Source organism: Schistocerca piceifrons, chromosome 2 (assembly GCF_021461385.2).
Source record: "Schistocerca piceifrons isolate TAMUIC-IGC-003096 chromosome 2, iqSchPice1.1, whole genome shotgun sequence".
Classification (NCBI taxonomy): Eukaryota; Metazoa; Arthropoda; class Insecta; order Orthoptera; family Acrididae; genus Schistocerca; species Schistocerca piceifrons.
The window spans coordinates 538,696,059-538,768,147 of record NC_060139.1 but is presented as its reverse complement, the minus strand read 5'-3'; the positions used below and the strand labels follow the sequence as shown (position 1 = coordinate 538,768,147).

Sequence of the window (72,089 nt, the reverse complement as noted above, 5' to 3'; positions counted from 1 at the left end):
GCAGTTGAAGACGTTTTGAGTGACCTCTAAGAGTAAACCGTCAATCAGCGCCAGCGCTGGGCATATCTACATTATCACCAAATGGCTAATCCGGGGCACAATCCAAGTTGCAGATTTCCTATCTAAAGGCTTCCAGGGACAACGAACATTTCATTTTCAGTATTTCATTTAATTATCGACTCAGCTTAAAAATTCAAAATGCCATCATAATCTACTCCCTAAGAGGTATAACCTTATGTTAAAGGTTTCACGAAGTAAGAGAAGTATTACAGTTAGAAACTATTTATATGCCTTGAGGCGCGCAAATTTGCCAGTCTATATTCGCTCAATATTTCAGAATGAAAGCACTTAGCAATTTCCAACAAATGTTACACATAATTTCTAATCCATACAAAACTTTAACTCGCTGTCGCCCCCCACCGTCCCCCCCACCCCAACCCACACACGTACAGAGAAAATAATGAAAGGAAAAACGTTTATCGCTTACTACATTTCCACCGTTCATGCAGTAAAACTTCAGGAACAGACATGACGTTTTAATTTATTATTTCTTCACTACTAAATCTGTTCACTCAGCATAGGTATACAATTTTGCTTCCGCGTTTTGCAATACATGCCAGTAGCGCAAGTGGTGGCGCAGATAGTAGATCATAAGTGCCATACAATAAGCTTATGCATTTGTAAATATATCGTCATCAAATTATTAGTTGATTTGTGATTGCAAAGTAAAGTTATTCTCGATTAAAAATGTCAATTTACTATCCCAGGTCTCGCCCTTTGCGACAATTTTTAATTTTCAACTTTAACTGAAGAAATCTGCCACTGAGGCTCGTAAAATTCTGGATGGTGAGGCACCTATAATGAAAGAACGTGCAGGGAATGGTTTCAACGCATCAAGAACGGTGAGTCTGACGTCGGAGACCGGCTTGGCGGCGGAAGAGAGAAGGTTTTCGAAGCTACTGAAACAGAGGGAAACAATCACAACCACAATATAGCGAGAGGCAGTAGAAGGTAATTTTTCAGCATGACAGCGGTCGATCCCATGTCACAAAACCCGCCAAAACATCGTTGGAAACGTTGAAATGAGAAGTCTTACCTCATCCGCCTTATTCTCTAGACGTTGCTCCCGCTGACTGTCACCTTTTTCCAACAATGGCACACGGCCTGGCTTGACCAGCACTTCCGCTCCTATGAACAAGTGCAAAACTGGACCGAATTATGGATCTCCTGAAAAGACGCCCGGTTCTTTCGCCGTAGGATTCGTATGCTGCCCAAAACTAGTGGCCAGCTATGGCCACTATTTTGAATCGTAACGATTTTGTAAGTTTCTCACAATAAAACCTCGAACTTCGAAAGAAAAAACGGCGGAAGCAAAGATGTAAACCTATTATCTGCAAAATTATATCGTTGTACGACGCGCAGTTCAGCAGATGTGGTGTCGCAAATACTGAGACGCGGGGAAAAACTAGGTTTTACATAAAACGCAGCACAAATCACCCACACTCTACTCATCCAGTGTTTGACAATGAAAGCACTTTTTAGCTTTCAACAAATTTGAAACATAAAGTCTAACTTTTTCTATTTTTTCTCGCTTAGTTGCTTAATTTCATATATTTAACACATTAATTGATTTACACAGTAATCTGACGTTTGAAGCTGTCTTATAGTGGGAGTTCAACTCTTTGAAGACATGAAGGTGGAGGGGTTTACTGGTGTCATGCTAATGTATGCAAGGTTCTCCGCGAACAAAAACCTTAGTCATGTCATCCGCAGGGAACAGTGGCGGAAGACTACCTGCGACGATTTCAGTTTTTGCCGACGTATGTACAGTGTTTCATATCCAAGCCACAGTTCCCGAGTTTTGTGCTGTTCACCAAGGACTGCGCGTCCACTTCAAATTCATACATTTGAGCAGATGAAGATCCCTGCACGCAACTGGTTATTTATCAACACAGTTACAGTGGAAACACAAATACTGGTATAATTTGTGATCAAACCATTTGGAAGTTTCTACTGTCAGCCATACTAACAGAACTTACATATTCATTTCTTTTTCAGAAATGTACTTCCAGACCTACGGGATGACGCGCCATCATGGGTTCATCAGGTAACTTGGTAGCAAAACAGTGGAGCTCCAGTTGATTTTGAAGCAAATGTGAAACATTATCTGTACCAAATCGCCGTCACCAGGTCTTACATCTCATGTCTATTTCCTGTGGCGTTCCATGCTGCTCATTTAACATCACACTAAAGCGCTCACACACGCATCCATGTTGTGACTCAAATATTGGGCGCACTGTCACTCTTATTTCACTATTTGTGTTTGTCTGTACATCACCCACATACACTCCTTAATCAAATTGGAGGGCCAAAGTTTGAACCTATTTTTTAATTTACAGTGTTTATTTTTAGTGAAACGAAGAAACACACCTGCACTACATTCGAACCCTTCGTTTTTGACGTCCCGCAGCGCCCAGACAGTGAATTTACGGACATTGGCTCCCTCTTGACAAATGAGCTATTTGGCGTACTGCGCAATATACTAAGCGTTCTTGTTGTGTTTTCTGCGCATTCTGCAATTGCTGTATAGTCTGCGGGTTTCAGCTAAGAAAGTCTTCTCAGAACGAACTATTGTCTTTTATTATAGCTATATTAATGTGAGAGATGTCAGTACCACTTTCGAATTTTACAACTGAACGGCAGTCCTGCTAGGACGCTACATCTCAAACGCACAAATTCAATGTCGTTTCGCTCTCCGAAATCCGATATGTAATTTCGGAGAAATTAGAGTAATTAGAACTTACGATTTTTTTCTCATTTTAACATAAAATAAATTACTCTCTCATGCGGAAGTTCGTGTTTACATACAGATCTGTCGCAACCAAAATACGTTGTGCTCCAATTTGCTGCATTTGAGATAGTTACAAATACGAAATAGTTGAGAAAAGATTAATAAAACACTGGTACTATTCACAATTTGTTACATGCAGCTGGGCCGACACACCAACAGGAAAGTAAGATTCGTGACATCTAAGGATGATTCATCAGTTAACAAAGCTAACGGTTTTGATATTGTTCCTGCCGGAGGCTTGAACAGAAAGTGAGTATCACAAATTGGATTGCTTTGTAAAACAGGAAATTAAAGTATTGGTGTTGCAGTCTCCAGTCCGAAGACTGGTTTGATACAGCTCTTCAGGCTACTCTATACTACGGAAACCTTTTCATTGCTGTATATATGCTGCGACCGACATCCATTTGAAACTGCTTACTGTATACATGCCTTGGCCTTCCTCAAGAAGTTTTAACCCCCCCCCACACACACACACACACACGCGCACCCTTCCCTCCACTGCCACGCTAACAAGTCTTTGGTGCCTCAGGATATGTCCTATCGTCCGATCCCTTCTTTCAATCAAGTTGTGTCATGTCATAATCCCCCCCCCCCCCAAGCTCAGTTCAATACCTGTTCATTAGTTACCCAATCTACCCTCCTAACCTTCTGCATTTTTCTGTAACATCTTATTTCCAGAGCTTCTGTTCTATTCCTGTCGGAACTGTGTATCGTCACATTTCATTTTCTACAGGGCCGTACTCCAGACGTATATCCTCAGAAAACACTGTCTAACATTTAAATTTTTTCCGGTAGTAACACGTGGTGTCTGTGATACATATTATGTAAATTGGCGGTGGAGGGGGCAGAAAGGAATGGAAAGGGAAGAATTAAGGATCGCGACTTCATGCGGAGTCGGCGGCGACGAGTGAAAATGAGTGCCAGACGGGGACTCGAACAATGGTTAACACAACTGCCTACTAAGCAGGAGATCCCGGGTTCGAGTCCCCGTCTGGCGCATATTTTCACTCGTCGCCGCCGATTCCACATGAAGTCCCGATACAGCTGATATCAATTCCTTCTAAACCTTTCCCCTCCCTCCACTTACAATTTACATAAAATTTCTGTTTTTCCAGAAATACTTTTCCTGGTTGTTGCCAGTCTGCATTTTATATATTCTCTGCTTGAGTCATCGTCACTTATTTTACTGCTCAAACAACGAAACCCATCTGTTACGTTTAGCGTCTCATTTCCTAATCCAATTCCCTCAAGGTGGACTGATTTAATTACAATACCTTCTATTACCTTGTTTCAGTTTTTTTGACCTTTGTCTTACAATCTCTTTTCAAATCAGCAAATCTCAAAGCTTTACTTTGTTCTGTCTGTACTTTAAACCCCTTTCTAAACTTATCCTTGGTTTCCTTCAGAGCTTCCTCCATCTACAGACTGAATTGCATCAAGGATCGGTTAGCCCTCCCTCACATCCTTCCCAACTTCTGCTTTCCTTTCATGTTCTTCGAAATCTTACAACTGCAGTCTGATTTCAGTGGAACTAGTACATAAAATCTCAGTGCATGTATTTTATCCCAGCTACCTTCATAATTTCAAAGACAATAAACGTATACAGATTGTTAAATAATAACTTCGCATGAATAGAAAATTCAGTATGAATTTAAGACCCAGGTCGTAAAAAGTAGTAAGCGACAGTCGATGAGAAGTAGTTATTGCGTGTAAAACTCGTAAAAAGTAGTAAGCGACAGTCGATGAGAAGTAGTTATTGCGTGTAAAACATGGTAAGTGACTTGCTTTATTCATATTAGTTGACAGTTCCACGATAAGCCAAGAAATAGCAATTCTATTTCAAATTTCAGATTCTGACTATTGGCAGTTTTGTCAGGATGTGTGTATGTAAACAGTGGTAAGTGCCAGAAACATAGCTGCCAGTAATAGTAGTGCGTGCGGTGTTCGTACCTGAAAATTTGTTTTCATGGGTGATTTTTACGAATCTGAGGATGATATTGATAACTGTGACTCGGATAAATATCATGAATATGTACCCGGAGGTAAATACGCTTCAGAAATTGTTGCTAATCAGGTAAATTTGAATATATATGTAAACAAGTAAACAATATTAAGTTGTGTCCCTTATCATGGTTTACGTGAGTTTACACGACAGAGTTTTGGCAGATACGTTAAGGGCCAGCCTTAACGTTGTTTACGTGCTGTAGTAAGGTGCATGCTAAAGTAATTTTATACTGTGCTGAATTATAGCTTAATTTTTGAGTTTGCTATACTTTATTACTGCAAAAATTGTTAATACAAAACTTAATATAAAAAACTGAAGCAATTCGGAATTTTTCATTTTGTATTTTTGAGAGATTTCGAAGTAATTTTTCTTTAATTCACCCAGCAATTAAACACTGGTAAGCCAATGCTAATCCAAGTTAAGTGCAGTCAGTTTGCAAGTAAACAATGCTAAGCATCTAATGACGAATTTTTAAGGACAAAATTTTGGGTGGAACTTACCATTCTAAAAATATGTCGTTTATTTGAAAACAGTGACTTATCTGAATAAAACAAACCACGTTGCTTGTACTTGAAATATCCTTTTTGTGAAACTTTATTGAAACTTCACTGAGCAGATTCTCAAACCAACCAGCTTATTCCGTTCCATTGTTTACGGCGGAGGTCTTCAATTTAATTTCGCCTTGCGTACTTATATACTAAAATTATTATGTTAGAAACATAAATAAAAAGGAAATAACAGAAAAGTGGTTTTACATTCTTTCACAAAATTCCATTTACGTCATTGAGTGTCCGAAATGCCGATCGTCTACCGCAACGCTTGTCTGCAGTCGCTGACGCACAGGCTCCTGGACAGACTGAAGAGATTCCTTCGATTTCGTTGCACACAACTCAACAACACGATACTTTAAATCGTTTCGAGTCACTGCACCTTGTACATAGCCCTCAGGCAGCGTGTAGGTCGGCTGATAATGCCCTCACAACCTGTCCAGCAACCAGGGAATAAATCTACGTATTTCAATGGTTACTTTGTCTAGGAAGCTCTGCGGTAAGAAATAGTGCTTATCTTCGCCCCCGCCGGCCGGTGTGGCCGAGCGGTTCTAGGCGCTAGAGTCTGGAATCGCGTGCCCGCTACGGTCGCAGATTCGAATCCTGCCTCGGGCATGGATGTGTGTGATGTCCTTAGGTTAGTTAGGTTTAAGTCGTTCTAAGTTCTAGGGGACTGATGACCTCAGAAGTTAAGTCCCATAGTGCTCAGAGCTATTTGAACCATTTCTTCGCCCCCTGAAGGTTCTTCAGTGAAGTAAAGACTCGTTACATAGTCACCAACAATCGTCCACTAAACGTTCACAGTCCGCTGCCTCTGATGTTCAACCTGCCTCGGCAATTGCCAATTCTCAGTGGCCCATTAATGTGAATTTTTACGCTCAGCTTTCATTAATCTGTAAATGTTGCTTCATCGGTAAAGACAATCCCTTGAAGAAAGAATCTATTGCCGTGAGATTACGTTATAATGGAACAGTAGATTTCATGTATCTTCGACAATCCTGCCCTCCCCCCCCCCCCCCCCCCTCCTGCTGGTGAAGTAACATGGATGACAGTTGCTTCACGCGCAAAACACAGACAACGCTGAACTGGCTTGTTCCACTGGAACTCGAAAATTCTCTGGACATATGATGCAAATTATGAATAACAACTGCCAAATAATTGCAGGTTTGCCCCATATCCTCTGCATACAATAACTACGCGGTGTTTCGAAATGAATATTGGGGTTTTAAGGTTTTATGGCATTTATAATATTCAATTTACAAATTATAAATAAAAGCAACTCAAACGGTTTTGTTTGGACACCTGTGGACAAGGTCTAAAGCTTAAAGACTACAGTTTACGTTTCAGCCTGACGATGAAGATTTCCTGGACCTTGTTTTGTGAATCGTGTAGTCTTCAGTAATGAATCGACATTTGACCTAAGTATAAATGTGAACGCACATAGCGCGCGCATCTGGGGGCCATCAAATCCCCATGAGAATGTATACTTGCAACGAGACTCGCCAAAATTCGATGTTTTTTGTGCCACATCCCAGCGTCAAGTTTATGAGCCCTTTCTTCTGTGAACCAACAGTAACTGGTATTTCTTACCTTATTCGCTAGAACTATGACTGTTTCCTCGACTGGAAGAAGATGAATCACGGAACTTTATTTGGCAGCAAGACAGGGAGCCGCCTCACTGGCATAACTCAGCACACGGCTGGCTACACGGCGTTGTATCCGACCGCCGAATTGGCGGCAACATGCTGAACGACACAGCTTGTTTAACTTTGCCTCCTCCTTCACCGGACCTGATGCTATGCGATTTTTACCTTTGGGGGGTCATAAAGGATTGCTTGTATGTGCCTCCGCTACCGGCTCCGACTTAAGAAGTAGCATTGAAGCAGTCATTGCAACAGTTACTCCCAGACAAGGTTTGGGAAGAATTGGCATATCGACTCGACGTGTGCCGTGTGACGATTGGTGGTCACATTGAACACATGTGAGAAAAGCTGTTTGAGTTGCTATTTCATTTGATAACTGTGAGTTGAATGTAATCAATGCTACAAAGCCTTAAAATCCCATCATTCATTTTGAAACACCCGATTTTTTTTGCGCAAACACTAAATTGTCATTCTCCTTAGATGCCGCCTTTGGGCATATCTATGTGCGTACATCTCAGCAGTTGTTTTCGCGTTTCCTCTGCATTCTTTTAAAGAAATAGAATATTTAGTTTCCCATTTTGTCCCAAAGAAATCAGATTTCCATAGAGGTAAATTACAGAGCATAGAACATTTCCTCTGTGCCCTTTATGTCGGCAGTGCAACACTTTGTTTCCTATTCATCCGAACTGATATGTTTCCTTATTTCTGTACGATATCACAAATTTCCGCGTAAGACATCAATCAATCAGATGTTCAAAGTAGTTAAATCCTAATTCCAAATATTTTAATCTCCCTGAAACTATTGATTTCAAATAATTACATGTGGTTGAGATCGTGTCATCGAGATCTAGGATACTAACAGTACAAATTATTATACACTGGCGTGCAAAATTTAAGGACGAAACTAACTTTCCCATGATTGTGTCACTGCCAAGTACTGGTAATACAGCTCGGTGAAACTTGGACCGCACATAGAAAGAGTTGCTACAGTATAATACAGAAGGGAACTGAAGGAAATACGCAACGAGGTGAACAGGAATGACACTTTTATTCAAAGACAATAATTACACTGAAGTTATCACGCTTTGTGATCGTACCCTGGACATTTCAAAAGGCGGGATATGGTTCTTAATAGGACATCTGATCACCACGGATAATAACGCATGCTCTGCAGTTTGCTCCGTTGCTGACTACAAGGTTGGCAAAGAGTTGTTACGCTGGGGCCTTCCATTCTTCCAACAGCATGGTTGACAGTCGCTGGATGCTCCTTGGTGCGTGTGCACGTGCTGAAAAACGTCTCCACAACGCATCCTATATGTACTCGATGGGATTTAAGTCAGGAAACGGGCGAGTTAGCCCATTCGCCGAATACCCTCTCGCTCCAAGTACTCCTCCACTTGTCGTGTTCGATGTGGTCGCGCACTGCCATCCACAAAAACAAAGTCGGCGCCGAATGTACCCCTGAAAAGCCTCACCTGGGGAAGAAGCACAGTGTCGCAATAGGGTTGACTGTTGCAGATTCAAAGTCTTGGGCGTCAGTGCGTCCGTAGATTATGCCCCCCCCCCCCCCCCCCCCACCCACAGTAACAGCTTAACTTATAAAACGATCATATTCGACAATGTTCCTGGGCGCATTACGTGTTCACAACTCTCACTTTATGAGGGTATGTCCAGAATCACTACTCAGGCTGAATCTACTCTCACCTGAGGAGAGCACAAGACCCCACTTCTTGTTAGTCAGTGCCTATGCTCTTGGCACCATCACAAACGGTACCGCCAATATGCGGGTGTCAACGAAATACAACGCACTTGGTGTCGGGCAAAAAGGCCACCCCCATTCAGTCGCCGCGTGATTGTGGGGCGTGAGACGGCGTGCCTTCCAGTCCTGTTAAATGTGCACCCGCTGTTTGTTGCACAATATAGTGGTCATCTGCTACTGTAGCTGACCGTGGTCCACCAACTCCTCCCTTCGGATAGCAGTGACTGTGGTTCGGAACACTCCCCTTCCGCTAAAAGAATGGTGTGAGCAATACCGAACTCCTGAGCTACACTTGTTACACTTCCTCGTGCCTAGATGTTGTTGCGGGCACATTTTGTAATGAACAGCATCACCACAGTGCACAGTGAATGTTACACATTGCCTTCTTCCATGCCTTCAGCTGCTTCGTGCTGCAGGGCCAGCACATTTGGAGCTATAATCCCGCTGCCATCACGCCATGTGACGTACAACTTTCTGTGTACGCTTGGAAGACCTCTGGCAACATGTTCCCGCATTTCACTCACTTCATCGAGAAGTTAGCATATTTCTTTACTTCATCTAGCTCGTCCTTAAGTTTTGCACAGCAGTGTAGTTTCTTACCCACAGTATTTTAAACGTGCTTCCAAGGTTCTCGGGCACTGCGTCGTCTACTATTGTAGAAATTGCACAATATTTCAACGATGTCACTGCTCGTTAACTTCGTGTATGACTGTGGTAAAACGTAGTGGTTCGCCAATTTGTACTTTTTTTTCGCTAAAAAAGCGCACTCACTTAAGCGAGAGAGAGCTTTAGCGTCATCGCACGGGACACTGACTTCTAGAGGTCCCTGCCGGAAAAGCGAATCACGGACTCAGCACGCTACAAGCAGCAAAAGGCGCGGGTAAGTTGTTAGTACCCGGCCCAGCTAACCTGGCTTCGATCTTTCACGACAGCATCCAACGTAACGCCCGATTACCCCTCAGACAGTTATTATCTCTCGAAAACTTCAAACAGTTCATTTTAAATACGTCTACGCTACTACTTCACCATGTCTTTAACACATGCATTTCGTTTCATTGCTTTAAAACATCATTACTGCGTTCACATCTGTTTTCTGTTTACATCTGTAAATGTGTAGTGCTGCTAGTGGAGGCAGGCCTAAATGAGCGGTGTTGAAGGTAGGGATCCATCACAAACGACTAAATATTTTGCGAGTAGCATAAATTAAATGAACTTCTCTGCACCTTGAAGTACTTGCCTCGGAGCTACAATGTGACTAGAAGGGGACAAGTAGCCCTACTCCACTGACCAGGGAAACGTATCAACGACTGAAAGCAGACTGCAAGAAGATGGTACAAACGTGCCGAAGCCTATCTTGTCGTGTGCATTTCAGAAAATATATCACTTGGTAAATACAGGGTGTTTCAAAAATGACCGGTATATTTGAAACGGCAATAAAAACTAAATGAGCAGCGATAGAAATACACCGTTTGTTGCAATATGCTTGGGACAACAGAACATTTTCAGGCGGACAAACTTTAGAAATTACAGTAGTTACAATTTTCAACAACAGATGGCGCTGCAAGCGAAGTGAAAGATATAGAAGACAACGCAGTCTGTGGGTGCGCCATTCTGTACGTCGTCTTTCTGCTGTAAGCGTGTGCTGTTCACAACGTGCAAGTGTGCTGTAGACAACATGGTTTATTCCTTATAACAGAGGACTTTTCTGGTGTTGGAATTCCACCACCTAGAACACAGTGTTGTTGCAACAAGACGAGGTTTAATGTAACCAAAGGACCGAAAAGCGATACAATAAAGGATCTGTTTGAAAAATTTCAATGGACTGGGAACGTGACGGATGAACGTGCTGGAAAGGTAGGGCGACCGCGTACGGCAACCACAGAGGGCAACGCGCAGCTAGTGCAGCAGGTGATCCAACAGCGGCCTCGGGTTTCCGTTCGCCGTGTTGCAGCTGCGGTCCAAATGACGCCAACGTCCACGTATCGTCTCATGCGCCAGAGTTTACACCTCTATCCATACAAATTTCAAACTCGGCAACCCCTCAGCGCCGCTATCATTGCTGCACGAGAGACATTCGCTAACGATATAGTGCACAGGATTGATGACGGCGATATGCATGTGGGCAGCATTTGGTTTACTGTCGAAGCTTATTTTTACCTGGACGGCTTCGTCAATAAACAGAACTGGCGCATATGGGGAACGGAAAAGCCCCCCATCGTCCCTGCATCCTCAAAAAGTACTGGTCTGGGCCGCCATTTCTTCCAAAGGAATCATTGGCCCATTTTTCAGATCTGAAACGATTACTGCATCACGCTATCTGGACATTCTTCGTGAATTTGTGGCGGTACAAACTGCCTTAGACGACACTGCGAACACCTCGTGGTTTATGCAAGATGGTGCCCGGCCACATCGCACGGCCGACGTCTTTAATTTCCTGAATGAATATTTCGATGATCGTGTGATTGCTTTGGGCTATCCGAAACATACAGGAGGCGGCGTGGATTGGCCTCCCTATTCGCCAGACATGAACCCCTGTGACTTCTTTCTGTGGGGACACTTGAAAGACCAGTTGTACCGCCAGAATCCAGAAACAATTGAACAGCTGAAGCAGTACATCTCATCTGCATGTGAAGCCATTCCGCCAGACACGTTGTCAAAGGTTTCGGGTAATTTCATTCAGAGACTACGCCATATTATTGCTACGCATGGTGGATATGTGGAAAATATCGTACTATAGAGTTTCCCAGACCGCAGCGCCATCTGTTGTTGAAAATTGTAACTACTGTAATTTCGAAAGTTTGTCTGCCTGAAAATGTACTGTTGTCCCAAGCATATTGCAACAAACGGTGTATTTCTATCGCTGCTCGTTTAGTTTTTATTGCCGTTTCAAATATACCGGTCATTTTTGAAACACCCTGTACTTTCTGAAATTAAGATCACATAAATATTTCTTTATTTGCAACAACCGGTTTCGACAGGTCTTCAAAATTTTTTGTTATGGAACGTGTTCATTTTGAGGCGGAATCTCACCTCAAGATGTCATATTAGTGGCTAAAACTCAAAAATTTTTGTTACGATACGTGTTCATTTTGAGTTGAAACCTCACTTCAAGTTATATCAGTGGCTAAAATGTAGACACTAACATGACAGCTTGGCGTGAGATACCAATTCAAAATGAATCTGTTCTATAACAAAGATTTTTGAAGACCTGAAGATGACAGCAAAGTCTATCGAAACCGGGGTTGTTGTAAATAAAGAAACATTCATGCGTTCTTTGATTTAGACAGTTTTTCCATCTAAAATAGATCGCTCCTTCTGATTTCCAAACATAAGAAAATTCAATCGAATATATTGCGATTTAGACTGTGGTACGATAAAATTGTTTAGACGTTATGGTTATTCCAAATAACTTAAAGTACGATTTGCGAAACGTTGAAATGGTAATTAGAAAACAGATGAGACGGGATTAGACTTGATTACAGTGAACGAAATATAATCGCTACTATCTATTGTGATAATGCTGTGGTTTCTAAGTCCGCGAGTCCTTGATAACCATTTCAACAGAGCACCTTTGATGGGTCTCCAATAACGCATGAGAACACTTAAGATGCTGTAGAAATGATTTTCATCCACCATAGTGAATAAGTCAGCCACCTGGCGCGGTGGGCTGAGGCGCCGTTATCGTTTCTGATAGCAGCTGTTCTGTCCTGCGAGCACTCAGAATGCAAATGTTTTCTTGGGAAATTACTAACAGAAGTGGTAATAGCAGTTATAATATGCTAGTAGACCACTTTAACGGGGACTTTAGACGTGTGGTGCTACAGTTTAAGAACAAAGATGGCCTTACGGTGGGAACTCCCTAGGCTCTTTCCTGAACGAGTTTAGGGAAACCACGGAAAAACTCAGTCAGGATGGCCAGACGGGGATTAGATTCTCTATTATTTTCAAATACACGACCAGTCTGTTGGAAAGAGCACAACCTTTTTAGATGATTTCTCCCTAGGATGTAGACACTGGGTGACCCATGAGAAATTGTACATTTTCAACTGGACGTCCTGGTAAGGTATAGATGTGTTCTCGCTATCTACCGCACCTAATCGGATCGGACCCACATAGTATACCATTCAGTTCAGTATGGAACGTCGGCCGATGCAGTTGCTTATTGAGGCAATGGTTGAGTTCTGTCGCGTGCAGAGCTTTGTGGCTGTCCGGTTCGCAGTACGCCGTGCAGGAGACCGCCATTCACTTGTTCCAGACGGAAGGACAACACCCAGGTCGATAAAACAATGGCTGTGAGACGGATTCTGTAACCAGTGTGAGGCAGAAGGGACCCGAAATGAACGAACACTGGAAAACATCCGACGAATTCGTGCAGCTCTGCAACGAAGAGCAAAGCAGTCTGTCCGTCACCATTTCAGAATATTACAAATCTCTCGCACGTCTCTCACAGGTTTGTGAAACAGGACTTAACAGTTTCATTCTTATAAGCTACAAGTGACTCGACACTTATGCCCGGGAGACAAAGTGAGTACGCCCAATTCCAGCGCAACATGACTGAACGCAATTGACCAGGATTTCTGACGAATCTTGTGGTGTATGATGAGGTAAACTGTCGTCGTAATGGGTTTGTCAATAAAGAAATGTTCTAATGTTCTTGGCCTCAAATTCGCATAGTCTGGTGTAATATTGGACTGCCCGTTTGAACTGTTGTGTCCATTATAATAACAATGATAAAAAGAGGGACAACAGCGACCGGCCAGTGAGTGTCAAGTCTGAGCAACGGCATTAACCATTTCGTCATTCCACAGCTGCAAGGGTATTGCCAACTAAATACAATATGGTTTCATCAAGATGGGGCTACATCCCATACAGCCCATAATTCAATGATTACAATAAGGTTGCACTTTCCGCATCGATTACACTCACGATTCAAAGATTTCCAATAGCCGAAGAGATCACCTGAACTTTCAGCCCTCATTTTTTTCTATGGCGTCGTCTCAGAACAAAATTTTACGGCGACTTTACAATACTGATGAGTCTGGAAGTCGCAATCTGGGAAGTCATAGAGGTCATTCCACAACAAATGACACAGAACGTAGTGAGAATCTTCCGCGAACGTCTTTAGCAATGAGCATATAGGTTTGTAACGGGTATAGGCGCAGATATTTTTGTATGTGGTAACTTAACATATGCTCACATCAGTATGTTGGTTGCTTTTTCACGGCAATAACAATCTTCCTACAAATGTGTCACAAATTTACTACCAGATGTTTTCTGCATGGTCGTAACTGCACCACTAAGTGGACCACGTCTGTCAGTATAGACTACAGTTTTGAGTTCACGCATCCATACTTCTACACGCGATCTGCTGCCCAGGGGGAAATAAGCATTAATGAGTTGTTCTTGCCGTACATACTTGAAGGTACTAACCACTCTAAAAATATACGACTTGTAATAGTTATAATTATTAATCTGCAAATGATGTAAATACTGATGTAAAGTTGTTCAGCACACCATCCTCAGTTATCAACACAAATTTCTAAATTTGTACCCGTTACATACCGTGTTTGTCTAAATACACACTAAACCTCACAATTATCAAATTAAAACGTACTGCTTCCCGTGGGGCAATCCGTAAATTCTTCCAAATCTGTTATTTCAAAACGTGCTACACTGTTCACTAATCACTGCAGACACTATACCCACACTAGTTTCCAGTGTACTTGTAAAAAGCTCATGCAACACTGTTGACTCATTTCTCAACAGCAAGCAATGTATACACAACATGCATTACAAACATGGTGTCAGCTGACACCAGGACCATGACGACGGTTTTCAGTTCCCATTTTGTGAACAGCAACTTACCGTTCGCTTGCCTGTAAAACTGAGTCAGTATCCGTTCATAATAAGTGAGACGTTGAGCTCAGAAAGAGCTTAAGATGTTCATTTTATCAACTGCAGAGTTTTAGTGTATAATTTTTTGGAAGAAAAGGTTATAGTGCGCAGATGCGTTGTGAAGCAAGAGAGCTGTATTATTACTATTATTTATTTTTGTAGCATTTTCCATTAAATCCCTGCTCTGAGTTGTCTAAACAACTCTTCACTGTGTTGAACATGTTACTTAACAGGTACTTTTTAACTGATTTTTTTTTTAAATCATGTTTTAGTAATCCGTTTAATCTGTTTAACAGATAAACAATGGATTCGGATGGAATAATATGGAATACCATTGCTGAGAGGCCATTTTCGATTCGATATATCCACGAAATATTGCTTTTGGACTTGCGATATTGTTTTATTGTCCTGTCGGTGTGATCGATTGCTTGCATCAATACGACAGCAAGCCGAAAGGTTCTTCTTCTGGCACAAATATGTCATAGATACCGACGAAATTTGGTTTTGGTATGTTGATACATGTTCTGTATTCAAGTAAGTCAAGTGTCAACTTGATCTGCGTAATAGTTTGTTTTTTTTTTTGTATAGATTTTTAAGATATTTACCTATGTGTGTTTTTTTTAAACTGGAATACTGAGTTGTCACAAAAGGCAATGTTGTGGATGGTTCATCGATAACAGAAAATCATCCAAAAGTGGTTTGTTTTCAACAGCTTCTAGATCGGTGGATGAATCCAAACATGGGCATGCTTTTTGTTGAAGACGACCTACCTGAAGGACGTCCCTAGCTGCAACCAGTGAAACCAGCACGCATTACATTGTAGGAATTCTGTACGATAAGTGATTAAGAGTATATGAAATAGCTGACACTGTAGATGAAATATTCTGTTCGGTTTTGATATCGTTAGTATATAACTTCGAAATGTATTTACCAGTATGGCTTCAGAGCGTAATAGCCTTCTTCTAATAATTTCCGGGTATGCAGCCGGATCCCGTCGACATTCTGCCTTAACTGCCATGCATAACACGCCACGTTCCTTCTGTAGCGAGCCGTTGACATTGGCACATCTGGCCTTCCTAAAAAGTTCTGGAAGACAAGACGACACTTTGAATTTCATCTCACCGCTAAGTAGGCCTATAATGCAATTTTAAGTTTCGTTGTATATTACGGCAGATGTTATCTAATTGTTAGGGGGCACATTACAAATATGCAACAAAGTTAAAGTGAAAGAATTGGCCTCCAAAACAGGTACAAGGGTATTCATAAGTACCCCGAGAATTTCAGAAGACGACTGTGCGAAAACGCCAAGATATTCAGAAAACAGTCAAAAATCAGTGGGCAGAGCATCTCTCCAAGTTAGTAACCCACATTGCAGATCCTCAATAGGGCATCGTTTGTGACACAACGTCAATACATGTGTGCCATTTAGTGAAGTCGCTGCTGCCTTTGTTTTTTGAGTAACTACCGTTTTGAAATAAAAATAAACAGGTAGACTTTTCTTAGCAATTTTAGTTTTACATGAAATTCTGTTCTTTAATCTACATTTCTACAGAATTCCCAGCGATATTAAAGCACTTATCATATCATACGATGGGCGCTCGATAAGTAATGAAACACATTTTCTTCTGAAAGTAGGTTGGTTTATTCAGGATTTCAACCGCACATTATTCTGCACACTTTTTCCTACGAAACCTTATGTTTGAACATATTCTCTGTACAGTGCGACAGCCGTATGCCACCTTAATGGGATGATCTGTGTGCCCACATGGTACCACTCTTCTGGTCGACGTTGGAGCCAACGTCTTGCTGTATCAATAACCTTCCCACGATCTGCATAGTGATTTTTGCAGAGTGCATCATCCTTCATTGTGCCAAAGAGGTGGAATTTGGAAGGTGTGAGATCGAGGCTATAGTGTGGATGAGGAAGTAGGCTCCAGTGAAGTTTTGTGACCACTATCAACAGAGTCATCCGGTTGTACAGCGAGGTGTTTTATTGTGATCCTCCGAACCCTCGAATGAGAGTGTCCACACGCTCTAACATTGCAGGAGCCACAGCTGTGTGAGGCCAGCCAGCATGTGGGAGACCGGACAGGTTTGCACGGCCTCATTGCGATGATGATAGGTGCCTCACCCAACGACTCACCGAGCTTTTGTTCACTGTCAGGTCTCTGTAGACTTCTGCAAACGCCTATAAATTTCTCTGATGCTCTAGTTTTCCGCCAAAAGAAACTCAGTGGCAGCTCTCCACTTGAAAGGCACCTCCATTATCGATGTCATTTTGAAGGCTATGTAAAGCGCCGCCACCTATTGGAACATCATGAACCTATAAGAACTGAAGCAGTAATATTCCAGGGTGTTCCACAACAAATTCCGCATTTTTCAACCTAAACTGGCTGAGGAAAAACATGTTGCATTACTTATTGAATGCATCTCATACAGCCAGCTTTTGAATACCATCCTCATAGAAATCTGCCACCAGATTAGTCACCCATTGCAACATGGTCATTTTGGCAACTTCATCATCGTCATAACGCTGACCAACCCAGAAGATCCTTCAAGTGCAGGAACGTGTGGTAGTCACTGAGCGCTAGATCGGCACTGTACGGAGGGTGATCAGATCGTCAGTAATGACTGAAGGTCGCCCACTTCCTTCCTCATCACGCGTATTCTTATGGCCATCTTTAAAGCTCTTACACCATTCTGTACCGTCCCATTGCTCATAATGTTTTCACCATACACTTCACTGATCTGACTACGAATTTTAGCCTCTTTCAGGATTTTAGCACTAGTAAAATAAATCACAGAGCGCATTTCACGGTATGCGGGATTCTCAATCGGAGGAGTCATTTCAAATACTCGCAAACAAAGGGCAAACACGCCGAATGATTCCATAGTGGCGTCTCTGGCTTGCTAAATGGGTACGGTACACAGCATGCATGCGCCGCTGCAGAGGCGGAATTTCAAAACGGTACTTACGTTAAACCACGCCTCGTACTTGAGAGGGTGGTTTCGTAAGTCTGGTAAATTTCCATGTAGCCTCATGTTGGTGTGCTTGATTCTTCCAAAGCTCGCACAAAGAATTTCGCCAGTGTGCAGCATACAGTTCATTGTTGACAGCTATCTGAATTGGTCAGTGTGTCGACTGCAATTTAAAATGAAAAAAAAAAAAAACGAGTTTCGTGCTGTTATTAAACATTCTCATTTGTAGAGTTGAACTGACGCACAAATCAGAACAAAATTAGATGAAGTTCGCGGAGACTCTGCACCATGGTTGAATACAATTTACTTTTGGATTAATTAATTTAAAAGTGGTCGGACTAGCACCAAACATGAGGTAAGGTGATGTCCACTGGTTTTTGGGTTTCCCAAGGAATAATCCCCATAGATTACTTGCGTTGGCTGAAGAAGGACCAAGGTTTACACGCACAGAAGTGCTCTTTCAAAAAATGGTTCAAATGGCTCTGAGCACTATGGGACTCAACTGCTGAGGTCATTAGTCCCCTAGAATTTAGAACTAGTTAAACCTAACTAAGCTAAGGACATCACAAACATCCATGCCCGAGGCAGGATTCGAACCTGCGACCGTAGCGGGCTTGCGGTTACAGACTGCAGCGCCTTTAACCGCACGGCCACTTCGGCCGGCTGTGCTCTTCCACCAAGATAGTGAACCATCCCACACATTAGCGATAACAATGGCGAAAGTGCTTGAACTGGGCTTTGAATAGGTTCCTCATCAACCCTATTCACTAGACGTAGTCCCAAGTGACTTCTTCTTGATCAAAATGGTTCAAATGGCTCTGAGCACTACGGGACTTAACATCTGAGGTCATCAGTCCCCTAGAACTTACAACTACTTAAACCTAACTAACCTAACGACGCAACACACATCCATGCCCGAGGCAGGATTCGAACCTGCGACCGTAGCGGTCGCGCGGTTCCAGACTGAAGCGCCTAGAACCGCTCGACCACCCCAGCCGACACTTATTGCTTATGGACCGTCTGACAGCAACTGAATAAAACACAACTTTAGTGCCATACGCGTTTCGCCTTTATTTTCTGCAAGGCATCATCAGTGGCCTGAAATATGTACATATGTTAGCTATTTAATTTACATTTTTGTCACTGTTCCTGTAAGTTATAAACAGTTCTGGTGGTTGGTATTTCCTATTAAGTAGTAATGTTTTGAACTGTACTTACAGGTTGCGTGGACAATTTCTTACATATTACGCTCCTGTTGCATTTTTGGTGGTGTTCTTATGAATGCAAATTTGCGGGTTTTCCCACATTCCACAGCACTATGAACTGAACGCTTGTTTCAATGCAATGTTTTGGTTTCTGTTGCCGACTGTCATATGCATTGCATTGAAACAAGCGTTCAGTTCATAGTGCTGTGGAATGGGGGAAAATCCAGGGACATTCAGCTGAGTTGTAGATTCCAGGACTTCATTCGTGGTTGCTGAGGCCTTCAAACTGTTGTAGTTTTCGCAAATCGTGGACCAGCCGTAAGGGAAAGCCGGGCGGCAGCCGCTGAGTGACCTGTGGCACGGTGTGTGTGTTGCAGGAGTGACGATGATCGGCGCGATGCCCGCGGTGGCGGTGCGCCACGAACGGCGCAAGCAGGAGAAGCGCGCCGGCGGGGGCGGGCGCCGGCCCAGCCAGCTGCAGCTGCAGCTGGCCGCCCTGAAGGGCCGCGGCTCGCCGCCGTCGCGCGCCACCTCGCCCTCGCCCTCGCCGCAGAGTCCGCCCAGCGTGCGGCAGCTCGACGACCCCTTCTCCAGGGAGATCTACGTCTGCGGCAAGGTCTCCTCACATCCACTTTCCTAACAACATTTTATTTGCACCCTAAGACCAAAAACAAAAAACACGACGCATTACGAAGGAATTATTTGAATGGGACCAAAATCGGTAGATGTGATGTACACGTACAAACTAAAAAATGATTACAAAATGTTCAAATGTGTGTGAAATCTTATGGGACTTAACTGCTAAGGTCATCAGTCCCTAAGCGTACACACTACTTAACCTAAATTATCCTAAGGACAAACACACACACCCATGCCCGAGGGAGGACTCGAACCTCCGCCGGGACCAGCTGCACAGTTCATGACTGCAGCGCCTGAGACCGCTCGGCTAATCCCGTGCGGCAAATGGTTACAATTTCAGAAAAATTGGATGATTTATTGAAGAGAAAGGGCTTTACAAATTGAGCATGTCAGTAACACATTGTTTCACCTGTTGTCCTTGTGTAAGCATTTATTTGGCTTCGCATTGATGAGTAGAGTTGTTGGAAATCCTCCTGAGGAATTTCGTACTAAATTCTGTTCAAATGGAGCGTAAGATCGTCAAAATGCCGTCTTCGGCCTGGAATATCATTGACTAGAGTAGAATTATCTTCAGTGGTGAGTCCCCCTTCGACATCAACCCCGATGACCAGCTAAGGCATACCTGGAGGTTCCCCAGACAGCGTGGGATACCAGCCCGACTGTCGCCTGGGATATGGCTCGACAACCAGGACTGATGATCGGGGGGTGCCATTCTTTTCATAGCAGGGCACATTTGGTTGTCATCTGCGGCACCCTTTTAGCATAGTGGTACGTCGACGTTATTCTACTCCTCATTTAGTTTTCCTTCGTGACAAGCCAGCCTGGGCTTTCATTTCAGCAAGACAATGCCCGCCTGCAAATGGCGAGTGCTTCTACAGCTGCTCTTCGTGCTTGCCAAACCCTACCTTACCCAACAAGGTCGCCAGATCTCTCCACAGTTGAGAACGTTTGGAGCATTATGGGCAGGGCCCTTCAACTGGCTCGGGGTTTTGACGATCTGACACGTCAGTTGGACAGAATTTGGTTGGATATCCCTCAGGAGGACACCCAACAACTTTATCAATCAATACCAAAACGAAAAACTGCCTACATAAGGGCCAGAGGTGTATGAACTCGTTACTGAACTGCTCAATTTGTGAAGCTCTCTCTCTTAAATAGTTCATCTAATTTTTTGTAATTGTAATCATTTTCTGTCTGTACACGCACATCATATCTACTAATTTCCGTCCAATTCGGTTATTTTTTTCTTAGAGTGTATTTATTTGTAGGGTTATATGAGCAGACTAAATTAGTGCATCAAGCCCTTAGTGTAAAAACTGTATATCCTATAGCGAGTGATTCACTTGGAGGGGCGACAAGTCCAAAATACAGTTTACAAATATTATTTCAAATATTACTACAATATACATGGAATATAAGAAATACAAAGTAAGTAAATGTTCAGTCAGCAAACTACAGTACAGAAGATAATGAACACAACACAATGACAACAAGGAGTACAACATGAACAAATAAGAAAGGTAAACAAATGTTTCAAAGAAATAGAGACTTCGTACAAATATAGAAACACGGGTAATACTAATAATAATAATAACAGTAACAGTAGCAACAATAGTAGCAGTAGTAGTAGTAATAATAATAATAATAATAATAATGACAATAAATAGATTCTACTGAAAAACGTTAGAGTATATTGCATTAAATAACTGTATGGGCTATAGTCAAATGTGAGCTGGCTTAGATTTTATCCCACTGAACCCTCTCAAATTTCAGCAACAATATATTACTGCGGATCGTCCAGAGCTGGTGATTTACGAACAATTGATGCAAATTATTCCTGTCGATTTACATATCCATTACATTACACTGTCTGATCAAAAATAACAGCAAACATGCATTGTCAGACATAAAGCTATAATGGTGACCTGTTATGGCCCTACTCCCAAAGCACTGTTGGAAACTAAAGCTAGCGGCTTTCACTCATCAAAGATGGAACTTTCCTGTAGAGCATATCTATGTCACAGCCCTTCACGGTGCTACTGTCTACCATAAAATCTATGAGCATCTTGTCAAGCCCCAGTAAATTCTAAAAACCTATACTAAACCCGTGTTGCATCGTGTGCATCCATATAGAACGGACAACAGGAAATGTAAAACGTAACGCCGCTAGTTCGAATATGTTGGTAGCTGCTTCCAAATGGTTGAAATGGTTCTGAGCACTATGGAACTTAACATCTGAGGTCATCAGTCCCCTAGAACTTAGAACTACTTAAACCTAACTAACCTAAGGACATCACACACATCCTTTCCCGCGGCAGGATCCGAACCTGCGACCGTAGCGGTTGCGAGGTTCCAGACTGAATTGTCTAGAACCTCTCGGCCACAATGGCCGGCCGCTGCTTCCACTCAAGAAACTTTAAAGTAATGCTAAAGAGCATATGAATAAAGAGAATGGCTCAGTGGCGTTGGCGAAGCACTTCAGGAGCGAGCAGCATTCGTAGTGTAACATCACAGACAGCATGTTGTTATTGCACTTTGTAGACAAAGGGTGGTTGTTGTCAAATTTAGAGAAAGTGGGGAGTTTTTGCTCTTTAAGAAAGGGCAGAAGTGTTCAGACGGTTTTTCTGGCCCCAATTTAGCGATGTCCTCCTTGCGAGGCTCCTGTGTCGCTTTGATAGATTCAAGATTCAAGATTCAAGATTCTTTATTAGCCATTGATCATGCAAGATGAAATAGGCTTCGTCAGTACATAAAATAATATTAATATTCCAGACACTATATATAAGGCATAGATATAATTAGCATATGAGTAACTTACAAATAACATAAACCTTAAGCAGGTGACTACAATGCTTAATACATATTCTTGTTTCAGATACATACAAAGGTACCAAAAATGAGTTACATTGTAGTAGCAAACACAGTAGTTACGTAACACATCATAACACTGGCAAATAAAGTAGTTACCTAACACAGTTGAAATACAAAGGTATTAGATATGAAATATTTTGTAACAGTATATATAGTAGTTAATTAAGTTAATTATGCAATTACAGGTTTGTCTCTGTGCTACTCAGATCATAATATTCTTGCATAGAATAAAATGGATTGTCAGATAACCAATTGCACAAATTTTGTTTAAGAATTTTTGTGGGCATGTCCCGAGCAGATTGCGGTAGTTTGTTGAATATTTTTAAGGTATTCACTTTGTGTGAGTTACTACTTTTTGTTAGTCTGTGTCTTGGTATATCATAATCTGCCTTCCTTCTAGTGTTGTAGTTATGAATTTCTTCCCTGACAACACCTTCCATACCATTGTTTTTAATGTGTAACACACAGATATAAATATACAAGTTTACAATGGTCAACAGTCTTAGCCTTATAAAGAGAGGACGACAGTGCTCCGTGGGACCGACTTTACACATTATGCGCAGCATTCTTTTCTGCATCAACAAAATTTTGTTACTGTGAGAGCTGTGCCCCCATATGAGAAGGCCATATGTAATATGTGACTGGAAGAGTCCACAGTACATTGTTCTCAGAAAGTTCATGCTAATCATGTCCCTAAGTTTCCAAAGGAGATAGGAGACTCTTGAAAGCTTTTTGCAAACCTGATTTACGTGTTCTTCCCAATTAAGTTTGGAATCAATATGCATTCCTAATAGTTTTACAGTTTTGTTTTCTATGGTTTTGGGTAACCCTAAGAGAAGCTGTTGTGTTTTCTCTGAGTTACACAGTAATTTATTGGATGTGAACCAGTGGATGGCTGATTTGAGTGATTCCTGTGTGTTATTGTCCAAAGCTGAGATGTTCTGATGTGAGGTGAGGAGGGTTGTGTCATCTGCATAGCATATGGTAGTACTATTTATGTGATGAGGTAGGTCATTGATGGCTATGATGAAGAAGAAGGGTCCCAGAACCGAGCCCTGTGGTACACCAGTACTAACTGCTGCTACAGGGGAGTAATTATTTTTAACTGAGACAAACTGTCTTCTATTATGAAGATATGACTCTATTACTGCTAATGCTGGGTTACATACACCATAAAATTCTAGTTTTGCAACCAGGGTGCCAAAGGGAATGCAGTCAAAAGCTTTGCTCAGATCACACAAGACAAGTGACACCATATTCCGGTCTTCAAAGGCTGTTAATGTCTGGTCAACAATTTCCAGGATGGCCGCAGTGGTATTTCTGCCCTGTTGGAATCCGAACTGACTATTGCTCAAAAGGTTGTGTGTCTCAAAATAGCTACTTAATTGAGTGTACATAAGTGACTCAAATACTTTAGAAAATATTGGCACAATTGAGATTGGGCGATAACTTTTAGGAAGATGTTTGTCACCCTTTTTAAACACTGGAATAACTTTGGAAATTTTGAGGGAGTCGGGAAACACTCCTGACTGTAAACATTTATTAAATATGAATGCCAATGGTTTAGCGATCGAGTCTACAGTTTTTTTTACTATGTAATTGGAGAGCCAGTAGCAGTCCATACTTTTAGAATTTGAAAATTTTGTGACTGTTCTTTTAATCTGAGCAGGTGTGATACTATACCAGTTAAAGACATGATCTACTGGTGGAAGGGCATTAAGTAAATCGCTTGCAGATGTATCTGTTTTTTCTATCTTACTTTCAATTTCTTTAATTGAGCTAATGAAGTAGTCATTTAGTTCCCTTGGAGTGAGCTGAGTTTCATGTGTGTGACGTGTGGGATTTTCTTGTGCTACAATCTGCCATGCTGCCTTGCACTTGTTTGTTGCACCTTCTATGTACCCTTCATAAGCAGCCTTTTTTGTCTGTATCAGCTTAAGTTTGTAGAATTTTTTACATTTTTGGTATGCTGCATAAAAGGTGCCCTCCTGCTCTGATCTTTGTTTACATGCATTTTTATATGCTGTGTATAGTACGAGCATGTTTTTTCTTATCTGGACCAGTTCGTCTGTGTACCATTCCAGCTTTTTATTTTTATATGTTCCAGAAGAGTTGGTTTTAATTAGTGGTGAGCATGAATACCATAATTCTGTATAATTTTTAAGGAAGTTTTCAAAGGTAGTTTCAACATCAGACTTCTCAGATGAACACTTATAGACAAAGTCCCAACTTGCATCCTCTAGTATACGAATAAATGACATAATGTATTCTTCTTTTTGTCTTCTTACCCATATTGTGCACACTAGTGGAATTTGGTTGCTTACTAAAGAGATTGAGAAGCAATGGGTCGTGGTCTGCAAAGCACCTATTTGCAAGGCTAACAGTGTAGCTGCCACGGGGAAAATTCACAATAATATTGTCTATGCATGAATTTTTACGTGTTGGACACTGGATGGTACAGTACAGATTAAGGGACCTTAATAAATTAAGAAAAGTTCTTGAGGGCTCATTACTTGTGTTTACCATTTCTATATTAAGATCACCACATATGGCAATCTTTGTTTTATGCATTAGTATTTTTCTAACCAGTAGTTCAAATCTTTCAAAAAATGTATCAATGTTGCCATTGGGAGATCTGTATAGGCTTACAATTATTAGATTTTCATCAGTCATTTTTATACAACTAAATTCTGCATCTAACTCTGTACAGTAAGATGATACATCTATTTTTGTAAAGTTGAAATTATCTCTGATAAAGATCCCAGCCCCACCATTTCGCCTCTGCTTTCTGCACATTATGTCTGCAGTGACGTATCCTTGAGGTACAAACATATCTACCTCATTTGCAACTAACCAATGCTCACATACACATATTACATCAACATTCTTAATCTTACAGAAATGTTCCAATTCTAACATCTTATTTCTAATACAACAAATATTAACTTGAAGTAATGTCAGCATATTATCTCCTAGAGTGAAACTACAGCGCAAAGCTAGATAATGCTACTCTAACACTCACAAGATACGCAAACAGATTAGAAAACTTGAAATTTATGCCCTGATATTCAACACAGACAATAATTAAACTGCTGCCGCTAGCTTCAAATTAGTAGCAAGAAATAAAACGATTAAACAACATGATCTAAACAAAATTGTTAAGGCTTTCGTGGCGGCCACTTGTTGACAAACTGCCTATTGGCTTCTGTCTCGGGTTCTTCGGCCGACGTTCAACACCTGGAAAGTGTTCTGAGGAGCAATGGGTACTCCACAAGCTATATTAGAAGTGTAACAGAGCCAAACACTCGGCGAAGTAAAGAATCAGAAAAAGAAATGTCGGGTACGGCCTTTCTGCCATACATTCCCAGAGTGACGGACAGAATCGGCCGAATATTTCGCAAACACGGTGTAAAGACGATTTTCAAACCGACAAGGAAGATCAAAGAGTGTCTTAAATCGGCAAAGGAGAAAAGGGACCCACTTGCAATGTCGGGAATATACCGTATACCATGCACATGCGGAAAAGTTTATTTCGGAATGACTGGACTATCAATCAATACCAGGATCAAAGAACATAAGCAACATTGCAGGTTGGGGCAGGTGGAGAAATCGGCCGTGGCAGAGCACGCACTGAGTGATACCGACCACGTAATAAAATTCGCCGACACGGAAGTTCTGTCTATACAGAAGCACTGTCACACGCACTTGTTCAGAGAAGCTGTAGAAATACAAAAACACGCGAAGAGTTTCAACGAGAAAGAGGAAAGTCTCAAGGTAAACGGATCCTGGCTTCCCGTACTGCAGCGAACGACCGTCGCAGGCAGCAAGAGGAGAACCGCACCGGAAATGACCGAGGCGAAGCCCTCGGACGTTGGCGCGCCAGGTACATATAGTCTGCGGCCGCGAGCTCGGCTCCAGTTCACCACCGGCAATGGAGGGTGAAGCTTTGACAATGCCAGCCACTCGTGCTGGCGAAACGTCAGTAAAATCATTAGATGAACGTCGGCCGAAGAACCCGAGACAGAAGCCAATAGGCAGTTTGTCATGATCTAAACAAACTATTTAGGCGACGTCTGCTGACTACTGCTTACGCCAAACACGAGCACTATATTACAAAGTCGGACTTCGTGACCCTAAAAATATTGCTAAACACTACGCAACAGATAATTGGTAAGAAAACACGTAAATTAAGTTCTGTGTACAAACAAGGTATAGCTGCTACTGACAGTGTTCGCTGTCTTGTACAGGATTGCTAACAACTCCAAACAGCATACAACAAGCTCCATTCTTCATAAATATTGTGAAAATATTGTCTTTATAAAGTATTTTTTTTTAAATCGTTTAGCTGCAGTAATAAGAGCTTGGAGATGCTGAATTTTAGAAACAATAGTATTAGGTGGATTTTGGAAACTTCACCTGACCGTTTGGAGTTTTGTTACGATACATGCCTGTAAGTTAAGAACTCAAGTTTCATAAAAAGTTTGTATGAGAAATTTTTGAACTTTGTCCATTTATGTTATACTGCTACAAACTTTGGGGTTATTATCAGCCTATCATCCTATCATTAATTCTTCTTCTTCTTGTATAGGGTATCTCCTGACCACGCTATTTCAACAGCACAGTATTTTTCACTTTCGTTGCGCCTGGGCTTTAACTTAGCCCAGTATTCCCACATTCACTTCTTGTGCTGTTCCTTCCTCACTTCAGCCAAGCTTTTTGTTTTGCTGGGGATTTTGGGGGGGGGGGGGGGGGACAAGGTGCTGTTGAAATCTCCGTTTGAGCGGAATGTGTTTATGGCTGTCCTCCCATGTTATTACCACATCTTGCAGGTCTTTTTCTATCTCTGTGAATCACCTTTCTCTGGTGGTTTTCTTGTTGAGAAAGTAATGGAAGATCCGATTGCTAAACCTTGCAGGACTCATACAAGCAACTGGTCCATAGAAAATAATTCTCTTCCTGCAAATGGTGTCTGTGATCTTTCCTGCATGTATATAGAATTCATGATTGTCCCGTCACCTCAGTTCACCATTTTCTTTGATTGGACATAGGATTTTCCTCAAGATTTGTCATTCTCATAGTCACAATTTCTCAGTGAGAGCTTTTCTATCCATAACAAGGCATTCTGAATTGTTGAGGGTACAGTTTGAATTATTATATCTGTGATTTACGTAAAATAACTTCAAAGATAAAAAGCTTTTCTGCCTTCTGTGCTTAGTAGTCTTCAGCTATTTTTTCCAATTTAATAAAACCAACTAATAATAGTCTCTAACATTTTGTGAGTATTATTTAAGGGTGAGAGACTGAAAATTCATCATGAAGCATATAGGACCTCAGGTCGTATTACTGTGTAGTATCATTGTACCTTGGCGTTAACTGATATTGATTTGTTCTTGTAGACACTTTTGGTTATCAGCAGTTGATGTGCTGTTTCCATTTTCCTGATCCATCAAGCAAAGGTTTCTTTCTCAAACGTGTTTGACTCCGTTCTCCCTCCTTGATATTAAACTTCTCTGTCCATCTGATTTCCCCTTCTTGTAGTGCTGGTACTCTGTGAACTGACTTCAGTTTTTTCGAAAGGTATGTGGAGCTCCCCACCTTGGCTGCTTGTGTCTTCAGTTCATTGATTTGTTCTGCATCTGTGTCTAGCGACTCAGAAGACATTTTTAGGTCACCTTCAGAGGTCAGGCAGTCAACTGTTAAATTCATGTTTCTACAGCCAACTCCAAATCCATTTTCAACATCTTTGTCACTCATATCTTTACGCAGCTCTCGAATCACTTTCACGTGTACAAAGTTAAAAAGTAGAGGTGGGTAGAGTCCATATTCTTGGCTGACTACTGACTTGATTTCAAAAGCATCTAAAATCTCTCCTTGTAAACTTAACTTTGGTGGTAATGTCACTAAGATCCTTTCCTTTGGTCTGTTATCCAAGGCAGTTTCTTTCAGGATTTCGAGAAGAATCATAAGCCGTTTTTAAATTATTGTCACTATGAATTTCTTACTTCTACGTTTCATATAAGAGATAACACATTTCATGCATAAGATCCACGATCTGTTTGGCTCATGAACATCCTTTCCTGAATCCTCCTTGGTATTCTTCCAGCTGTAAGTCCAGCTGTTTTTTTGTATCTGAAGTTCATACATATATACCCAGCGGTCATAAGCCTTGCAGACCACGTGCTGCTTCAACAAACTGCCTCCATTCCTCTCTGTTTCATACTGGGTTCCTTCAGGGCTACCAGGTCCTTCACCAGATTGTCCATCCAATGCTGCCTCGGTAGTCCTATGGGGCACCTGGTGTTTGCCGCAAGTGCTTTCTTCACCCGTCTTTCTGCTAGCATATGGAACAAATGGTCTGCACACTGGACACTTTTGCTCTTCTGCTTCTGTAGTATTGTTGGCTGTTGCATCAATAGGTAGAGTTCCTCATTCTCCTCTTTCGCCATTCTTCCATATCTAAGATCAGTCCCCCATATCTTCCTAATTACTCTTCTTTCTAATATAAATAGTTCTTCCTTTTCTCGCTTAGTCTTGTTCCAGCTTTCTGAACTGTACATGACTGCTGGGCATGTCAGTGTGTTATATATCTTCATGTTAGTAGTCGCTGATATTGATTCTGAGCTGAGCATCTCCCTGAGAAAATACATGCATTTCATTCCCACAACTTTGCTTTCCTTGATGTCCATTTCTATATTGTTGCTGCTGGTAAACCAAGACCTCAAGTATTTAATGTGGTGAGCTATCTTGAACTTCACGCCATTTATCTCAAGAAATTCTTGCTACTCTGGTCTCCTTCCTAACTGCACGACCTCCATTTTGTCTTGTCTCACCTTTAGCCCAACCTTTTGCTCTAAAGGTCCCTTTTCTGGTACATTTCTTTCAATTCATGGTCATACTGGCTTAGCAGTACTATATCATCACCATATGCCAAACAATTGAAATTACCATCCATCTGTAAACCAGCCCATTCCTGTTGCCTACATTCTCATATTACTTTCTCTAAGGCGAATTGAACAGCATCCCTTTGTCTGATACCTGCCTCACTGACGTGACGCCGGCCGGTGTGGCTGTGCAGTTCTAGGCGCTTCAGTCTGGAACCGCGTGACCGCTACGGTCGCAGGTTCGAATCCTGCCTCGGGCATGGATGTGTGTGATGTCCTCAGGTTAGTTAGGTTTAACTAGTTCTAGGTTCTAGGGGACTGATGACCACAGATGTTAAGTCCCATAGTGCTCAGAGCCATTTGAACCATTTTTGAACTGACGTGACTCATCAGAAATGCGCTGGTGCCCTTAAGCCATCATTACGAGTTTTCACCATTCTCACTCTCTTCTCAAGGATTCTGAAGTCAAGAAGTGCATTGTATAGGATATTCCTGTGGATGCTGTCACATGCCATGTGCACGTTGAAAATCGACGAAGAGACTGAAGTTCTTTCAAAAGAAGTCAGTAGGTTATTAACAGATGAGAACAGACACGATGATTGTTTATATCCACTCTGTGACCTTTCTTATGAAGTGGATGAATCAATGCGGAAGGCTGTCCACATGATCAGGGAAGTTTCTGTGTCGCAGATGTTGCAGATTATCGCAGTTAATCATTAACCTTGGTTCCTGCATCCTTACACATTCTGGCAATTATTGAATGTTCCTTTTGTATCTCGTTATTGTCTAGTGAATGTTTAATTTGTTCTCTTGTTAGAGATGATGAATCATGCTGGGCAAGTGTGCTGTTTTCGAACGTGAAAACTGATTTTGAAGCCCCACAACTGAGGAGGAAGTCGAAAAAAATTGCCTTTATACGAAAGCTATAAAATGATATTATAGACTCGTCTTCAGAAACTAGCACATGTACATGAGTATGTTCTGCATGATTAGCATATGAACCATGTCAGCCAGCAGCTTCAAGGTCAACATCGATAGCACAGCGCAGCACCACCTACTGGTAAAATGTGCCTGTGGCTCTCATTATCACTATAAACCAAAGGTAATGGAACAGTGTGACTTGAGCACTCATTCTGCATGCCTTGCACATATATGTGTAACTGTACTGTCAAGTCAGTGATTTTGAAAGATGGCGCATGATTGGTATGAGTGAATGTGAGGCATCCATCCAGGAAACTGCTGCTTATGTGGGATGAAGTGTTTTGGTAGTGCAATGGATGTGTGCATAATGGTTCAAGGAAGGTCACTGAACATGATGAGATGGACCAAGTTGTACCACCCAGGCCACCCCACAAGGAGATTGATACCTCATCCAAATGGCATTGCAGAACGCATCTGCGTCCTTCTTAGCTCTGGTGCAATGATGGAACAGTGTAATACATCGTAGATGCCTTTTGCCCTGGCCTGCCAGATCACAAGCCTTGTCGCCAATTGAAAATGTCTGGGATATGGGGACATAATGGGTGCAGTGCTGTGACCCTGTGCCTACTAGGCAACAGGAGACAAGCTGGGCAGAGGGGACTGAAATGCTAATCATTTCCACAGAACATAGTAATTTACATGTCCTGTGAATATGAATGTCCTAACACTAGTCATTCAAGGTGTTCTGTTTTTTCTGAACATGAATGTATTAAGAAGTACTAACTTGAAACCCTAGGGAATGACATGTCCACAGTTAGAGTTACCACTTAAGACATCATGGGTCATGCAAGATGTAAGCTAATTTACAACTTACTCTGAAGTGGTATAGTTGCCAAGAGAAAATGGTTATTATACACGAATCATATTCAATTTTATTGGAAATAAAACATTAATCCCATATCAAATCTTTTATTCATTAAAGATGTGGTTTACGGGATGGCTTGCATTCTTGTTCTTTGTGGGGGGAGGGAGGTGCAGATGGGTGAGGAGACCCATCATTTTTGGGCAGCAGGTGCCCCAACTGATCTAAATGCACCACTGAGTTTGAAAGTTATTGTACAAATCCTTTGCATGGTATGTCTTAAGATGTGAAATGAGTCACTTAATGAGCTATTAAGTGTCCATTGCATTTGATTGTAAACCCATTGTCACATATCATGTTTGTCTGTATATGATGTTTGAGTGGAAAACCACAGTCAAAACTTAACATATGTGGAACGGCCTCAGTCATTGTGCTTGACATGTAAGCTGCTGACTATTCACCTTTCAACGGCTGTAGGAAGCATTGCAGACAGGCGGCTTTCAGACAGCACTGGCGAGCATTAGCACCAGACTCATTTCCACCTCATATAGCTATTGTCTACAATTCAAGTGGCTACTACTCTGAATTTTGTCAGGAGAACACAGTAATGTGTGTAACAAAAGATGGAATTAACAAAATGCATATTTCTGCATCCCGAGTGGCCTTGAGGTTCTAGGCGCTTCAGTTTGGAACCGCGTGACCGCTACGGTCGCAGGTTCAAATTCTGCATGGATGTGTGTGATGTCCTTAGGTTAGTTAGGTTAAAGTAGTTCTAAGTTCTAGGGAACTGATGACCTCAGATGTTAAGTCCCATAGTGCTCAGAGCCATTTGAACCATATTTTTTTGTTAGCAGTATCTACAATGCCATAGTTTCCCTGGGAAGGATGCAGTGGATCTTGAACAAACTGTAGCTGCTATTTAAGTACTGCAGTCTCAAGATATTATAAACAGGGAGGTATTTTAGGGGAGTTTAATGGCGTTTAGTGAGCAAATGAATCATTGTGATTGATGAACTGACATTTGATTTATCTGAAAAGTCTATAAGCACATCTTAATGCATATATGGTTGAGCTGACCAATATTTATCTTCAGACCAGTTCTTACCCTTTTCAGGCACGTAGAATACACCAAAAGAAATGCATTGCAAAAATTTCAGCTTCTAAGGCACACAGAAAATATTTTTTAAAAAATGATAATGTTACTCATGTTTGCCCTATGAAGATCTGATTATAACAGTAGTTTGTACAGCTCTTGTTTGTCTACAATTTCCTTTCTATCTCAGAATATTTTGTTTTAAGTTGCTCCCATTTGTCACACAGCCATCGGTTGCCATCCTTTACTTTTCATATTTCTTCATCATATTTAAGTTGATTTTCAAATTATCTTGTTCGCCTTGGAGTTATGATACTTCTTCTGAATTACTGTAGACACAAGGCTCTGTTTCTTCTTTTGGCACTTTTTCTGCTTCACTATCATCCCAAATAGTTTCCTTATCTTCCACTTATTAACCCTCAACTTTGTTCAAGCTTCTTCATGTTTTTAGCTCTGTCTGCTTCCAAATCCTCCCAGTTACTTCCCAGATCTTCCCAATCACTTTCCATATATGCCAAACTTTCTTCGATCTTCTCCATGGTTTCCAAGCTGACTTATTGTCGTCACAAAGCTACTTCATCATTAAGTGATGCATTGCCCATATCTTCCTGTGAATCTTCCAGACCTGTTTCAATTATTCTTGGACATGCCAATTCCGTACTCTTCTTCTGCTTTTTTTCCCAAATCTTAACACTTTCTTTAGATCTCCAGTCTCTAACTCAACATTTTCATTACATAGCTCCAGTCTTCCTTTATTTCTCTTCAAAAAATCGATTCCCACTATGACATCTGCATTCAAACCTTCTACTACCAATAAACATAATTCCATTTCTCTCACTTGACATTCCCCTACCTCAGCTCCCTCACTTACCAATATTTCAACACATGTTGCCAGAAATGCAAAAAATTGATAACTACTATGACATCTGCATTCAAATCTTCTACTGCCAATAAACATAATTTCAATACTCTCCCTTGATATTCCACTACAATGGCCTCACTTATCAGTGCTTGAACACTTGTTTCCAAAAATGCAACTTTCCAATTCAGTTTTGTTATGACTAGTATCTTACATGAATTAACAACTTCACAGTTCTTAAAAGTTTCCCTTGACATCACTGTAGCCTCAATTTCTAATGCCATCCTGTCCTGCACATAATTGAAATATTGTTAAATAATTTATGTAATAAAAGCGCAGTTACAATTCTGTTGGTGGACACCTACATAAAATTGATAAAAATAAATTGCAGAGTATGGGTACAAGAACTATTTTGTTAACACCATTCATTATGAAAGTTGGTACTTGTAAATAATTCTCATCTTTCTGTTCTTTGTAGTAGTAGTAGTTGTCGTTGTTGTCATTATTGCTTGTTGTCTTGAAAATAAATGGTCCTGAAACTAAATGTTAATAATGCAAATCAGTTGTGTTCTCAGAATAATGTATTCAAGTATAAATACAATTTCTTTAAATGGAACACAGTTCAAGTCATTTTACTAGAGAGTCTTCACTTTTAAATATCCAGAAAACAATTTTTCTTTATACTGTAAGAATGTAACCCAAAAAGGTACAGTACATCAGAGAAGAGTTACTTGTACATTTTGACATCTCTCCAACATAGCTCACAATCAACTCTTTTCTAATACTATCAGCCAGAGAAAATGTAAACTGAAGATTCAAAAGCTTTACATCAATAACTCATAGAGTGCAATACATATCAATATTTGTTCACAAATGATATTTAACTAGAATATTTTGCATCATATATCGATTGCATTTTCTTACATTTTGAATAATCGATTAGTTTTGGATAGTCTTTCATAATAAAAGAAGATAAATAAACATGACATAAAAATATTCATCCCCAAACATCACAATAAAAAAATAAATTCACATTGAGGAAATATGGATAACCAATGTTACAAAATATTATAAGAATAAAAGATGTGTTGTTTTGAACAATTGGTTAGACATATCACCATCTACTATACTTCAGAACCGCACAGGTGTAGTCTTGTTATAACTTGCAGTGTCTACTGTCATTACCATTTTGACTTTGCAAAATTTTACTCAAATCTGAACCATTTGATTCTCCTCCAACAATTTTTACTGAATATCTTCTCGATCTATGATATTTATGACAAAATTGTTCTTTCTTTTCTTTTCCATTATTTGAATCTCTGTGAATACAACATAAACTCTTCTCCTTGAATGTATCTCTTGCCTTCTTTCATCTCTATAATTTCCTTTCCCAGTACATAATCTCTCATGTTTCACATCTCTAAGTCTACTGGAACACATTTCTGCCCTCTCTTATAACTGACATTCTATTCTCATCTTTCCCTGTCTCAGTGCACCTTAAGCATTTCCATATTTCCATTACCATTACACTGTAAATGAATTTTATTAATCCATTTCCTATTCATATTCCTGGACTGCTTTCCTAAACTGCTACTTTTCTGAATGTGGAATCTTTTCTGGCCCATTGTTGAGGTTGATTTTTAGGATATCTATTGCCTCCTTGAAATTGACGTTCATTTCTATTCCAGTCATTCCCAAACGTATTCCACAGACTTCTTGATCCCATATTTTCTTCATTCAGTGGTTGAAAATTCCTTTGCTGTTGTTAAAACCATTGTTCTGGTGGAAAGTGGTCCCTATTATGGTTTTGATTCATTCCACTTTGACAAAGATTATCCAAATCTTTGAGGGTCAGTACGAATTGTTACGTGGTTTGTCTCCTGCTCATAATAGCAATCAGCTGCACATATTGCGCTAACTTTGGATCCATATGCAAACTAAGCCTGCTATTTGTTGGGGCTGTGACAAAAGTAAGTTCTTCTGGCAGTATTATTTGCACCTGCAACGTGTTCTGTATCTATAAATGACAACTGAAATTATCACTATTTCTCCATTATTATTTTGTTGTGTGTCCCAATTAATTTCTACAAGTTTTCCTTCACATCCATAAACTTCTTCTGCGCAATGCTTTCCTGTTTAATGTTACTTATTTCTATGCACTTAACTTTTTTTGTCGATTCACATGAAATCCTTACTCTGATGAAACAACTTAATAATGTAGTTTTCCACTGTGCCTTGTAACTCAGTAATCTGTTCATCACACATTTCAAGTATCTTATCTTGATTCTGCAGAATGCCTGTTATGTCCTCAATTGATGTTTCAGTATCATTCGTCAATTTATTTTTCTCTTGAGCAACCTTGGTGTGCTTGTTACCCTGTTTTTGAGTTCTTCTTATTGCTTTGCCCTGTTTTGTGCAAATTCTTCCTGTTTTCACATATATTCCTTTAGTTTTCGTACAGTTTCTACCTATTCCTCTCCCAGTTTCATAACTAATTGGAATAGTAAGTGGAATTGGTCATTACCAATCATGTCCATTCTGAAACTCTGATATCTGTCTGGCCAGCGGCTGGCATTACTTTCTGTGTCACTGCATCATTGTCATCACCCATTTCTTGTGGAAGCATAGGCTACTCTCCTGCTGTATCAAGTCATAAATTTACACTCTGGGATGTTTCTTGTGCAGTTGATAGGATGAGGACCTGCAGCTTTCAGCTGCCTCCACCCAGTCACTTGCTGTGTGCCCCAGTCTTAACTTCTTGTCCTGGAGTTGCCTCCAAGGTCACTAGATTTCATTGTAGTCTGCCTTTCTACCCATACTGCTCCCAAGTTCACATTCTCGCTTTCTGGTGTTGTAGCTATGAAGAAAGGAACAGGTGACTGCCTGCCTGCTGGCTGCCATTGCGCTTGCATCATGCTTGGCATTAATTTTGCACCATCAGGCTCCTCCATCATCCTGTCCAATTCTTGTGGAATCATTCACAAATATGATCATACCATGTAATGTTTCACTCTCAATACACATTTCATCATTTGCATTCACTTTTCTGTTGCATGATCTTCTGTGTCTGGTTTCTGTAACTTTTAATTTGAATGTCATGATAATGAACCAAAAGTTTTCCTTTTTCATATTGCCTATTCTCCTCCAATAAACGTTTCAAATACAGTTCTTTTATAGATGATATAATATGTTTTCACTACTTCAGTTGCCATTTACCTATTCAATGCTGTTCAAATACAACACTCTGTACATGACCAGAACAAGTATCTCGCTTATGAATTCATCACACTTCACAAATGCTAAGTTTGTTAGTGATTACCACTGTGTTACTATTCTAAATGTTTGCACGTGCAATTTTCTCAGAATATTCCACTGTTCTGAATCATGGCATGGGGAGCCAAGTATAACATGACTGTAATTAGATAATTGTTTGTTCTTGCAAGGGTACGCTAGTATAATGTACTTGCTGTTGCTTAATCTGTCTTCTGTGACAAGCAAAACAAGTATATGAATATGACATATCTGTTATTTTAGACATCTCCAAAAGGACAGACACCACAAATTCACATAATTCATTCACCTCGATGGGCTGTGAATCCACCTTCTTCATTGTAGATGCAAAATTATGTCTGACCTGCTGCAGGAACCTCCAAATACGAGAATGAAGCACATGGACAGGGACTGTGGTGCTAGGGGGGAGTGCAGGTTGGCCAAGAAGCAAGCTGAGACAGTCTGCACAGTTTTGGTACACAATGTGTCCAGGTGGCACAGTGGTTAATGCAACTGCCTAGTAAGCAGGAGATCCTGGGTTTGAATTCCAGCCCTGCACACATTTTGACTAGTCACCACTCGTTCAGTGAAAAGTCCCAATGCAGCTGACATCAATAGTCCCTTTTGTTTCCTTTCTCTTCCCGCCACCTTCAGTTTACATATAAAGTAAAACAAACACTGTCATTATCTCACTGAATAATGGAAAACATAGCACTAATCATTTATACAGTGGACCATAATAATGTTGGCACTTTAAACCTAGTTTAATCTGCTTACAGTCTCATCTGAAAATTGTCAATATCTGTACACAATGCTAATTTTATACCTGTTTATATTATTTAATCTGGCTGCTTGTTATATTAAATCTGACCACATATCAGAACTGAGTTGAACTCCAAATGAAAATTATTTATTGTACCTACACCATAAAAACAAATGGATTTAATCAAATTAACATGAAGAGCTGTCTGACAGAAGTCTGTGGTAACTCCAGTGGAGGAATTAGTCTGTTCTTCTGTTACCTTGTGATTTCTTGGCATTGTGGTGGGTTATATCATTCTATATGTACTGAAATTAGTTGTCCAAGACTCTGTTTGAAAATATATGAAATACCTACAACAATTTCCTTTTATTATTCTCATTCAGATTTCACAGTAGTTGTGACACCAACTATAACCTGACGCCTTTTACCTGATTGTGCCATGTTTGTTCACTCAGTCAAAACAAACTGGTTCACATAATCACACGTTGGTTCTTTCTTGTAATTTCTGCATACATGGTCTGGCAATTGTCTCTTGCCACTCTCTGCAGCTCTCTGCCATCTTCTGCGCATATTTGCCACCTTCAGGGTGCATATTGTACATCTTCAAAGTGACACTCCTTATATCATCCTGACTTTATCCATAGTGCTTGCCACATCTTGCTCAGTATGTGTCTTTCTGATCCAGTACTTACACTGTCTTTTTGGGTTCATTTTAGATCAATTAATACTTTATGTGGGACTTGAGTTCAGGTTTGTTTTGTATCATTCTTTACATTTCCAAATTTCTATTGTTTTTCAATAAATGAAGCATAATGTAATGAGACATTAGAGTTTGTCATAAATATCAGCTCATTACTGTTGTAAAGAGGAAAAATTGAATTCAAAGCATTGTAAGAATGGTTTTTGGAAACAATTATCTCTACTGTGTGTACTTGGTAAACTTTTTCTCATTTTTCATCCAGTTATTATCTCTGAATAGTTAACTGGGTCAAGATTTATGGCTTTGTATAAGAGTACTTCTACCTTGCAACTTAGACCAGATGATGGATATGCTTTATTGCTGCCATTTGATCATTATGACCAAAGAAACAATTTATTAAGTTCTGACGTGTATTTTATGAAAGACAGTTACCATATTGGGACCTTCATATATGAGGGGTATTCAATAGTTAATGCAACACATTTTTTCTCAGTGTATCTTGGTTGAAAAAATGTAGAATCTGTTATGTAACATTGTAGAGTGTTCCTGCTTCAACCCCTACAGTTTCACGAAGTTCCAATAGGTGATAGCACTATACATAGCTTTCAAAATGGCATCTGTAACGGAGGGGGATTCCAAGCAGAGATCAATCATTAAGTTTCTTTTAGCAGAAAACCAGGGCATCACAGATACTCATAGGAGCTTGCAGAATGTCTACAGAGACCTGGAAGTGAACAAATGTATGATGAGTCATTGGACAAGGCATCTGTCATCACCACAACAAGGCTGCACAAACCTGTTGAATCTTCCATGTACCAGCCAGCCACCACGACTGTGGCTCCTGCAATGCTGGAACATGCAGACACTCTCATTCAAGGTGACTGATGGATCACAAACACCTTGCTGCCCAAGTGGACATTTCTGTTTTTAATGCTGATACACTTTTCCACCAGTTAGGGTTCTCCAGGATGTTTGCCCACTAGGTTCCTCACCACATAATAGAAAACCATGGAGAGCAACAAAGGACCATCTGTGCAAAATTGCTTGCACATTACAGGACTGATCATGACAAATTTTTGTTGAACATTATCATAGGCAATGAAACATGGATTCATCACTTCTAACTGGAAACAAAACAGTAATCCATGGTATGGTAGCACACCACCTCTCCTCCAAAGAAAATGTTCAAAGCCACACCCTCAGCCAGTAAAGTCATGATGACATTCTCCTTGGACTCTGAAAGCATTATTCTGTTCGATGTCCTCCCTCATACACAACAATCAACTCTGAAGTGTATTGTGCTACCCTCATGAAATTGAAGAAGTGACATCACTGTGTTCATTGCCACCTAAAATCAGATGAATTACTCCTTATGCATGACAACACATGGCCTCACATGAGTCTGTGCACCCAAGAGGAGCTCACAAAACTTCACTGGACTGTTCTTCATCATACACTCCACAGCCCACATCTCACACCTTCCGACTTCCATCTTTTCAGCTCAAGGAATGATGCATTCCACGGGAAGCAGAACATGGATGATTGGGAGGTTACTGATGCAGCAAGATGGCTCCAGTCTCAACAAGTGCATAAGGCAGTTACACTGAACAGAGATTATGTTGAACAATAGGGTTTTGTAGGCAAGAGAATGGGGAATAAGATTGTATATTGGAATCCCGAATAAAACCAACCTGCTTTCACAAAATGTGTTGCATTACTAATAGAATTCCCCTCATACAATAACTTCACAATTATTTCTACTAAGTTTTATTTTTACTCTCTATAATGACCTGATGAAATTTGAAACATCATCTCCTATTGGGGGCCTGTACAATGTCACAACAACTTATTTGTGCACTTCCAAACACACTAAGGAAGCACAGCACTTGTTCACTTCTATGAAAAAAGGAGGTAAATTAAAGTTTTTCATGTAAGTGACAAGGTCATGAAGTATTGAGCATGAACTCTGGTTAGAGGAGAAAACTGACAGTGTCCTTTTCACATGAACAAAGGAACTCCATCACAGTATTTGTCTTAAGCAACTTAGGGAAAGTGGAAAACTTTTATCTGATGGCTAGATGGAAATTGAAATATTGTCTCTCCAAACATGAGTCTAATGTCTCACCAATGCACCAGCTTGAAAATAGTCATTCAGTGCAGTACTCTGTTAGGCCTAAGGCCTACAGCTTTATTCCATGTTTCATAAATATAGCAATTTCTCCTTTCTTTTCATTTCTGCAATGATGTAGTACTGCAGTTCAGTGTCCACATTAAACTTCTGGTTCCCTCTACATCTAGCTGGGTAAGTCAATTCAGAGATCAGAGGAAGACAAGCAAATATCACTTACAATTGGAGCATGCCAAATAAAGATTTTCCATGTTCAAATCAAATTTCTTTCAGTGTGATTTTAGGCTTTCCCAGCATACAATTATCTTAAAATGTATGCAGGTTTTCAGTCAGGTGGTGTCACCCAAATCGCATGATATTTTGACAAACTTAGAAGTGCCTCCACTGCAGCAGTAACATGAGCTTGGTGGAAGCAATGCATAAACTGCAGACTGTGATTCAGAACATTCCATAACACTTCTTCCCCCAACACCTCAGCACTTGAGCCATGCCTGGGCAGCTTGGCTCAAGATCTTCAGCATGGGGAGGGGGCAAGGGAGTAAATAAGGAGTGGAAGAAAAGCAGACATCAGGATCACCTGAAGATGGCAACTGCCAGAATATCACACCACTTGGATGAGATCACTTTACTGAATACCTGTGATCATTTCAACAACTTTTATGTTGAAGGCAACTTTACTTTTAAACTGACCCTAGTATACATCAAGGCATTTTTTAAAATTAGCTTTCTGTTTATTAGGTCCCATTTAAAATATATGAAGTTTTCTAATTCAGTTCTAACATATAAAAAATAATATGCTATATAAAATATATGTTTCTTTTGCAGATCATTTGGTGTGTTTGATTTATAGTTGTTTCAGCTTTAGCAATCTCTTTAAGGAAGAGAATGCATATATTGATTATCTTAGACAATTTTTTTGTCATCAGATATGAAGCTTTGTCATAAATTAAAGCTGAAGCAAAGCATTTCATTTATAGATTATTAAAATACTTAGAGCAGTGCCTAAACCTATATTTATCATATGTGTTGACAGGTATCTATTCTCCACTTGTTGGTGGTGTCCCTGTTGCTGGGTACAGTTTTGCTGATAGTTGGACTAGTCCAGCTCAAACCAGGAGCAGATGCCTCCGACCATCGATATGCTCTGCTTGGTGCAGGAGGAGCTCTAGTGGTGATTGGGGCCATACTAACATCAGTGCGCTGTCGACTGTTACCGTGCTATGAAGCCACTTCTGCTTCACATGAGTGTATACAGAGACAACATTCACAGCTAGAGACACAGCAACAAGAACAAGAATCTCAGCTTCCAGAACAGAATGAAAATAATGAGACACCAGCTGTGGAAGACAATTCAGTTGTTGTGGAGCAACACCTCAGTATGAGTGGAGGTTCTCATGGCGCCTTCCTCTCATCTCCCTCTGAGCATGATGCACTGCTTATTCCCACTTCATCTTCTCAAAACACCGTTCATGCCGTATCTCACACTCCTTCTAACTGCAACTGTGATCCTGAAAAAGCTTGCACTACAGTTAGTAACTCTTAAGGGGTGTCATTGTTCCGTAATACTCAGAGCCTGGTCTCTACAGCTGGCATATGTGATTCTGAGATTTGGAAATGAAAGATACAGTATGGGAAGAAAATTAAATGCTTCTCTGTGTAGCATAACCTACAGTGTTCCACTGAATCCTGACCATCATTAAGCTAACTTCCACTTTTTCTGAGTAGAATTTAGCTCAGATACAGCAGCACTTTACAAACAAACTTTAAAAATATTTTTAGGGATTGAAATTGTAAAAGGCTGTCCACAATCATTGCAGATTGTCTCACTGTCCATACTTCATGTGAATACCAGTACTGATTATTTATCAGTATTAGCATTAGCAGTAACTTTCATTAATGGATAATTTCATATTATAATGCTACACCAGAGTTTGACAAGAAGTATCTAAATTACTTAACCAAACTGGGAGTTATGAATCCCATAACTCTGCAAAAGAACAATGGCATATCTTAGTTTTCATATATGCCAGTTGCAAAGAACCATCATGACAGTGCCTTCTAGCACATCTTCTTCACAGCAGGCACCATGACACATCCTTGAAAATGCATACAGAGAGATAAAAGTATGCTCTAAGAAGTATCCCACTGTATCAAAAATTGTGGTATGTACACTGCTATGCGTTTTCATTTCTTTTCATCTTTCTCTGTCTTTTACTGTCTCTCTGTATCTCTAACTCTCACATCATAAATTTATTTGACTCTCACCCATCTCCTTCCATTTTCACCCACTGACTCAGCATAAGAAATGCATTCTTCTATATGTCACTCATCATTTACAGATTTGTTATGCTATCATAGATTTCAATATATTTCATGTACTGTAACATCACACTGTAATGCTTCAAAAGCACTGTTACAGAAACATTCCCATCATACAAAAGATATACTTTTGGATGCCTTGAAGCTTGTAAACTCCATAAAAGGAGGTACTTAAATACTCTGTATAGTACATTTTATAATTATAAATTTTAAGATTAAGATTGATCGCAATTAAAACAACTTTATAAAATATTATTTACACAAAAATTGTTTACAAAGATCAGCAGTGGAATATATCTTTACATAAAAAAGTTGTATAAATTACTGAACTGCCTACTGCAGTCAAATATATTGTAAACCAGGTGTAAAAAGCAACACATTGCAAAAAAAACAATTGTGCTGTTTTCATGCTGATTTATTTAGTCTATAAAGTCAATTTCATTATATAAATAAATATGCAACAATGCTCAGTTGTGTTTTCCACTGACTAAAATCATGCGCAGTATATGGCAAACATACTAATAGGTTAAGGGTGTAGAAACAGGCACACACACAAATACAAGAAACAAGTTTACCACAAATTTGATATCACTTTATAAAGAAGTTCAAGGAACTTTGCCAATATGCTTGATCTGGATCTTTCCCATTTCATCAGTCTCTTTAAATACCATTAACTGTACCGCCATTTACCAATTTACAATTTAAAAAATGGTTTCTGTTGTATTGTGTGTCATTGTAAACTGACTGACCGTTCAAATAACATTCTTTACCTCTGACAAAGTATAGGTAAGCTGTAAGTATCTCAGACCAAAACATTATTACATGCAAAAGTATAGCTTACGTTATTAATTTGAAGTGTGAACTTGTTTGATAGACTGCAGAGCTGCATTTATGGGATTATGGAAAAATATGAATGACAAAAATTTGTCTTTATAATGAGCGCAAAGAAAAACTCAAGCCAGCAAGATTAGAAGTTTTTATCAGGTAATGAAGATGCTTAAATGCTAACTGAAATCTGTTACAGCACTAAAAATCCAGAAATAGAGCTGAGCTTTGTATATAGAATAGAACTAACATTGTTCTTGGCATATCCCCTCTCATCATTTGCTCTATGTTTGCATCATTATTTTACAAAATTTTCCTTTGTCACTTCTTGTGTATAACATGATAGCACTTGCAGTAAGAAGAAGCATAACAAATTTTATTAAATTCAATATACTCCTATTCATATGTGACCTTTACAGCAGCCTACCAGCACTGCTATTCTATGTAAATGTCATTTGTCCACTAAACCAAGGTGTGAAAAATATCATACGAGTGCAGATGGATATGTTGAAAAACTGCCTGACATTTCCAAAAGGACTCTAGGTGACCAACATTCTACTTCATTAAACCACTCGTTTGTTCCATTTGTAATTTTTCTTTTGTCACCATGCCGTATCACAAACAAGAACTACAAGCTTTTTTTTTTCAGACATCAAATATGCTCATGATCCTGTCAATTTTAACGCATAATCTGCTACTAACACTATTAATGACAATAGTCAATTTTATTAGCTCTGTGTCAGTCTAGCCATGCACTTGGGGAATGGTTCAAAATTTTGCCATGTTATCTTCACAAGAGAAGCAATGATGGAAACATTACATAACCACAGGTGATTTATGTAATTGTTATAATACTGGAGATTCAGCCTGCAGATATTTGGCATGCAATGTTAACCGAAAACTACCCCTGATTTTATGGATAAAATTTATATTGAATAGATTCTTTTGGAACTGAAATTACAGTTTTATTTCAGTATAATGATTCTACCATGAAAGACCATTGTTGGATTTCCCACTATACTTTAGGACAAGTACATATTAATGATTTAGCATTTATATGAATACATAGCAGCATGCAAACTATTTTGAGAAACTATTTGATGATCACTTCAATGTATCAGTTACAGATACACATTATAATCCTACATTTATACCAGTAACACTCCTCTGTTAGACAAGCTGAAACAGTTTATTTTTTGATAATTTAGAGAGACATGCTCTGTCATTCTAGCCAGTTCCTCTCACAGGAACTCTCTGTTAGCATTGAGAACATAAGATAAATGTAGTGGTAAAAGGAGATAATGAGGAGAAGAGAGCTCAAGTCAAGACAAAAATATTTCCCTCACAGTTAATAACCGGTAAGATTTTATTTTTGCATTTTGTCTAGCATATGTGTGTTATTGCAAATAGTGATTTTATGTGGTAGCACATGGGAGCTGATTCTCTGATGATATAAATGGAGATGCTAATTGAAACAAGTTTTGACAAAGATGCAAATAATCATGATCTTGTATCAGTGGTACATGATGAAGATTTAATGTGCCACAGAAAACAAAATTTAAAAATCAATAAAATAACTATAAGCATAACATTACTCACTGAAATGCATTGGTATCAGTCAATAAAATTTTGTCAAGCTCTAATCTTATCAGGTTTGGTTAAAGTCACTACATTACTTATCATAGGAGCAGAAAGTAATTCTAAAACAACCATTTACTGCCAAAGTTCTGCAAGTATGTTTATTGAGACTTTCCAAAAGTGTGTCACATTAGAATTTTATGAAACTAAATCTATTAAAACTATGAGAAGAAAACTTATAGATATGTCTTATTTACCCTTCAGTGCACCTGTCGTGCAGCAGATGAACAATCTATGCTTGTTTTTATACCCATAATTTGCCTCCTGAATTTGTATTACCCCCATATGATTTGTAAAACACTCATTATGTCTCTCTTTCCTATCTGGTTCTGATTTTTCATCACCATTTTTATGTCAGTAAAAGCTGCATGATTTTCTTTCTACTACAATGGGTTTGGCTTAGGAAAAGACAGGGGGCATCCCTAGTATCTATTATACACTTCTGTTGTGGAAATTCCTTGCCTCAATGTCTCACCTTAAACATGTCTTTCTATCTTTATTTTCGCACAAGGAACTGTTGCAACAATAATCCACATCTGTTTATTTGTGTAAGCTTCATTCCTAGCAGATTTGGCAGTATCGGTTAGTTTACATGTATATGGGTGTATTTACTGGTTACCTACGGGTCTCTCTTTTCACAGAAATGCAAATGACAATTTCTTAGCTAACAACAAGGACTACTTTTCAGAGAAAAAAATATCAGGTGAATAAGTAAGTACCACTGCTCTTTTTCCTTCAAAATATAATTTTTGTTGATAACATTTCCATCTTCTTCCTCCTCCTCCTCATCATCATCATCATTGCCATCATCATTGTCTTCAAGTTTTAATCCTTTAAGTGTTCTTTCTCAGAACTGTTCATGTCATCTCCTTAAGGGACATCCAACATTCCTCTTGTTGGTTAAGTTATATTATATTGCAGCATTAGTTAGCCTACCATATGACATATGTTGGACGTGGTCTTTCCAGTGCAGTCAGTGTTTTTCAGTCATATTTTTAATGGGTTCAACATCTATTTCATGCCTAATGTTAGAGTTACTTTTATGATCCAACAATGAATTGTCCAATACAAAGCATAGGAATTTCATCTCTGATGATTTGATTAATCATAATTGATCAGATGCTAGGATCCAACATTCGCTACCATACAGTACCAAAGGCAATGTTACTACTTTGCAGAGTTTGTGCGGACAAGAAGTAAACTGGGGTATACAGATTGTTAATATCCTTACAAATGCAGATGATGTTACCATTTTGGAAAAAAGTGAAGATGAGCTACAAAAAGCAGTCTATAAATTACATCAATTGGGGAAAAGAGAATATAACTTTCAATTGTCAACCAATAAAACTAAAATCATTGCTCATCATGGTAAATACTCCACAGACTCAAAAATTATTAATAGATAATACATCACTTGAGCAGGCCTCCAACTTTAATTTCTTAGGATGTGATATAAGCTATGATATGGATAATGATGAAGAATATGAGATTAACAAATACCAATCGGTATGCCAAATGATACACAAAACATTCCAGAACAAAATATGGAAGGAAACAAAACTAAAAATTTTATAGACCAATGGTTACACTTGTATTGCTATATGGAAGTGACTCATGGATGCCTAAAAAATGCAAACTGTAAGTAGCATTAATGAATTTCTAGCATTAATGAATTTCTTAGGTAAAGTGGGAGGTGTTATCTGGGAAGACCAAATAAGAAATGAAGATATTAGGAATGGACTAGATACTTATAACATTTATGAAAAGACTGAACAAAACAAAACCTTATGGAAACATCACCTACAAAGAATGAATGCAGAGAGAATCCCGCATCTGGGCATGCTGCGCCAGCCAAGAGGAAGAATGGATGTAGGAAGATCCAGAATGAGGTTGCACTGAAAAGTGAAGATGGAACAGGCACAATTGTCTAAGCCTGGAAGCACTGGAGAAGAAGAAGAAATTAATTAATATGTCTTTCTGCATATTATGTTTAAATGTACATTGTATACTGAATCTTGTTAGTTTTAACTCTACATAGTCTGACTTGGCAAATTTAAAATTGCATCCTGAACATTTAAATTCTCTTACTTGTTCATCTACTTGTACATCTATAACAATTTTGACTCTTATGGGTTCCAATCCTTGAAATGCCATCACTTTTGTTTTATCTGCCAATATTCTCATTCCATTCTTAGTGGCAATTGGACTCACTTCACTTGCATTTTCTTCAACAATAATTATACCAGAGTAACACTAATTATTTTACCTCATAACTGTTCAAAGTCGTCCAGTATACATTTGTAAGAAAATGATATGACTTCACTTGTTTTTTTATTACTTTGTTATTAGTACTTATACTTTTGTAATTCAAACATTTTTTGAAAAATTAATTAATTATCTCATTGGAACCTATTTGTTGCCACTTAATTACAGTACTGTCTCTAATTTCATTACACTACCTCAGAAACAGATAAACTGTAGGCTATTTTCTGTGGCAGACATTTCTCATTACATTCTTCTTTTTCTTGCCCATAAATGAAACAATACATCCCTTGTTGTGCCAGTAGCATGAGTAGAACAGAATGTGAAAAAGAAAATTTATTGAGATGTCACTTAATCTACAACAGGACACATCTAGTTCAAAGTAAAGAGAGTGTCATCACATCATGCAAGAAACCCAAAACAAATTCTTGAGTACATAACACATAGCAGCAAATTGATTATAAATACAGAAATTGCAAAATTAAAAACAGAGTTTTCAAAAATGTTACAAGTCATTAACCATAGAGCATAGATATATGTTCACAGAGAGATACACAATTAAAAGACTACTATACACATAAGCTTTCAGCCAGAAGACCTTTTTCTATAATAGACAGCATACACACACACACACACACACACACACACACACATTAACATGTGTGTGTGTGAGCTGCATTTGTGTGGGTGTGTGTGCATGTGGTCTGTTTCAGAAGAAGGCCTTCTGGCAGAAAGCTCATGTGTTTAGCAATATTTCTGTTGTACCTGTCTGTGACTTAACAACTCCACCATGTGATGAGTAGCAATCTATCCTTTTCATAATATAGTCATTATTCCATCCTGGATTTTCCATTGTTTTAAAAAGGTGATTAAGTAAGATAACAAAGAAGAGAGGGACAAACATAATACTGTAGACACATAAAGTAAATACCTGGAAGACAGAGCTAAACAGGTAAAGCACATCCAAGGAAAAAAAATTAATGTAGTGAGGAATGACAGGGGAGGGCAGCAGTGTGGAGGTGCAGTGGAATACATTAGAGAAAGTGTTATAGTTCATACAGTTACATAAAAGAAAATTTGAGAAGGTGATAACACAATAAGGAAACTTAGACAAATCGAGATAGGCAACAAAACATGCAAATAAGAAAAAGAAACTGCAGAAAAAAACAGCGGAATAACAAAACTATGATAAAAATAGAAATGTATCAAGGATTACAGAGAGAAATATGACACAATGACTGCAATTAATATGAAAAAACAATTACAAGGAAGCAGAGATCATATATAAATGTCAAGAGAAAGAAAAAATTGTACAGAAGGAGAAAAATAGCAAGCTTCGTGGGAGCAAATAAAGCTACAAACCTAAAGAAATAATAGCAGGACATAATCAAAAAATACAGTCTAAAATGTCATAAGATGGACTGCACAGAGACACACAACACAATAGTCGAAATGTATAACAAAGTAATAACACTAAGAGTAAATTACAGAGGTAAAGCTCACCAAACAAACTCATAGATCTGTTTACCATAGGCAAATTTCAACTAAGCACTAGTTTCCTTTCTTTTTTTCGCAGAATGAAATATTATCTGAAAGTAAATTCAAGTAAAATGGAATAAATACTAGTTAATGATGGAGAAGAAAAGTACAATCACAGTATCCATTATCAGGAGAAACAATGTCTTTAGCAAGAAAAGAAAGTAAGAACAGGAAGTGTACAGAGTAGACAGGATCTTAGTTTCTAAACTCCATGGTCTTATATTTATCTTCAGTGAAATCTATTGACATCATTACAGCCTCATCTTTATTGGACTGGCAGTAGATTTCTCCTCACAATTATTTATATTCTTCACAATTGAAATTATAAATATTTTATTGTATTTTTCACTTTTCTTGCATTTAACTGATTAATAACCTGAAATTAAGGTTATTTGCCATAGTTAGTTTCAGTGGACATTTTTGATAACTGGTGAGTAAGTAAATAAGTTTTCCCTTTTTTTTAGCCTGTCATTATTACATTGCTCTTACATGGGAGATTTATGAACTTGAGGTACCATAGTTGAGAAGTCATATCATCATTACACACTGTCATGTTTCTGGTTCTTTATATTTTTATGTGCACATCTGTAAAATACCGTAATACAAGCACTGTTCCGGTCTACATGAATTTTTTGAAACATTGTATCCAGGTTCTTTTTAATTCAGTCAGGGTAGTTAATTACTGACAGTCCACACATTATCATGAATCTCTGATTCCTTCCAGCCCAAAAGCTTCCCCTAGTTACTACTGATGATCAAAGTCTATGCTTCATCTTCTCACAGTTTTATACATCTTTCTCCTATTTCTTAAAGACTGCAACAACTAAAATGTCAAAGAAATATGCACTGCAAATTGTGGACTCTAGTATTGTTGATTGACAAATCCATCTGGTGATACTTCCCTGATTATTATCCTCTTATATTTATTTACAAGCGACAAACAGGAAACATGTTGTGATAGTTATATCTCAACTGTTCATTAGACTGTTTTTCCTGAGACCCTTGTCCATTGATTTCACTAGTTTCTCACAATGTTTGTAACAAACTGATCATCCATTAATCATACACTTATATGTTTTTTCAGTGTCTCCATTCTTCTCAACACTGAATGGATTCTCCCTATCCTTCTTCACTCAGAGATGCTAACTGTTTAGTTTCTATTACCTTTAATATCTGCTTTCCCCCATCCACTCTTCTTTTATTTAACTAAAGGATACATTAATCTTCAATAGAACCTTTATCAAACTTTTGTAATTTTTATTTCCTGTACTGCGTATTATACACATTTCGCTACTCTTTGCTACTGTGTAGAAAGATAAGTGTTTCTTTACTCTCTGCATCTTCTCTGTTCTCCATAAATCTCTAAGTACTCTGAGCATTATTCACACAACACTTTTCTGCACCTGGTCTCTCCTCAGTCAAGGTTTGGACCCGTTATTCTTCAGTTACCATATTGAAAATACACATATTACCCTTTCTTTAGGACCCACTCCATATAATCTATTCATTTTCCCTGGAGAACAAAATTATAAACAATCTTAAAGATTTAAATTTCATTATGTTTATTGACTGTATATTTTGTGTAGGTGTCCTATCATTTGCTAGAGGGAGAATATGAGGCTAGCAATAGTTTAATGTAGTTGACTATCAGAACAGTAATATATTGAAGCTAATAACTGTCTCCAAATTACTTTTGAGTTTTTGTGAAACTAAAGTTACTCAACAAAATTACTGTTCAGTTCCAGCTTTTTCCTCATTATCTGACAACCTTTCTTTCCGTTTTCTCACCTACATTGCCTACTTGATCATTTTATATACTTCATCTTTGCAGTTCTGGCATTTTTATCACCACATGTACCTACTACATTTTTGAATTCAGCTCCATTCCTTTGTGACAGTTCAGTATGCAGATCTTTTCCTGACTTTCAGCCCTTCATTCTAGGTCATCACTTTCGATTACAATTATTTAACTGCCACAAAAAACTGTTAATGTGCAGTCATATGGTACTCTTCCATCTTGATGGAACAATTAGCCAATTCAAAAATTAAAGAAAACTTCATTTCTGTTGTTTACATTCTTCTACCCGTTTTTACACCATTGTGAAATGAAAGTTGCTTTATATCTCCTGGGACATTTTATCTTATCCTGTTTTTCCTCTCTATGTCATAAATTTAAATGAAGTGAAATGAAATTCAGGGTATCATGATCATAAAAAAGTGCACCGTTTCTCATCAGGAAAAAAGATGTTCATTGTGAAATGTCAACCACTAATAATTTGGAAAAACGAAATTTGTTCCAAGTTCTTCCCCTTCATTGTTTCTCTGTACAACAATAAAATACTCATTCTGAGCTAATATTAAGCAATCAGTATCATATTTAAATAATTGTAGGCATTACCTACTTCTTATATTGCAGTGGCTCCTTTACTGATTGACGGCTTTCTTTGTTGGGCTCTCACTGATTTTCAGTTCTTATCTTATTTGCAGCAGCCTTCCTTTGCATTTCACTTTATACTGTGCATCCAAATGACACATACTGAAGAAGTGATTTTCTTTATTCTTTCCACTTTTGAGAACTTCTTAACATAAAAGCTTTTAGTAGAATGTTATAGCATAATAAGAGGATTGTGCTGTAATATAGAAATTGTCATAGTTTCTTTATTAACTGATATAGATTGTTCATTTTGCACATGCACTTGGAGTGGTGTTTACTATACATAAAACTGTTCCTCAGTATAATGAAAATTAAAAATACACAAAAGTGCTATTGTGAAACCTTACTTTCAAATTCTTTTTGGACTGTTGTATCTGAGTCTTCGTATTCTATTTTACCTCATCTAGGTGGTCAAAACTTTCTTCCCAAAGCATGTTCTTTATTGGACTAAATGGGCAGAAGTGACATGGTGCCAGATCTATGCTGCATGGTGCATCACAAACCAACCCAAGTATTCTGTCATTTGATTGTTGCCAAAAAGGTTTGTGGTAACACATTGTCATGGTGAATTTGGTTTACTTTCAAAGTCTTGTTTGGTCTCTCTCTAATAACTTATTCACTAAAATGCTGGTGAGGCTCAGTGTAAAGCTGTAGATGATGCATCAATATTTCAGCAAATCAAGTAGAATCACCCCCTTGTCAACCAAAAGGGAAAAAAAAACCATGAACTGATTCATTAATTCTGTAGAGTAGAGATAGCATTCTACACACATTTGGGGAGTTATGTCCTGGATTGGCTTTAGATGGTTCAGACAGATTAGAACAAACTTTCATATTTCTTTTTCTCAAATTGGACTGCATCTGCCAGGACACATATTTTGCACACACTTCCTGATACCCCAAAAATTTCCACCACATTCATTGTGGGTTTGTCACAATTCAGTAGTGCAATAAACCAATAAATTGTAACACATATGCTGCACATATCAGTTAGTCCAATCTCTAAAAATGCAAGTAGCAATCATAGTTGGTAGTACCTATACTGCTCTTTGTATGCAATGCTAGGTTTTGCTTCTGTAAACTTTTTCTTCCATCTATGTATATCTCTCCTGTCAACTATGTCATATGCATACACAATCTGTAGCCTTTTGTAGATGACAGATAGCTTGTGCAACTTCTTCTTCAAGAACTCAATAGCACTACATTGCTCCACTGTACACTTGCAAAGCAAAATAATATGCTGGAACATGAAAACAGAGAAAGAGTCAGGCAAACTATTTGTGCAAGGTGAACTATTATGTTAATTAAGACTTAAATTATTGATTTAGTGGCAGTGCAACTGTCATGGGTACTATCCATTAATAATATTATTCTTCTCCCTCATTCATTAGTCCAGTCATTTACACACTAATTTTTATTCTTGAGTTACTTCACTGTCTGGGATTTTAGGCCTTTGCTTTTTACTCATTCCTGTTCATGTATAGCACATGCTTTTGTCAACATTCCACTCAAATACTATTATTATCCTCTACATTAGGCATGTTATAACATGTGAATAGCCTATCTTTCTATTTGAATTAAAAAATTTTGTTTCACTAACACAATTATTTTCTTTCAGTTTGCAGTGCCAGTGGTGATCGTAAGGTAAAGTAGGTGGTTTATGTGTGTGTGTGTGTGTGTGTGAATGTGTGTGCATGAGAGAGAGAGAGAGAGAGAGAGAGAGAGAGTAACAAGGGGTAACTGGAGTCAGGAAATAATCTTGCCTCTTTCCATCTGCGAATCTTTTACTCCTTTCTGAAAACCAAACTACACCAATGAAGTGTAGTTGCTAAGTTACTTTTGAGTTCAGGCATGTATCTTATTTTAGTGGATTAGAGTGCACAATTTTTACGGCTTTCTGTATAAGAATGATAATATTCTTTTTGAAACATACTGAGATATCTTCCAAATCAAATACTAATATGACCAATGATCAACCAAAGAAATACATTCCTTGTCTTGCCACGAGCAGTTACCAATGTGTACCTGTACTTTTTGTCTTCTTTAAGTATAGTATCACAGTCATATTACAAAAGAGTTCCATGACAGAGACATATTTATTTTTAATTCAGAAAGACATTATAAACATCTTTTACAGTAAATATTAATTTCTTTAAGTTCTTCCCCAGCATAAAACAATCATAAAGAAAAGTAGAGGAAAACATTTTTCTAGTAATAGACTTCCACAAACAAAGATAAGTTCAGCCCAGAGTAATATCATAAGTATCTTAGTTTTCAATACAGTTACATGATAATTTATTGATATTCTGCTAGACACATAGTGGCAGAAAAATAGTCTCATGGATCCCACATTGCATGGAACATATTTGTCAACTCTATCTTCATACACTCAAAATTATCATCTGGGAGCTGTAATCCAATTGTCAGACTAGTTTATAGTTACAACAGATATTATTTAAAACTCTATAATTTGATACATCCATGCAGCCACTCATATTTGTAAATAATTCACACTGAAATGTGGGAGAAATGATAGCTCTCAGGAAAGGAAATAATTAATTATAGTTTGCCATCAGAACATTATTTAGAAATTTTTATGCAATGATTGTAATAACTGAAACATCATGGAAGTACATTGTGAAATGATGAGAGAAAATTAAAACAGCCTGGGACAACGTCCAGTTGCTTTTGATAAGTTTATGTGTATGATAACACATCTGTCAAACTAGAGTTCTCTTCTTCTCTAGAAAATGCTATGACTACGAAGTAATGTGTGACTGTAAATCTTGCAATTCTACATAATGACTTTCTGTACCTTACATTACAAACGCACAAATCTAGTGTGGTTTTACAGCTAGTGTTTAAATTACACCACACAGATTTCAGCTAAGGAGCTGAAAAGTTCATACTAACCATTTCAAATTATATAAGCTATGAAAACAGTTCATAAAAGAACAGTATTCAACATATTTTTCATGCTAATAATGTGCATGCACTATATTTTGTATGTAGAGATAAAAATATGAATCTTTATTCTCTGATACATTTAGTGAAACATTTCCGGCGAGCACTTGTAGCTAAAAAAATTATAACTATACAATGTTATCCTTAAGCAGTAGATATTTTGTTCTTGGTCATAATTAATAATTACTTATAGCTTACAACATTTCATTGAAAAACAGCTGTAAAATATTATTGTATGTGAGGAGACACAACTATGTAACTAACTGCTTGAAATGCTTCGATGTAAAATGATTTTTCTATGGTAAGCTGAACAAACAATTGAAGATTTTGGTGAATACTCTGGTGTTTTCATTACATTGTTGAAATGTCATATCAAACTCAACTGTCAGTTTTAAATGAGACAAATAATATTTAAATGCATTCTGTCTTATGCAGATACATACACAGCTAAGAAATATGTAAACTGCTGTTCTTGCTATAGACCTGAGTGCTGCAGTTTACTGTGGCATGGATTACTGACAGTTACACACAACTACCCTCTCACACATTCCAGTTCTTACTGTCCTATGTTGGTTTCTCATTTGAAGTCTCTGGAAGCAAGAAAACAATATATGAAATTCTACTAATGCATTCTAGTCATTTACTGTAAGTTTATTCCTACTACAGTTATGTCTCACCTGAAATAAACACACCAGCTTTGTATTTTTTTAATGTAAATCTTTGCTTCTTCTTTTCAGTTAGTTCACAATTACAATTAAATATATACTAGAGAACAGAATAAACATAAAACAACACTAACATATTGACAATATTATGAAAAGGATAGTGGCTACTAACATATAGAAGAGATGCTGAATCACAGATAGGTACAACAAAAAAAAGAGTCAAACAAAGTTTTCAAACAAACAGGCCTTCATCAGAATTAGACAAAACACACACACACACACACACACACACACACACACACACACACACACACACACACACAAACACAACTCACAAACATATGACCACAGTCTCTTTCTGCCAATCCATCCTGGATTTTCCATTGTTTAACCTTTACATGTGGCCAATATTTACTACTTACATTATAGATAGAAAATTGTACTTTAAGAAACAGCCTTTTTTTCTGCATATGCAAATACATGCTGAAAATCACAGTGAAGCACATGACAGCAGATATTTCTCACTGTCTTACATATTAGGGTTTCTTCCCTTTCCACTCACATATGGAGTGCAGAAAGAATGACTACTTAAATGCCTCTGTGCACTCTGTAATCAATCTAATCTTGTCTTCATGGCCCCAAACAATAACTGTTGTAGTATATTTCTAGATTTCTAACTTAATACTGCTTCTTGAAACTTTGTAAATATGTGCTTGTAGCATAGTTGGTGTATATCAACAAGTGTCAGCCAGGTCCTTTGTATGCATTCAATATCCTTCATTGGTCCTGTTTGGTAAGGTCCCCATATATGTAAGAGTTGACTGAGCTTAATATCAACTCACTGATATTGTGGCTGGAGTCAGTGACATTTTTGTGTTTGCAAAGTGCACAGTTTAAATTCTGAACATTTCAAGCAAGATGACAACCTTTGCACCACTTGAAAACTCATTAGGACCTGATGAATTTTTATGCAATATTTTTCATACAGTATTTTGTTATACATAGCTGCATTGTCTGCAAAAAGTCTAGGGCTAATATTAATGTCATTCACTGAGTCATAAATCTATGAATGGCAAGGGACCCAGCATATTCCTGGGGCCACACCTAAAGTTGCTTCTGGCCAGTTAGTTAATCTCCATCCAAGACGAAATGCAGCACCCTCCCTACCATGAACTGCTTAAACCAGTACAAATCTGGTTCGCCTGTATGTCAGTACTTTTCTTAATAAGCATGGGTGAGGTACTAAGTCAAATGCTTTTCAAACGTCATGAAGTACTGCATCTACCTGATTACTATGGTCTAGGCTTTTAGCGTGTCACATAAGTAAAGGATAAGATGGGTTTCACATGGCCAATGTTTTCAGAATACATGTTGACTGACATGGAGGACATCACTCTGTTTGAGATAATCTATTATATTCATACCAAATAGGACCAACAGTGGAACTAGAATGTACAGAAAGAAGGGTTGCAGAATGATAACAGGTTTGTTTGACTCACAGGAGAGTATCACAGAAATTCTGGAGACTCTGAACTGGTACATGTGCAAGGATAGACACAAATAATCCTCCAAAAGCCTACGTACAATGTTTCAAGTACCAGAATTAAGAGAAGAAATTAAAGATATTCTTCAGTCCACTAGGTATCACTCCCATTGGACCCTTGAAGAAAACATAAGACTAATTGCAGCACACATTAAGGCATTTAAGTAGTCATTCTTTCCTCAGTCCATCCATCATTTGAATAGGAAGAAATCCAAACATTTAATACAACTCTATGATCCTCTATCTGCATTTCACCATGGTTTGCAAAGTTTGTATTTGGGAGAACATTATGCCTCAGTGCAGGCTGTGATCTAAGATTCTGCAACAGATGGTTTTCAGTGATAATGGACAGTCATTTTGTAGATCACTTCTGCAAACATTCTTTAAGATTGGTGTGATCCGTGTTTCCAAGTAATGAGCACAGTTTTTTTATTGGATGTATCTGTGGTATACTACAATTTAGAACAAGGCTAACTCAGTCACATATTCTGTATATAATCTGATAGAGATTCCATCAGGTCCTAGAGCTTTCTTCAATATTAGTGATTACAGCAGTTTCTCAAGGCCTTTGACTCTAATATCTGCACCACTCATCTTTGCAGCAATTTGAGAATTACACTGAGACAGTACTCCTGAATTCTCATTTGTAAAGAAACATTTGAAAAGAGGGTTCTATATTTTTGTTTTCCTACATCTACATCTACATCAGTACTCCACAAGCCACTTGATGGTGTGTGGTAGAGTGTACTTCTTGTACTACTAACAGACTGCCCCCCACCCTTCCTTGTTCCATGTGCAAATGGTACATGGGAGACTGATTGTCAGTAAGTCTCTGTATCCAGTCTAATTTCTCAAATTTTTTGTGGTGGCCATTTTGCAAGATGTATGAGCGCATATGTAGGAATAAGTGATATGTTTTCTGAGCAGACTGGTAGAACCAGAAAGGAACAGGAGCAAATAGCACTAAGGGTAGATGACGCATTAGTAACTGATGGGCATAGTGTGGCAAATCTATTTAACAAGTACTTTATATCCGTTACTGATAGAATGGGACTTTCAGGATCAGTAAATAATGCCCTTGAATATCTGAATCTAGCCTTCACAAATAGCTTCAAGTACATGAATATATCACTCACTTCACCAAAAGAAATAACTTCCATAATAAAATCTTTAAAAACAAAGCATTCTAATGGGTACGATGAAATATCAACAAAGTTAATTAAGGTATGTTCTTGTGAGTTTAGTACAATTCTAAGTTACTTGTGTAACCAGTCAATTATAACTGGGACATTTCCTGACTGGCTAAAATATGCAGATGTTAAGCCTCTATTCAAGAAAGGGGATAAAGAGATACCATCAAACTACAGACCGATTTCACTTTTGCCAGCATTCTCAAAATTTTTAGAAAAAGTAATGTACAGGCAGCTGCTCAACCATCTGACCACAAATAACATACTATCAAGAACACAGTTTGGATTTCTGAAGGGTTCTGATATCGAGAAGGCTATTTACACCTATAGTGAAAATGTACTTAATTCATTAAATAACAAATTACAAGCAGCAGGTATTTTCTGTGATTTGTCAAAGGCATTTGATTGTGTGAACCACAACATCCTTTTAAGTAAATTAGAATTCTATGGTGTCACGGGCAGTGCTGCAAAATGGTTCAAGTCATACCTCACTAACAGGAAACAAAGGGTGTCAGTGCAAGGGACTAGTGAATTAAGTCATCAGTCATCATCAGAATGGGAAGAAGTTACATGTAGTGTCCCACAAGGATCCATCTTAGGGCCATTGCTTTTTCTTGTGTGCATTAATGATCTCTCATCAGTTACACTGCCAGAAGCAGAGTTCGTTTTGTTTGCAGATGACACAAGTATTGCAATAAATAGTATGTCAAGTGTAGTTCTAGAAAGATCTGCTAATGATATTTTCATGGATATTAATATATGGTTTAAAGCCAACTCACTGACATTAAACTTCGAAAAGACTCACTATATGCAATTCAGAACCTGTAAGAGGTTTCCACCCAGCATATGCATAAAATATGAAGAAGAGCAGATAGAAGAGGTTGATAGTCTTAAATTCCTGGGATTACAACTTGATAATAAATTCAGTTGGGAAGAGCACACCACAGAACTGCAGAAACGCCTTAACAAATCTGTATTTGCAATTCGAGTGTTAGCAGACATAGGCAACATAAAAATGAAAAAGCTTGCATACTTTTCCTACTTTCATTCCATAATGTCATATGGTATGATATTTTGGGGTAACTCTTCAAATCAAACAAAAGTTTTCCGAGTCCAAAAGCATGTAATACGTATTATTTGTGGAGTAAATTCACGGACGTCCTGTAGAAACCTCTTCAAAGAACTGGGTATACTAACTACTGCTTCTCAGTATATTTACTCATTAATGAAATTTGTCCTAAATAATATATCTCTTTTTCCAACAAACAGCTCAGTTCATACATATAATACCAGGAACAAAAATGATCTGCACAAGGACTTAAAAGCACTTACTTTAGTTCAAAAAGGGGTCCACTACTCAGGAGCACTCATCTTCAATAATTTGCCAGTAAACATAAAAAATTTAGTTACAAATAAAGATCAGTTTAAAAGGAGCCTAAAAGACCTACTAGTGGCCAACTCCTTCTACTCCATGGACGAATTTTTTAATAGAAACAAATGATGTATTGTATATATTCATACTATTAGTATTGTTATTTCAGCTAAAAAAAATAAATAAATAAATTGACACGTTCCACATCCACGAGGATCTCCTCAGCATGGATCTATGGAATGAAAAACTAATCTAATCTAAATTTAATCTAATCTAATCTTTCCAGGAAGAGCTCTATTGACATTTAAGTAATAAACCTCTCCGCAATGTACAACACCTCACTTGTAGCATCTGCCACTAGAGTTCGTTGGTCATTTGTGTAATGGCCTCACTCAAAGTAAACAATTATGTGATGGTATGTGCCATTCTTTGTTGGATATTTTCTATCTCTCCTATCAGTCCTATCTGATAAGGGTCCCGGACTGATGAACAGTACTGAAGAATCAGTCCAACAAGTGCTTTGTAAGCTGCTTCAGGATGCTTCCTACAAATCTCAGGCTGGCATCTGCCTTTCCTATTATTTATTTAATGTGGTCATTTTACGTAAGGTCCTGGATAGTTACTCCTAGATATTTTACATTATCTACTATTTCCAGCAATTTTTTATCAATAGTGTAGTTGTACAGCAGCAGATATCTTTTCCTATGTGATCACAATATGTTAGATTTATTTATATTCAGGGACAACCACCAGAGATTGCACCATTCATCAATCTTCTATGAGTAATTTTGTAAATCAATACTGTCTCCTGGACTAGCTACTTTCTTATAGACAATCACATCATCTACAAACAGTGTTAAAGAGCTTCCAATGCCCTCTAACAGATCATGTATATACATTATAAACAGTTGCTTTGCCACCCTCAGTTTGAGTGCTTGTGCCATTCAGGAATTTTTAACTTTGGTGGCACTGACAGCCTTTACATACAATCAGACTGTTTTCGAGTTTTGTGAGTGATCTTTCAATAAGAATCTGTTACAGTAGTTGTCGGAGGCTTCATGCATTGTCCTTTTGTCAACCTAATGTTTTTCATTTAGCATCTCTCTATTTATAGTCTTACACTTTGTCCTGCATTATTGTCCCACAGTCTCTGTCTACTTAGAAGTTTCTTCACAGAGACCATATACCACAGAGAGCCATTAGCATCACAAATTATCCTATTAGATACTCATTTATCCAATACTTGGCCAACTAGTCTTCTAATTTTGAACCACAGTTCATCTACATCAAGGCCAGCCACAGTCTGCCAAACTTCATGCATGCAGCATGAGTGGACCATGTGTGGGGCAAAGGTCTGGCCTGTCACTTGGCTTTGCATGGTCCTTCTTGGAGGTACCAGGTGCAGCGCAACATTTCACTTAGCATTGTGATGTGGTATTTTTTCGTTGGCATAACTCTCTCAGTTCGACAGAATCCTGATGTCAGTACTGTTTACATGTCACTATTTGTTTGTGATATGAAGGACATTCACAGGTCCAGTGGGTGTTTGCATAAAAAGAGACAGCCTGAAATTCTAACATCACATTCCTTTAAAATAAATGGGAATGACAGAAGAAAGGGATGAAAATTCTCAATTTGTGTAAGCAAATGGGTAATGCATATTTGCTATGAAGCGACATTACAATACCATGAAGAAAGGATTTAGTTGACAATGAAAGAGCAAAAAATTACAACAATCAACAGGTAGGATACATTGTTCTGTACACCAAGAAGCATTTTGTGTTAAATTTGTAGACATGAAGCACATGAAGAAATTAATGGTACAAATAGTAAAATTTCTGGAGTCACACACATTATTCCATTGACAGTTGCAATAGTTTTCAGTGAAACTGAATGAACTATATGGAGCCTTCATATATAAAAACAAAGCACGTTGGTCAATTCACAGTGCATACCTGTAAAATGGTTTTTTGATTTCAAACTCACAATCATTGAGATTATGAAGGAAAAAGGATTGCAGGAAAAAAAAAATTGGAACATCTGGGACAGAATGCAGACTTTGCATTTTAAATGGACTTGACTGCATACTGCCCACAGTAAGACATCTTTCTGATTTGATGGGGTACAACACTACTATCCCTTTATCTGGTTTACTGAACATGTCAATCTTTCTGCTTGTTATAGTTGCTCATTGTACTCGAGTATTCATTGTTGATGCAACAGTGCCATGATCACTAATACAGTGGACATCCATAAAGTGATAAAGCCCTTAGGCCTAATATATATCCATCATGAGTGAGCTTCCAGATTGTCTGATCTACTCATTTTCCTGTCAAATCGTTCAGCTGCTTCCCATGTACAACTGTGCATTATTTTTTTCCTCTTTTTACCATCATCAGCTGTTTGATTAACTTAAACCTGTCCTCCATCTTTTATTATCTCATGATACTCATCTTCGATTTTCCATACCTACTATGTCCAACATCCTTAATAACAGAAGTAACATATGTTGTTGGCCACTAAAATTACAACACAATGAAGACAGCATTCAAAGACAGTCAGAATTGGCATGAAGTGCACTTTGTCCTTGAATATCTAAATGATTAATATTAGTTTATAGCTACCACCATGAGTCAAAATTGAATGGAAGCAGAATCATGGCCTATCAGTGGTCCAGTTTATTGTTCTGTGATTTTGCTGTTCACATAGGCTGGGATCCCATGACTTTCATGAAATATGGATTCAATGTGCTCAGGTGGGCTATGTTCATCAACAAGTGACTTTACACGGCTAGTGCCCAGGAGGACAGAGTGCTGTTGCTCAGAACATGCAGCCATGTCACATAGCTTGAAGATGAAATGGTTTTGTTTGCAACAAGACAAGTATCCACACAGACTGTCAGCATTAATGCCATTGTTGCAGAGAGTGGTGCACAAACAGTGGTGCACCATATGATAACACTGGATGCACGAGTGGCACCACATCACCTATCTCGATAAGTCCCAGTTCTGTGCACAGCATTATGATGAAGGTCTATGTGCAGAGACTCTGAGGAGAATGAACATGACCAGACTGCAGTCATCATTGTCACAGTGCCCATCACCTAGCCAAATGGGTACACAGCATGATCACCTCTGGTTCATGTAGCCAGTAATTTGGAGTGTAGTCATTAGATTATGATATGGTAAGATCAGTGGCTGTCTCCTGTTTTTAAAGTCGTTGTGCAGTTGTCCGTCAACAACATAGTGTGAAACTACACCTTGCCTGTGCTGTTCTGACATACCCTGATACAGAGTGTGTTTGTCCAGTATATTTTCCAAGTCTCACACACTGAAAACATCAGGTCAGTGGTTCCTGAGAGACTGAGAAGCTCCATTCACCAGCTTTTATGATTGAGGCATTCATGCACATAGTCAAAGTAGCATTGAATAGCATATCCATATGTGTCATCCAAGCTCAGTTCAACTTGATGCACAACTGGATTAGAGCCTTAGTTTCTGTCAGAAATGACAGCTCTGAGTATTAAGATTCACATCATATATAGGGTGTACCATGACAGGTACAGGGATTAGTGACCACAATGTCATTGTACTGAGATTGAATAACATAATATCCAAGTCCACCAAAAATAAACGCAAAATACATCTATTTAAAAGAGCAGATAAAAATTCACTTGATGCCTTTCTAAGAGACAGTCTCCACTCCTTCCAAACTAACTATGCACATGTGGACCAGATGTGGCTTAAAATGAAATACATAACACTTGCAGCAATTGAGAGATTATACTAAATAAATTAATAAAAGATAGAAATGATCTCCATGATACACAAACAGGTCAGAACACTGTTACAGAAGCTATGAAAAAATCATACCAAATTTAAAAGAAGACAAAATCCCCAAGACTGACTATATTTTGCAATAGCTTGAAATGCAGTATCAGCTTCAATGCAAGAAGATTTTAATAGTTGCCATAATGAAATTCTGGTTCAAAACCCGGCAGAAAATCCCAAGAGGTTCTGGTTGTATGTTATTACCTTTATTACATTTATTACCAATTCCATGTCATTCACCAGCCACAACTGGACAGACAGTGTCAAGATACAAAATCATCAAAATACATGAATACAACTCTACTATGATAGTAATTTAATATCGTAAGACATATTTAAGTTATAAATTAGATTACAATAATGTCACAGCTATAAAATAGATATAAGTATATAATGAAATTAAATATAACAATTGCTGTGGGAGCCATGGAACTGAGATCCAGCTCAAGTAAACACTATTCTATTACTAGAGAAGAATTCTTCAATATTGTAGAAGGGTTGCTCTTTTAGCTTACGCAAAATAGTAGGTTTAAACTGCTCCCATCGTAAAGATTGAATGTGATCAGGTAGAACATTAAACAATTTTAGGGCCACCATTGGGAAGCTGTTTTGTGTCTTTGCTAATCGCCACCTTGTCATGTCGATACTGTCTTTGTTGCGAGTGCTGTATTTGTAAACTTCATTTCTCTTCCTGTAAATATCATGGTTTCTGTTTATGTGGAAGAGGCAGTTCAATATATACTGGCTGTAAAAGTCAGAACACCTAACATGGTGAAAATTGGTTTACAGTGGTCTGTTTGTTTGCTTGAAGTAATGATCCTCATTGCTTTCTTTTGTAGTAAAAGCACATTCTTGCAGCCTGCAGAATGGTGCCAAAACAACAGCCCATAACTGATGTTGCTGTGGAACATTGCATAGTACACAGTTAGAAGGTACTGTTCTGGTACTATACTTGTCAGTTTCCTCAAGAGGTACAGGACTCGTAAAAGTTTGGAATATACATGTTCGGTGTGCTGTTGCCATGTCAATTTGGTATCAATGAGAAAGTCCAGAAGTTTAACATCTGCTGTGTTACCCAGTGCTCCAGTATTGCTGAAGCTGCATATCATCCTCAGAATTTTTTCTTCATTAATTTTCATTTTGTTTATGATAAACCAGGCCTTAGCTTCATTGAAGAAGACTTCTGCTTGTTGGACTGCCTGTTCAACATTCTCTCCTTTTGAGAACAAGGTTGTATCATCCACAAACCCGCAAGGTGTGCCCATTGGAGCCTATGTCATTTACGAAGATAAGGAACAGCAGGGGCCCTATTACTGATCCCTGTGGCACACCATGCTGTAGCTTCTTCTCACCTGAATCAGCTCCTTGCACGTAGACAATCTGTCATGTGTTTCTCAGGTAGGATTCAAGAGTTTTCAGGACAGATTCCCCTGTACCATATGTTTTTAGCTTTCTGAGCAGGGCCTTATGTGGGATGTGGACCACCTTTTCTGTAAACAGGCACTGTCATGCTACTTTCAGGAAGTCTGGAAATTCTCCTGCACAGAGGTTTTTATTTACTACTACTGCTAACGGCTGTGTGATTTCATTGATTACAGTTTTTAACATAGCACAGAAGTTGCCATAAATATCAGGGCTCCCTAAAGATTTATAGCTTTCTACAATTTTTATTATTTCTTTTGGATACACTCTCTTGCACATTATCATGCTGCATTTAATCTCAAATTTCACAGCAGTTGCAGGATCCACTCCAAAGTCAGGAATTTCATCTACTGTTTTTTCCACTATTTTTATGAAATAGTCATTAAACTCATCTGGACTGCAAGAATTAGAGCAAGAGGTGGGCTTTTTCCTGTGCTCATTAACCAGGTCCCATGCTGCTTTACAAGTATTGCGAGCTTCTTCAATAAATCTGGCGTTGCTTTCCTTCTTTGCTTTTTCTACTTCCTTTCTGTAGATCTTTTCGTCTCTAAAAATAACTAGAGTACAGTCTATCCTTAATACCTATATCTTTAGCAGTTTTGACCTTGACACTTAGTATTTGGACAATACATTTTATATTGACTAGTCTTGGAGTATACCACCTCTTTACTTTGTTAGTTTTTCTCTACATTTTGATTTAGCATTTGAATACCTCTTGGGTTTTAATGGGAAATGTTCATCAAATTTCACTTTAAGGGTCTGGGACATGTGATTGACTGCAGAATTTGGTGGCCCTTCATCAATTATTTGGTGCCAATCTATAGAAGACACTGTAGTTTTGAAATCATCTAAGCTTTTCTTTGTAATAACTCTCGTTCTGAATACATAATTTGAATGCCAGCTGGGAATTTGTTGTGTACTTACTGAGTTTGTCCATAACTTCATGATTTCTGCATGGTGATCTGCTAGTATAGGGTCCACCACACTTACTTTGTAGTCCCAACTATTTAGGTTTGTCACAATTGCGTCAAGACAAATAGCTCCTCTTGTTGGTAGAGAGTTCCCTACAAATAGCCTATAGCTGCTTACTAAGTTCATGAAAGCTCTTTCTTTATCATTACCTTCCCCAATATGAATGTTGAAGTCTCCACAAAAAGCAATTTTTGTCCATAAGTGCAGTAGGTGACGCAGACAGCTTTCCAACTGGTTGAGGAAATTTTCAAAATTTCCATCTGGGGAACAGTAGACAGAAACAACAGTTAAATTGGCACCTGACAGTCCCAAAGCAGCTAATTCTAGGTCTAGATCTACACAAAATTTACTTAAGTCAATTTTATTGGCAATGAATTTACTATTTACATACACAGCCTCACCACCATGGACAGTAGTTTCTCTACACCATGCATTCACCATTTCTAAACATTCAATATTTCTGTAGTATTCTGTCTGTGGTTGGGCTAGCCAGTGTTCACATATACATAATACATCAGGTCTCACTTCGTCAACAAACAGTGACAATGTATCAAGTTTTGTTCTGAGGCACTGCACATTTACACTTGCTATAACTAAGACAGCATTTTCTTCAATGATATCATTTCCTTTTTCATTGGAATGTTCTTGGTCTTGGGAGTTTATCACGCTGGTGCACAGGGCATCATCCGGAATAAAAAACATCTTATCACAATGTTCTTCAGCCATATACTGTTGTCCATTATTTTATCTTTTAGGTCGAAATCAACACCAGTTTTGAAGCTATTGTTTATTCCCTTTGTTTCCAGTTTTTCAAGTGTAACATTGTTGTGATTTGGGAAAGTGTTCTGTAAGAAGTTAGTTACAGTTTCAGCTGTGGTGCCATCTCTTAGCTTGCTTAGGTGGAACCAGACTTTTTCATCACCATGCAGCATTCCTTTTTCATTGCCAATACCTATTATGGCTTTATTTCTGGTTTTAGTACTGGCATTCACAAACGTTTGTATAGTGGGTCTCAAACACTGTTCACAAGATTTTCAATTTTGTAGCACAGTCTTGTAAGATGTTTTGTTTTCTTTTTCTGTGTCTTCAGTGGTTTTGGCCAATGCATTTTCTTGTTTTGCTACAGTCGAATTTCTTCTGCCTCCTCGCTTGTTTTTCACTTATTGCCAGTCTGTATTGATACCTTATGAAGAGTTTTCATCCATCGGATTGTTTATGTTTATATTTGGTTTGTTTTTAATGGGGGGGTTGAGTTTCACTGACACACTCATTGTTTACATTTGTACTAGATGCCACTCTAGCAATGTTTGGGTCTTCAAAGTTATTTCTCATTGGAAAATTACCACGTGATGAATTTGCAGACTTTTTGCTGCTGTTGTGATTGGTGATGGTGGTAGGTGCTGCTCCTCTGACAGACTCCAGACCAGTATTTGAACTTTGCCTCAGATTAGCAATGTTTACTTCTTTATTTCTGGCTATAATACAAGGCATGTTGTTTTCTGCACACTGTCTTGCTGTGTTTCTCAATGATTGAGATGCTTCTTCACTTTGTGGTACCAATATTTCTAACTTAGAGTTTGTGGCAATCACAGTGTCTAGTTTTTCTTTTATTTGTTTGTTATCACTGGTAAGTTTTTTCACAATTTGCGTAAGATTATTCACTGTTTCAACTAGATCAACACTGCATTGCTGCTTAGAGTACAAGATTTGTTCATGTTTCACTGTATTATTGTCTTCTGAGATTTTGTCAGCTAACCTCACTTCACAGTTGTCACAAACGTATTTTAAGCGACCTTTTAAGCACTTTACAATGTGATCTTCCTCGCCAGTGACAAGACACAATTAATATCTTCACAATATGACAACAATGGTAATGTTAATGATTAGAGTGTTGCTATAACTGAGTTGCTAAGCACAAATTTACAAAATTCCTTCATCAAAGAAGACAAAGTAAAAATTTCTGAATTTGGCTCAAGTAAAGCTTCCAACATGAGGAACTTAAGAGTTAGATAGTCTGAGCGTGGCAAAACAACTTAAATCCCTTAATAAAGGCAAGTCTTCCAGCCCTTAGTGTTTTCTAGTTAGGTTCCTTTTAGAGTATACTGATATAATAGCTCCAGATTTAATAATCATGTATATCTGTTCACTCACTGAAAGATCAGTACATAAAGACTGGAAAGCTGCACAGGTCACACAAATGCTCAAGAAACAAAATGGGAGTAATATGCTGAATTACAGACCTATTTATTCACATCAATTTGCGGTAGGATTTTGGAACATATGCTGTGTTTAAATGTCATGAATCATCTTCAAGAAAATGGTCTATTGACACATAGTCAGCTCATATTCAGAAAATGTCATTCTTGTAAAATGCAACCAGTTCTGCATTCATATGAGCATGAGTACTATCAACAGTCGATCTCAAATTGATCACATATTCCTATATTTCCAGAAGACTTTTGACACTGTTCTCACAAGTGGCTTCTAATTAGACTGTATGCCTATGGAGTATCATCTTAGAAGTGCAACTGGATTCATGATTTCCAGTTATAAAGGCCACAAATCTGAAGAAATTGATAGGAAGTTATAGGGTAAAACAGAAATGATATCTCACATTCTCCCACAAACTGTTACAGGCCCCTCCACTGTTCCTAATCTAAATAAACCATTTAGGAGACAATATAAGCAGTCCTCTTAGCTTGTTCATAGATGATACTCTTGTTCACCATCTAGTAAAGTCTTCAGAAAATCAAACCAATTGCAAAAGATTTCAAGACTAGAACTGCAGAAGGTGCTTTGTGCCAAAGTTGATAGTTTTCTGTAAGGAAAAAAATGGACATCTTCGTGAGAAATGCATATTTATTTATAACGAATCAAAAATTAACTCTTTACATGATTTTAAAAATGTTGACAAAGATACAAGAGTTATATGGCTGTTTTGAAATAGCTAATAGATTGAAGTGCATGGACTTTTTGAGCTAACAGTTTTTGGAAAGAGTCCTTGTTGTTTTCATTCATATAGTCAATCATGGTGGAAAGATCTTTTTGTTTGTTTGGTGCCAATGGAACTACAGCTTGAAGTTTTTTTTCCAATTTCACAGCTGCAGTGTCTTTCATTGTCTTGCCTTTCTTCAATATATAAAAATTCTCCCAATCACAGAGATAAGAAAAGCAATTTTTTGGAGGACACAATGCCAGGCTGTTGTTTTGTTATTCTTATCAAAGAAACCTGAGTGATATCAGTTTCTTCATACCAATCCAATCAGAAGCTTTTTTCTCAGTCATAAAAATGATCATACATATTCAAGACTCAGAAAGTTTCTGAAGGTCTAGCTTGATTGATCATGCTGTCAAGATCTTCCATTACCTGTTTTTTGACTGTCTTGGTACATTTCTCTATAAGAGTGAAATTGTGATCATCAACTGAAAAACAGTGCCCAGACAATATGAAGTTCTGCCCTACTGACTTCTAAATACCCCTTTCTACTATGTACATATACAAAAATATTAACATTTGATTTATTATTTGACTGATCAATTGTCATTCCACACAACTAGATACATGTTTCTATTTGGAAGTTAGCCAGAGTTTAGAGCCTGCGGAATACAAGAGGCTATCTCATTCCTTCCACTATCTCCACAGGATACAGAGGAATGTTCAATATGAGTCATCGGCTTTGACATGTGACATAGGAAAATGTGACAAATGTGGCAAACAATATTATGACTACAACATGATGTTATTGGAGATTTTTTCAATTGGGCTAAGGCAGAGACCAGTCTGTCACCACAACCAGTTTTATTTATTGTTTTCAAATTTGTTGACTTTACCAACTTACAACAAAACTGTGAATATATGTACCAAAAGATGACATGACAGCACCCACTTACATTACGTCAACTTGCCAAAGCTGACAATTCATACTGAACATTCTTCTTTATGTTTCCATGCCGTTGTTCGTATTGGTAATGTAATGTTGCAGTTATAGCAAGAGAGTTTACACAAATAATATACAGGGTGATTCAAAAAGAATACCACAACTTTAAAAATGTGTATTTAATGAAAGAAACATAATATAACCTTCTGTTATACATAATTACAAAGAGTATTTAAAAAGGTTTTTTTTTTCACTCAAAAACAAGTTCAGAGATGTTCAATATGGCCCCCTCCAGACACTCGAGCAATATCAACCCGATACTCCAACTCGTTCCACACTCTCTGTAGCATATCAGGTGCAACAGTTTGGATAGCTGCTGTTATTTCTCGTTTCAAATCATCAATGGTGGCTGGGAGAGGTGGCCGAAACACCATATCCTTAGCATACCCCCATAAGAAAAAATCGCAGGGGGTAAGATCAGGGCTTCTTGGAGGCCAGTGATGAAGTGCTCTGTCACGGGCTGCCTGGCGGCCGATCCATCGCCTCAGGTAGTTGACATAAACTGTTTATACCAATGTTTAATACACCACCTATCAGGAGGTTTAACACCATACTTCGTTCGAAATGCACGCTGAACAACTGTCGTCGATTCACTTCTGCCGTACTCAATAACACAAAAAGCTTTCTGTTGAGCGGTCGCCATCTTAGCATCAACTGACACTGACGCCTAGTCAACAGCACCTCAAGTGAACAAATGTACAACTAAATGAAACTTTATAGCTCCCTTAATTCGCTGACAGATAGTGCTTAGCTCTGCCTTTTGTCGTTGCAGAGTTTTAAATTCCTAAAGTTGTGGTATTCTTTTTGAATCACCCTGTATTTTACTATGCCTCAATTTAAGGAAAGGAAAAGCTTTTGCAAAATACATACCAATGGTGCAATGTTGGCTGTGGGGTAATGTGCTGGATACTGTGTCACTTTTCAATGCAGAAGAGCCACTCTTAGCTTTTCTGTGGTGTAACTTGAGCATCTCTTTGGCTTTGGTGATTGTATGGGGTCACTAGCTTTTGACTGTATGTTTAAATAATCACACATTTTGCAAGTATCACTCTTTGGTCATCTTAACAATAGCTTAGGAAAGCTGTTCTAGAATATTTTTTGATAGAACTTATGTGATACACAACTGTCAGGATGCTTTTCCTTGAAGGCAGTACACATGGAGTATAAGTCCTTTCAGATTCAAAATGATCATAATGAACAACATTTCTGGGTAATAAGTTAATGTGATTTTTCAATTGAATTCTGTTCCATTCAGTAAATCTGAATTTTTTAGGACCTTCAGAGCTGTCTTTGAAAACTACAGAAACTTATTTTCTTCATGAACTTATTTGAGTTTATTAGCAGAAATTCCAGTGGTATTTGATGTAGCTTTGCATACTCTTTTGAGGTCTCCTGTCCCATCTGTAAGTGTGTAGCTGAGGGATGACTGTCTTATATTCTCTGTGTCTTCAGTATAGGTCCAAAGGCATCATCTTTGAATAGCAAGGACAACTATAAGTGCCATCAGATAATTGCCTTTTTAATTCAGGATAAGTTGGTGGTATTCTTCAAAGAGCTGCATTTTCATATCAACGATCTCTCTGCAACTCTACGTAGACTTGCAAAATACCTAAACACAAAACCAAAATCAAAAATATACATAAACTGCTAAATTAATATGTGAGTATGGTAAGCAAGAATTATAAGTTTATTTCTGCTGCAAAAAACAACAGAACTAACCTGTAAAGGTGGCGGTTGTTTGGCAGCAATTTCCCTCCTGATGTTTCTTCTATGTGTGTTATGACTTCCCACTAGCTTGCCTTTTGCTATTTTGTTCTAAAAGTAATTTTCTTAACACTTTTTTCACTACCAAAAGCAGTGGTGTTCATACTAATATTATCATTATCCTCATCCATCATTTTAAATAACAAGCAGTAGCTCTGGTAAGAAAACAATAGGACAAGTTGAAGATTATGGGATAACTTTGACTACTGACTACTGCTCGGCTAGTGGCAAACAGCTGTAGCACGTAGATCCACCAGCAGACTAGGTCTATTTGAACATTGCTAACATTCTGTTAAGAACTGTAAGAACTACAAGGAACAACGGTGGTGCAACAGTTCCTTAGCAGATCTTTGGTACGAAGACAGAGATTGGTTAGCAATGACCAAACCCAGAAGTTAAAAGAATGGCACATAGCTACTTTAGCATTTCCAATCTTCTTTTACACAAGAGATCTGTATGGTCTGAAAAGTGGCAATTAACTCCAAATAACAATAAGTTTGAGACAATCTACATGAGTACAAAAAGGAATCCATGAAATTTCAGTTACACAACGAATCACGCAAATATAAGCCTGTTAATTTGATTAAATACATAAGAATTACAACTATGAATAACTTAAATTGAAATGAACATGTAGGAAATATTGTGAGGAAGGTGGGAACCAAATATCATTTAACTGGCATAAAGCTTAAAAAATGCAACATATCTACTTAAGAGACTAACTACACAACACCTGTCCATCCTCTTATGGAATATTGCTTTACTAGATAAGATTGATGAAGGCCACCAAAAAGTTCAAAGAATGGCAGTTCACTTTGTATTATCACAAAATGTGGGAGACAGTGTCACAAATAGGATGTGTGAGTTGGGGTGACAGTCATTAAACCAAAGTTATTTTTTCACAAAATTTGAATCACCAACTTTCTCTTCTGAGTGTGACAATAATATGCTGAATGCATCTACATGTGGAAAAGTAATCATTGTGATAAAATGAGAGAAATCATAGCTCACGATGAAAGACATAAACATCTGTTTTTCTTGTGAGCATTTTTCGAGAGTGGAACAGTAGAGGAAAAATCTGAAGGTAGTTCAGTGACCCCTCTACCAGTAACTTCAGCATGAACTGCAGAGCAGCCATGTAGATGTAGATGTAGATATAGCCCCAAAACACCTATGTATTCCATCATGTTTCTACCTATTATACTGTAAATACCCAATAAGTTGCTATTTTCTACTCTTCCTGGTAATTTAATCATACTAAATAGGAGTGTATTTCTATAAATTGTACTCATGGTGTCCTGCAGCTTGCATGAAGTCAGTAAGTGACCTTGTATATACATTTGTGCTGTACCAAGAAGAGGAGCAAGGTGTAAGCTACTCAGTGTTGCACTGAAAAGCACAGGCAGATTGAAGCTGCATTGCAGGCCAGGCCATAAGATAAATTCAGACAGCTCACTTGCCAGGGTATTGCCCATACCTGGATCTGAATCCTGCTATAGCATGCAGCTTTAATCTGTGAGATGAGCCAACTTCAATGGAA

General features: G+C 38.4%; 1 protein-coding gene and 1 long non-coding RNA gene across 2 annotated transcripts; one reads left to right on the top strand and one right to left on the bottom strand.

The window, feature by feature from the left end:
* Positions 1 to 19,282: 19,282 nt before the first annotated feature.
* On the top strand, positions 19,283 to 42,499 carry LOC124775559. The gene is made up of 2 exons (XM_047250389.1): positions 19,283 to 19,501; positions 40,906 to 42,499. The coding sequence occupies exons 1-2, from the start codon at positions 19,283 to 19,285 to the stop codon at positions 41,413 to 41,415; spliced, it is 729 nt and encodes a 242-aa protein (XP_047106345.1). The 3' UTR covers positions 41,416 to 42,499.
* Positions 42,500 to 54,100: 11,601 nt separating this feature from the next.
* Positions 54,101 to 70,622, bottom strand: LOC124777493. The gene is made up of 4 exons (XR_007015735.1): positions 70,505 to 70,622; positions 69,656 to 70,394; positions 64,997 to 65,107; positions 54,101 to 54,443 (listed from the first exon to the last, which is right to left on the bottom strand). It is a non-coding gene; the product is annotated as an uncharacterized LOC124777493 (long non-coding RNA).
* Positions 70,623 to 72,089: the final 1,467 nt, after the last annotated feature.

Bases quoted from the DNA above. Each gene is read 5' to 3' on its own strand.
- LOC124775559 (XM_047250389.1), top strand. From the start codon at position 19,283: ATGCCCGCGGTGGCGGTGCGCCACGAACGGCGCAAGCAGGAGAAGCGC. The intron at 19,502-40,905 runs GTCTCCTCACAT...ATGTGTTGACAG, and splicing joins AGATCTACGTCTGCGGCAAG to GTATCTATTCTCCACTTGTT.